The 72,089-nt window shown below is 39.0% G+C and overlaps 3 protein-coding genes and 1 non-coding gene across 4 annotated transcripts; 2 read left to right on the forward strand and 2 right to left on the reverse strand.

The window, feature by feature from the left end:
- Window positions 1–3,699: 3,699 nt before the first annotated feature.
- Window positions 3,700–5,924, reverse strand: LOC140180167 (uncharacterized). Its single transcript, XM_072220592.1, has 4 exons — window positions 5,412–5,924; window positions 4,238–5,094; window positions 4,150–4,204; window positions 3,700–4,059 (listed from the first exon to the last, which is right to left on the reverse strand). Exons 1-4 carry the CDS (start codon window positions 5,922–5,924, stop codon window positions 3,700–3,702), a joined length of 1,785 nt encoding a protein of 594 aa, XP_072076693.1.
- Window positions 5,925–17,670: 11,746 nt separating this feature from the next.
- LOC112754585 (probable aspartyl protease At4g16563) lies at window positions 17,671–20,446 on the reverse strand. The gene has a single exon (XM_025802269.3). It carries the CDS (start codon window positions 19,560–19,562, stop codon window positions 18,144–18,146), a length of 1,419 nt encoding a protein of 472 aa, XP_025658054.1. The 5' UTR covers window positions 19,563–20,446; the 3' UTR covers window positions 17,671–18,143.
- A 16,648-nt stretch (window positions 20,447–37,094) lies between these two features.
- Window positions 37,095–38,381, forward strand: LOC112757312 (protein FAR1-RELATED SEQUENCE 5-like). The gene is made up of 4 exons (XM_025805903.1): window positions 37,095–37,447; window positions 37,535–37,730; window positions 37,851–37,935; window positions 38,059–38,381. Exons 1-4 carry the CDS (start codon window positions 37,095–37,097, stop codon window positions 38,379–38,381), a joined length of 957 nt encoding a protein of 318 aa, XP_025661688.1.
- A 23,935-nt stretch (window positions 38,382–62,316) lies between these two features.
- On the forward strand, window positions 62,317–62,424 carry LOC112760436 (small nucleolar RNA R71). The gene has a single exon (XR_003180877.1). It is a non-coding gene; the product is annotated as a small nucleolar RNA R71 (small nucleolar RNA).
- The last annotated feature ends 9,665 nt before the right edge of the window (window positions 62,425–72,089 follow it).

A 72,089-nucleotide genomic window follows, 5' to 3' on the forward strand; every position in this document is an offset into this window, starting at 1 on the left:
GAACAGCATGCTCTGCAAACTGCTCAGAGAATAAGAAAGCAAGGGCATGAGCTACAGGAACTAAAGCACCAGAAGCTGATCCTTGAAGAGCCAGACATCCCACAGATTGAACGAGCACCCATCTCTCAAAATAAAGGTTGTTGAGTCCTAACTCTGTGATAACTTTTATTATTAGAAACCTATTTTAAGAGTTACATAAGCATTAGTATTAGAGTCATTTATTTTGTGTCTTTAATTATTATTTGTCTGCTTTTATGTTTATTTTATGTCTTATTTCTATTCCATGATCAATAAAATTTAGAGTATATGTCTTAAAGCTATGAATAATCCCATAAATCTTTCACCTTTCTTAAAAGAAAAATGTTTTTATTTGCAAAAGAACAAGAAGTACATGAATTTTGAATTATATCTTAAAAATAATCTAATTATTTTGATGTGGTGGCAATACTTTTTGTTTTCTGAATGAATGCTTGAACAGTGCATATTTTTGATATTGTTGTTTATGAATGTTAAAATTGTTGGCTCTTGAAAGAATAATGAAAAAGGAGAAATGTTATTGATGATCTGAAAAATCATAAAATTGATTCTTGAAGCAAGAAAAAGCAGTGAATACAAAGCTTGCAAAAAAAATTGTGTGGCAAAAAATAAAAGAAAAAGAAAGAAAAAGAGAAAGCAAGCAGAAAAAGCCAATAATGGATAGCATCCAAGGCTTTGAGCATTAATGGATATGAGGGCCCAAAGGAATAAAATCCTTGCCTAAGCGGCTAAATCAAGCTGTCTCTAACCATGTGCTTGTGGCATGAAGGTCCAAGTGAAGAGCTTGAGACTGAGTGGTTAAAGTCGTGGTCCAAAGCAAAAGAGTGTGCTTAAGAGCTCTGGACACCTCTAACTGGGGACTCTAGCAAAGCTGAGTCACAATCTGAAAAGGTTCACCTAGTTATGTGTCTGTGGCATTTATGTATCCGGTGGTAATACTGGAAAACAAAGTGCTTAGGGTCACGGCCAAGACTCATAAAGTAACTGTGTTCAAGAATCAACATACTGAACTAGGAGAATCAATAACACTATCTGAATTCTGAGTTCCTATAGATTCCAATCATTATGAACTTCAAAGGATAAAGTGAGATGCCAAAACTGTTCAGAAGCAAAAAGGCTATAAGTCCCGCTCATCTAATTGGAACTGAGCTTCATTGATATTTGAAATTTATTGTACATTCTCTTCTTTTTATCCTATTTTATTTTAGTTGCTTGGGGACAAGCAACAATTTAAGTTTGGTGTTGTGATGAGCGGATAATTTATACCTTTTTTGGCATTATTTTTAGGTAGTTTTTAGTATATTTTGTTTACTTTTTATTCTATTTTTATTAGTTTTTATTCAAAAATCACTTTTCTGGACTTTACTATGATTTTGTGTGTTTTTCTGTAATTTTATGTATTTTCTGGCTGAAATTGAGGGACCTGAGCAAAATCTGATTCAGAGGCTGAGAAAGGACTGCAAATGCTGTTGGATTCTGACCCTCCGGCACTCGAAGTGGATTTTCTGGAGCTACAGAAGCCCAATTGTGCGCCCTCAGTTGCGTTGGAAAGTAGACATCTTGAGCTTTCCAGAAATATATAATAGTTCATACTTTTCCCGAGATTTGATGACCCAAACTGGTGTTCAAAGTCAGCCTAAAACTTTCTGGCATAAAACGCCAGAACTGGCACCTTTTTCGGCGTTAAACGTCCATTCTGGCACCCAGGGTGGCGTTTAACGCCAACTTTGGGCATATGCACGTGAAATCTTGAAAGCTCAGCCCAGGCACACACCAAGTGGGTCCCGAAAGTGGATTTCTGCACTATCTGCACTTAGTTACTCATTTTCTATAAACCTAAGTTACTAGTCTAGTATAAAAACTACTTTTAGAGATTCATTTTGTACCTTTTGACATTTTTACACTTCATATTGTAACTTTGACGGCATGAGTCTCTAAACCCCATAGGTGAGGATGAGGAGCTCTGCTGTGTTTCAATGGATTAGTGCAATTACTACTGTTTTCTATTCAATCACGCTTGATTCTATTCTAAGATACCCACTCGTACTTCAACAATGAGAACATAATGATTCGTGACACTCATCATTATCCTCAACCCTATGAACGCGTGCCTGACAACCACTCCATTCTATCTGAGCTCAACGTAGTCATTGGACGACAGCTTGAGTGCGTATCGAGTAAAGTATCATTTATGTCCCCAATGTTTGGGGTAAGTCTCAAGCCTATCCCTAACATTTTAAACGTCTTATTTGTGTCCCAAACGTTTCTAAATCGCATCAATGTTGTCCAACCGTCCAAATTACTAACATTTGGTTAACGGCGTTGCATACGTGGAGGTTACTGTACACGGTGGCAGGGCGTTTTTATGTGACCATTATTGAATCAAAAATAAAAGAAAAAAGAAACAGATAACCATCAAAGAATGGTCCTCTTGGAAACCCTAATTCTGCAAATCTTCTCTCCTCTTTTATGCTACACCTTCTGCGAAGCTCGACTTCTCTGGTTGAAATAGGATGGAGGCTGATGCATGCCAATCTGAAGCAACACACGGCAGCAAGCAGGCGACAAGAAATAGAAACCAGGCATGTCGAAGGAGGACAACGTGCTACTGTGGGGAACGGCCTGTGCTTGCCACCTCATCGACGGTCGAAAATCCCGGGCAGAGGTTCTGGGATTGCGTTAACTTTGGGGTGAGTTTTAGCCATGCGTTTCTTGTTGTTGAGTTATATGTTTTGACAATCTGTGGGTGTGACTCGGTTGTGTCATATTTGGTATAGATTGGAGAAGAATGCGGCTATTTTGTATGGGCAGAACCAGAGGAAGAGCCCTCACAAGTTTCAAGGCTAAGGACGAAGGTCAGAAATTTGAAGAGCAAAATGGAGAAGGTTGAGTTCAGGTTCATGGTTGCAATGGGAGTTGCTTTAATTGGATGGACAGTTGCCCTAATATTGGTTTGTGAGAAAACAAGCAGCACCAAATTTGGCAGACTTTTACTACAATGATATTGAGATAGTGAGATTTAGGAGAATATCATTAGATCCCAACTTGTGCTCTGTATTTTTGCATAGAAATAGCACTGATGTTGACATGGTTGGTGTTTTGTTGAACTGAATGAGATTGTAATGAAATGATGTTTTGATGATTTAAGTTTGGCCAAATGCTATATTGTGCTTGTGTAAAAAAGTGCAATGATATATTGTGCAGCTGCAATGTTATATTATGCATTCTGTTTAAAGTGTTATATTTTGCATTGTTATATTTTGAAGCTGAAATAAAGTGTTACATTTTGCATTCTGCTTAAATGAAGCAAGTCATGAGCATGACAACAATATGAACTGTAATATATTACTTAATCACTAACCATTAAGATTGTCATTAGCAACAAGCACAATAGGTTCACAGCAAAATAACAAAACAGGAGCAAATCAAGCACAATAGGTTCACAGCAAAATAACAAAACAGGAGCTACACTATTTGCTCCACAACAACTGTATCAGATAATTAGCAACAAGCACAATAGGTTCACAGAAAAATAACAAAATAGGAGCTACACTGTTTGCTCCACAACAACTGTATGAGATAACAAAATGCAGTCTTTAAACTGGTTTTGGCAAATTATAATGATACTAAAGAGAAAACATGAAACTGCACACATCATCATCATCACATCTTCTTCCATGCTTTTGGAGGTGTCCTAGCCATAAACTTCAGTTGGGATATGTTGACGTGCTTGGATGGGGTTGGCAGCACTCTGAGATTGTTGTCCTTGGCAGCATCCTTGAGTTGTTGTCCAGAATTATTGTTTGACGGGGTCATCTTAGCCTTCTTTGACATAGCCTGAGATTGCTGGGAACTGATATCATTGGAAGATGATTTTCTCTTCGGCCTTGATGTGTTGGTCTTCTTAGCTGCAGCTTGTGATTGCCTAGAAGCCTGGCTGGAGATAGTACTAGACACAGTGCTTGAGATAGTGCTAGAAATGACTCTTGAAGCTCTTCTTGTAGACCCAGCAACTTTGTTTGCCTAGTTAACAGCCACAATACGACATTATAATCTTTGAATGCAATCAGGCAAAATGAAGCCAAAACCAGAAAAAACAACTATTGTACTTACCAAACTAGTGGCAGCTACTTTCCGCTTCTTTGGACAGGTTCGTTTGTTGTGGCCTCTAGCAAAACAATAGGAGCACTTTTGAGTTTACCCATCACGAGACACTCCTTCCCTACTTGAATTCTCATCTGTAGCTTTATTCCGTTTCAGTTTAGGCCTTCCAATGGGTTTTCTGTAGACTGGTGGCAAAACATCATCAAATTGTGTCTTCACCCACAGGTTGGGGCCATTTACTGGATACACCACATGTTGGTAGCAGTTAGAGTAAGTTTCCTTCTTGTAACAGTTTGCAACAAAGTTGTCCACATTGAAGCACATCTTCCTAATGCAGGTCATGGCATGGGCACAGGGGATTCCGGACAACTGAAACTTCCTGCACGAACACTCGTGATTCTTCAAGTCAACCACGAACTTCTCTTTGCCTCCATGGATGCTAGTGACCTCATATTTGTCACGACCAGCATAGGTGCTCACCCACTTACCACTTGCATCAGCTTGTTTTTCAACCTTAGTCCTGATACGGGGCAACACCTCTCTTTGGTATTCAACTATCCGATCCCTATTATTAGCCCAACGCCTTATTATGTATACTCTGATGTCTTCAAGCATACTGACTATAGGCTTCTCCCGGGCGTCCACAATCACAGAGTTAAATACTTCACACATGTTGTTAACCAAGGTATCACACTTAGACCAAGTCCCAAACTTATGCCGGCACCAATATTTGGTTGGTATCTCCATAAGGTGGTTGTAGGCTCCATTATCAACCTTTTGGATTTTAGCCATGTTTCTCTCCCACTCTTGTAAATAAGTGGCTTTTGCAGCATTCCACATCATCAGTTTTAGTTGCAGCCCTGGGAATCTCTTCCTGAAATTGCTATAAAGATGTCTAACACAGAATCTATGATCCACTCCTGGAATGAGCTCATCGAAGGTTGGAACTAACCCCTAAATCCATAGTAAATCAGTTTTACTTGAAGTAGTAATTAAATCAGCATGATATGTGATAATGACAATTAACCAAGTACATACAGTTCAATTAATCACAAAATCTATTATCAGCATGATATGTGATAATGACAATTAATCCGCTTTTACTTGAAGTAGTATGGACATGCACAATTCATACTACAAGTCATACATTTCAAGCACTAGGTTCACTATAGACAACAACTCTAACACTAAACTAGGATTTATAACGTAGCTATCAGCAAGTCTAACACTAAAACTGATTATATGAATGAAGTGAGTAGAGAAATAAGTACCTTTTGTTGGTCAGACATGAAGGTGCATCTCCTTAGCTTGTCACTACCAAAGTCATCACACAGATTGGTGAGAAACCAAGTCCATGTGTTCTTAGTCTCTGCTTCAACCACTGCGTAGGCTATCGGCAGTATCTGGTCGTTCGGGTCCCAGCCAATAGCCGTGAGAACTTGACCTCCATATGGTGTCTTGATGAAGCACCCATCAAGGCAAATTATTGGTCTGCAAACCATAAAACTCTTCTTGCATGCATCAAGGCACACATAAAGTCTTTGGAACTTTGGCCTTAAATCCACACCCGATTTTGGTCTCTCAGAAGCAAACTCAGGTGGTCTCTCCACTTGCAACTTAACTGTAGAACCTGGGTTAGACCTCAGTAATTCATGACAATAGTCATCGAGTCTCCGATACTGCTCTATGTATGTTCCTTGTAACTCATCAAGTGCAAACTGCTTAACCCGGGCAGCTTTAGACTTAGTTAGCTCTACATTCCACTTGCTGTATGCTTTCTTCATTAGTGTGGAGAGCTTTATTTTTGGATTCTCAGCGATCTTTTTTAGAAACACCTTGCTCAACCATTTTGCATGCATAATTCCAATTTTCAACTCTCTAGAACAGCTATGCTTGTTATGGCAGCTGGTTAATTGCCATGTTTGCTCATTCTTAATCTTCCCACAGTATGCAAATCAGTTACAACCCTCCACGCAAGTGACCTTCACTCTCCGAAGATCTACCTTATCAAACCTCAAACCCCTCCCAGTGTGTACAGCATAGGCAGTGGCACAATCCTTGAACTCTTCTCTTGAGACATAAAGAGTTCCAACCTCCCACTTGTACTCACTCATGTCCTTTAGCTGCTTGTGCAATGGATACTTCTTGGCAACACTATTTCCATTCTCATCATCATCAGTAATAGGAATATCTAGGAACTCTTCAGAATCATATCCTTCTTCCTCATCACCTAAACCTGCAACAACCTTCTCCTTCCCTTTGGCACTCCCACTAGCTTTTGCTGCATCTGTTTGGGTTTCAGTTGATGCAGCCTCGAATCTATCTCCTACCCTGATGTTGACATCTACTAAGTCCTCTGCCCCTTCTTTATCATCATCACTGTCACCAAACACAACTTTGGCAGCACTATCTTCTGAACCATCACCATTTCTGGAATCAGAACTCCATGAATCACAACTATCATCTACACCACCCTTGGGTTCATAGTCCTCGTCCTCACTGCCATCACTACCCTCTCCTTCCTCATCTGATTCATCTTTGTTACCCACAATTTCTTCCTCCATATTTGGGCCAGAATTTTTCTCCACAAGTCCAACTGTTTGGGCCTCACTTGTAACCATTGGGCCCTGCCCATCAGATCCACCACCCTTCACTTACATGCTACTTTCAGTACTCCCTAAAAAGTGTACATCTTCAACCACCTCATGGATATCACTTGTTTTGTGAACTACAAACAGCTCCACCATATCCTCCCTAACCCCAATGTTAGCCATATTCATTGCATCTTTATCAGTTCGGAGCATCCTTAAGCCTTCTTCTGTATTCTGATCATGTGATTTGTACCACATTGCAGCAATATCTTTCTTCAAATACCCTTGTCTGCTCACTATGTCATAAACCTCAATCAGGCTCCATTCATCTTCATTGTAGTAATCTATGACAGTTGTCTCCCCACCCAAATACTTCAATTGCCCTCGTTGAAGTCCAAAGCTACCATGGTGGTAAACTTTGACACTAAAATAACTCATCCTAACAAACAGACCATGTTACAACAAGCAAACATAACGAAACAACATCAATCGCAGGCACACATTCGATCACCAGAAAACGTAAATTCATGCCCTAACTAACATAAGCAACGAACATTTTGCTGAGAATACAAAAAACCACCTAAACCCTAAAAATGCACGCAATCTCATACATTGCCGGCCATCTTTTCTTCGTGGAACTACTCAATAAAACCCCAAAAAACAAAATTTTTTTCAAGTACATACCTCGTCGCACGATCAAACTCTGTCACCACAATAAAGGTGTAAGCTTTCATGCAAAACTCCCCAGAACGAACCGCCAACTACCTTGCAGCCCCTCCCCACGGTCAACCTCGACGAAGAGAAAAAACGTGTGTGGTAACGAGAACTGGAATAAAAAACGTTGGGTAGAGGTGCTGTGATTCTTCGACGTTTCGTATTTGCTATAGTGAACGGTATATTGGGCGCGAAGAGGCAGACGTGTGTTTCTCAACCTTTGGGCTTACTCACCTAATGTCCACGTGTGTAACGCCGTTAACCAAATGTTAGTAATTTGGACGGTAGGACAACATTGATGCGATTTAGAAACGTTTGGGACACAAATAGAACATTTAAAATGTTAGGGATAGGTTTGAGACTTACCCCAAACATTGGGGACATAAATGATACTTTACTCAGTGCGTATCTCTTGGGTTTTTGATCCACGGACTGAGTCCAGCATTAGAACCTTCGTGGTATAGGTTAGAACCAAATGGACAGCATTCCTGGGATCCAAAAAGTCTAAACGTTGTCTGTGGTATTCCGAGTAGGATTTGGGAAGGGATGACTATGACGAGCTTCAAACCTGCGAATGTTGGGCGCAGTGACAGTGTGCAAAAGGACAAGGGTCCTATTCCGACGCTAGTGGGAACTGATAGATGATTAGCCGTGCGGTAGCTGTACATGGTATTTTTCATCCGAGACGAGCAATCCGACAGTTGATGAGCTGTGCAGAGATCGTACCTGGTATTTTTCATCTGAGAGGATCATACAGCTTGCCATTGAAGGAAGCCATGCGTGTTTGGAGAAGAAGACAGTAGGAAAGCAGAGATTCAGAGGACAGAACATCTCCGGAACCTCAGCCTGTTTCTCATTACTGAATCACAAGTACTATTTATTCTATGTTATTTATTTTTCATAAATATAATCAATCTCATCATTAATCTCCTGACTAATATTTACAAAATAACCATAGCTTGCTTTAAACCGACAATCTCCGTGGGATCGACCCTTACTCACGTAAGGTATTACTTGGACGACCCAGTGCACTTGCTGGTTAGTTGTTCGGAGTTGTGAAAAGTGTAATCACAATTTCCCACACCATAAACCCCACTTCAAGAAGAGACATGAGTTTAATTTAACTCTCACTTTCATTCAAATTCACATCTTAAGCCTATGTTAGTTTTGGTTGCTTGAGGACAACTGGACAAGCAACTATTCAAGTTTGGTGTTGTGATGCATGAGCATCTTTTCTATGTTTTCCTAGTGAATTTGCATTCAATTTGTTGAGTTTAATAAAGAATTAATTATCTTTTAGCCACTATGGATGCTACTTTGAGTCGTGTACAATTCTATTTATTTTAGGTAGCATTCGGCTGGATTTGATGGAGTTTCCGCCGAAAAAGAGAAGAAGGCGCATGATGTTGTCAACCCTAACCTCTCTGCACTCAAACCTGAATAACTCGAGCTATAGAAGACCAATGGACGTGATTCTAGCGGCGTTGGAAAGCTAACTTCTAGAGTTTTCCAACAATGTATAATAGTCCATACTTCTTCTCCACCAAGTCTGTCAAGGCTGCGCCTAACTTGAGAAATTTCAAGTTAGGCGCAAGGCACAACAACAACACGCAAGTGATGCTCCACCATTCAAGTTAGGTGCAGTACCCACTCAAGTTAGGCGCCTAAGCAAGTATTCCATGCCAATACTCACTGCAATCTTCAACTAAGGCGCAACCCCCTGCCAAGTAAGGCGCCAATATTAAAGAGACAAGTGGTCCCCATCCGCCTTGAATGCTTGCACGAGATATTGATTTATTTTCTGATTAAACTTTAATTTTTATTTTAAAATAGGAAAAGATATTATTTTAGTTTTAGGAAATATATTTTACATTAATTAGGTTAATATATTTTACAGTTTTTCAAAATCCTAGTTTTCTCTCTGAACCATGAGCAACTAAACCTCCACTGTTAAGGTTAGGAGCTTTGTCTATTGTATGGATTGATACTATTATTTTTCTATTTTAATTCATGTACTGATTTATATTTCAAGAATTATTTTCGTTCTTTATCTTATGAATTTAGGTAGAATGGAAGTATGACCCTTTTTCTAATTGAGTTCTTGTATAACTTGGAAAAGCTCTTTACTTGAACAACATCTTGAAAACATATTCTCCTAAATCACTAATTATCTGGACTTAACGAGATAGGTGATATATAATCCTCTTATATTTGGGTAATTAGGATTTTGTGGCATATAAACTAAAATTGAACTTCACCCTCTAATTGGAATTAAGTGACCAAGAAATTGGCGGTTGATGAAGGTTAGAGGAGACTAAAAAGGTCTAAGAAATTAGGGTTTAGTCACATATAGTTTGCCATGAATTAAATCTTGCATGATTAAAATAGTTAGTAAGAAAAGTCAATCTGGAAGATAGATATCTTTGAAGCCTTAACTGTTTCTCCATATATTATTCACATAAATTTTACTACTTGTTTTCTGATATTCTGAATTACTGTTAATGCTTTTGAACCTTCAAACACCATTTTATGTTTGCCTGACTAAGCCAATCATTCAATCATTATTGCTTGATCCATCAATCCTCATGGGATCGACCCTCATTCACCTGAGGTACTACTTAGTACGACCCGGTGCACTTGCCGGTTAGTTTGTGGTTATAAATTATGCACCAAAAACAAGGGCTACATGAGGTTGAAATTGGATATGGAGAAGGCATACGATAGGGTCGAATAGGCTTTTCTAATGGAGGTATTGAAATCTATGGGATTCCAACAAAAATGGATCGACCTCATTTGGAAATGCATCAACTTAGTTTCATTCTCAATCATTCTAAATGGCTGCCCAACAAAGGAATTTAAGCCCAGGAGAAGAATTAAGCAAGAGGACCCACTTTCTCCTTACCTATTTATTTTTTATGCTGAAATTTTCTCCTGTCTTCTGAGGAGAGCTCAAGAAAGAAAAGCAATCCAAGGGATTAAGATAGCAAGGACAGCTCTTGAGGTTACACACCTATTCTTTGCTAATGACAGCATCTTATTCTTGAGATCATCATACCAAACTATCCTATCAGTGACGGAAATTCTTAAAAACTATCAATTAGTTTCTGGACAGAGAATCAATTTGGACAAGTCAGAGATTTTCTTTAGCCGAAACGTACCTCCTACCAGACAGATCCTTATCCAAGATTGGTTGAACATAAAGATAGATCCTTAGGTTTCTGAAGCTTCGAGGCTTTTAACCAAGTGCTTTTGGCTAAACAAGGATGACACTTAATCAAAAGTTCAGAATCACTCATTGCCAGAATGCTTAAAGCTAAATATTATGCTAGAAAAAAATTCACTGACTCAGACAGGGGATATAATCCTAGTTATACATGGAGAAGCATATGGGAAACAAAGTAGGTGCTAGAGCTGGGTGGATTGTAAAAAATTAGCTCAGGAAGGAATACAAAGATTTGGAGAGATCCGTGACTTCCTGACCAAAATGGGTTCAAAGTGTGGAGCACAAGAACAGACTTTGATAAGGAAACCACAGTGGATAGCCTAATTGATTAAGAATATAGAACATGGAACCAGGAGATAATCAAATACTTTTCTACCTTTTGAAGCCGAGAAAATTCTAGAGCCACCTTTAGATATTTATACACATGAAGATAGCTACTATTGGAAGTACACTAAAAAAGGAGATTATGAGGTAAAGAGAGCTTACCACCTCATCAGAAGTCATAACCAGACTGCAGTTCACACCAGCACCCCAATCCAAGTAGAGCAAAAATTCTGAAAAAAATTTTGGAAGATGAGAATTTCCTTGAGAGTCCAAAAATTCATCTGGAGACAGATAAACCAGTCAATACCTACAAAGCCAAATTTACAAAAGAGAGGCGTGAGAGGAACTGCAGTGTGCCCTATGTGCTGGAAAAAGGAAGAGGCATATTCTCACTTATTCAGGGACTGCAATTGGACGAGGCATTTCTGGTTTATTTTTTCATTTATGCTCAGAACGGAAACAACGACCAACATCTCCAACATCTCCCTGCAACAATGGATTCAATCAATGCTCAATCATTTCGGGAATGAATGGGGTGAGCTCTTCCTTTGCTGTCTTCACGCAATTTGGCTCAGTAGGAACAAATTAATCTTTAATCAGGAACACTCTCCACCAGAGGCTCTACTGGAGAAAGTTCACCAAGCCTTCACGGAAGCAACCAAGCCCGACTTGCATGTCCCCTTGCCGCGAAGAACACCTCCAAGAAGCCAAAGTGCGAGTGAATGGAGGGCTCTAGAGCAAGGAAGATACAAAGTTAATGTAGATGCTGCCATCATTAATGAAAAGAGAGGAACAGCTAGTGTTGTAATTAGGGACTGGGAAGGGGTAGTTGTGCTTATTGCCACGTTGGAAGTTGCTACATCATTTTCAGTTAAAAAGGCAGAAGCATGGGCTATCTTTATGGGCTTGAGTTTGGTAGCACAAGGGTGTTTTTTGGAGATAGAAGTGAAATTGAATAATATTGAAGTAATACAAGTTTTGAAGCTACACAAATCTTTACAGGTCCTTCGGCACTATCATAGCAAACTGTAAAATCTTTTTGAATAGTTTTAGATTTTATAATTTTACACATGTGAAAAGAAATGAAAATTCAGTAGCACACGCATTTACTAATTTAGCTCTTACTAAGCCAATTTTTTTTTGTTGCCCACGGTATTTTCCAACACGACTGGTCAATGACTAATTCATCGCGGATCGGAGCTCCATTTAAGGGTCTGCCACTGGCCAATGGTTACTGCATGCACAAAGCAAGATTCGAACCCCCAACACTTACTTAAGCGGACGAATGAGCTGACCTCTCGACCAATCCAAGTTAGTTTACTAAGCCAAATTTATTATGGCTAGAAGAAACTCCTATAATTATTTGTAACTTGGTCCACGTTAATATTATGGCCTCCCTTCTTAATATAAATCTTTCCTTCAAAAAAAAAAAAGATAATACTAAAACACACATAAGAAATTTCACTCACTAGCTACTTGCGTTGTGAGATTATCAAGCTTTTACTTTATCCTTTGGAAAATTAATCACGTCATGTGTAGGTGGGTGATCTGATAGATATGAGCTAGAAAGCACTTAGTGGTGGATTTTGGTTAGGTAAAAACTGTAGGTAGTGTGCATATGCGTGAAGTGAGAATTTTGAATCTAAGCATGAGAATCGACAAGGTTATTAAGATGAAGCGAACCAGATTAGATTATATTCTCTTCAAAAGAACAAAAGACACACAATCACATGCACATGCTAAACCAACCACACAGACACACCATCTTTTGTCTTCTCTACTACACTTTCATTTGACTTTCTCTTATTATCCCAACCCGTTGACTGTACCCTCAAGCCTTCTTCTATCCATGCACATATATATCTTATATCCGTATTTTGTACTATTATTATCATATGAATTAACGATATAAACATAATAATGTAAAATGATCTTATTTAATTTAATATTTATAATTTTATATATATAATATTTATAATTATATATTTATTATTTTTAATATTATTTAACTATTTTAATAGTATCTAAAAATATAAAATGAAATAACTTTAAATTAAATAAATTTGAGTTGTGAATTTTTATTATCTTTTAAATATTTTTTTTTATGATATATCCTCCTTAGTAATCTTCAATTCATCGTTCATGGGAATTTAATTAATTAGTTGGGCTTACTCCATTATTCAGTAGTACGTAACCCATTATTTCACTAGAGTCATGGTCACGGCTAGGCTTAATGGCTTACATTGTTGTTACAATCGTACGGCACCACATGCATTGAATACCAAGGAAGTTTGATTTAGTTTCAACTTCAATAATAGCTGGCCACTAATTAATTAAAGTGAGATCCATGTGCAAATGGGATAAGAAAAAACAAATGGATTCACACATATGGTTCGTTTGTGGTGTTCATCAGCGTGTAGGGAACCCCTCGTTCCCTCCATTTCCCACCTCAACGTGCCCATGTACTCTTTTATCATTTCATCAATTATGGGAATCAATTTCGGGTTTCGTTACTTCCAATGATAGAATCAATCAAATTTTATTGCTAAACTACTTGCTATAAAGATACAACAACGATTAACCATATGTATGTTATGCCTTTATCCTTTGTCTATTATCTATCTGTTTTATTTAGATTTTGCTCGAAATTTTAATTTATGTAAGAAATAAGAAAAGAAAATTGTAGTAAATAAAGAATTAAAACTACAAAACTTGTATTTATGAACAAGTTGTAATTGAAGGAAAATTATTCCCGTCAAAACTGCTATAAGGATTATTACCAAGATTAGATTGTTGGAATCAATGAGACGGATAGAGGTTTCTCTTCTCAAACTGCAAGGCAAGGGGCGCCACTCCATCACCTCACCGCACCACGTACAACTCCACAGGTATTACATTTAAAAATTCTAATAGTATATAAAAATTATCAACGCGTATAACGAGCTTGGATTTTTTATTAGGAGACATAGATATTATACAATACTTAGCTTATATTTATATCTGCATATTAAATACTAGTAAACTACTAAATAATTTATTCTTATTAAAAATATATTTAAATAATCTCATAATATTATTACATATTAAATATTAGTACTCAAAAATTAATATACATCTTTGACAAAAAACAATATTTAAAGATATAAACAACAAATAAGCTTTTGAATAATTTAAAAACATAACAAAAGTTAATTAAAAAAGTTATATTTTTTATAAGTGAAAAAAAACTTTTATATTTAATTCAAATTTTTGTGCGACATTTTAATCACTATTTGAAAAGTGTACAGAAAAAAATAAAATAAAATAAAATAAAATTTAATTTCTAATCCTTTTCATTTTTCAAAAGAAAATTGGTTGTTGACAATAAAAGAAATTAAAAGAAAATCACTTGGCTTAAAATTAAAAAATTTTAACGATGAAAATATCTTATTTTTTTAATAACATTAAAAAAATTATATCAAAATTTAATTTTTAACATTTTATTAGAATATTTATTAATATCTAATTTTTTGTATTTTTTAAAATTTTCAGAGATTTATTTATAATTTATAACGTTTAAAATTATTTTTATAAGTAATATAAATTTTTGAATATCATTTTCCTAGTTCACTTTTATTTTTATTTGTATAAATGTGGTGAATCAAGCACCTTGGATGATGAGTCGAAAATTGATATTAAAAAACAATTTTATCTCTTTTTTTTATATTTATTAAAATTAATTGCATTAAGATAAGATATTGCCCGCATTATACATACATGTTATGGATGAAATCTCAATCACATTAAATTGATCTTAGAATAATGCTAGTCGAAATAAAATCCGCAACATACAATGTGTTAACGGTTATATTTAATTAAAAAAACTTAGTCAAAAATGGTTAGAATTTGTTTTATTGAATATTTATTAATTATTATTAAAATTAATAAATATTAAATAAAATAAATTTAAACTATTTTTTATTTTTTTAATATTATCGATAATATAAATAAAAAATACTAGATTTTATTAACAAAATTATTTGTTCAATTAGTATTCCTGTAAATTAAATTTCCTCGGCCTGTTCTTAAAATCTTAAAGAAATCTCGATCGGTGATTAAAATATCTCAATGATATCATTGAATAATCAAATGCATCTCTTGCTGCTCTGAACAGAAATTCATAGAATCCGTGTCAGGTTTACATTCATGAAGCATAAGCATATATATAATGTGTGATCATGATTATATTCCACATGAATTGTGATTATCGAACCTATATTAGTCGGTTAATGTATGTATATATGGCATGTGCCTAACGCCGCTTGCTGCTGCTAGCTTCCCCCACTATACTTATCATCTATCAATAATTAAATAATAATGCACAATAATGAGTCAATGAACAACGAATCAACATGATTATTAAGCACAAAAACATGAAACTCAAAGGAGAAACAGACACCATCTCCTTTATCTAGTTTCATAGTTGCTTCCTGGGCTGACTATATTACACGCATATATGCACAAATTCAATTTTTATGCCACGAAATCATATAACTTAATAATTGAACTGAAGAAAACAAGAGTAGAATAATCCACCTACAGCTACTACTACCCCATTTGCAAAGAGGCACCATTATTTAGAGCTCATCTATCACACACTTTTTTTTGTTAGTGCACTGTGCACGTATAGTGTTCCATTTGGTATAATTACCAAAACCCCCTTTTGTTCATAGTCGAGTCACGTGGACTCCGACCTCCGCTACCAACCAACTCACTTTCTTCCACAACATCAAAAGATCCTTTTGTGAAAGAGTCATGTTCTTAAGCATGTTTTTTAGTGTATTTTTAACTTTTAGGAACTTGTGAAATTGAGACGGAAAAACAGGTGTACCGAAAGGCCAAAAGTTCCGAGTTAGATGTAGAGATGACACCCCAACCTAATAAACAAGATGGAAATGCAGCCTAACTTAACTGGCAAGAAAAAAAAAAAGAAAAAAAGGAACAAAACTACAAAAGTTACATTATTAATTAGATGCATATTAACACTATTGCCCTATGCTATTTGGTGTAGCCAAAACAAGAAACAAAATTAATAATGATGGTGACAACGATGATAACAGCAGTGGTCTATTTGTAATGGCCCAGAATGACAAAGCAACGAGCCTTTTCTTTCGGTGGTCCTTATTATGTTGTTACTATTAGTAATTTATCTATTTAATTTATTACCTTTGTGAATTAATCTTCATAAGTGTTGTCTATATCTTCGTTTCCCTCTCCATCGCTCACTGCTTATCCTTGGATGATTTCATGTCGGATCTGGTTTGGTTGTATGAACAAATTTGTGGTGGCGATAATGATATCATTCATATCCATACAGAATGTTTGGAAACAGATTTCTACTCAACCAACTGTTAAGGAGACGTTGACTGCTTGATGGTTTCTTCGGTTGAGTAGGAGAACTTGTCAATGCCAAAATACAGTTAGAAAAAAAAATAGAGGGAACCATAATAATTTGTCGTTGAATTCTTGACTTTGGGAAAAATGAAATACCTTGCATGTATGTATAAAGGCTAAATAAAAATATCTTTTAAATTGAATAGAAGTCATAAGCACGTCTTTTTTAACAAAATATTTGATAGTTTTGTTAGATTACATAGAAGATTTTAGCCCCAAAATGCCAATGCTGTAACACCGCCAGTTATAATGCCGTATTTATTAGCGATAATGCTAGCTAAACAAAATTAAAATTTTTTAAACATGTGAGTAATGTGACTTGCCAAACAATAATGGTGAAAAATTAAAGCAACCATGTGGATATTACTTAGGCTATTAAAAACGTTATTCTATCTAAGCTGTTTACGAAGAATATGGATGGTTGTCTTTATTTACAATTTAGAGAGAGAGAGAGAGAGAGAGAGAGAGAGAGAGAGAGAGAGAGAGAGAGAGAGAGAGAGAGAGAGAGAGAGAGAGAGAGAGAGAGAGAGAGAGAGATTTCAGGGACAAGATTATTTAATGTGAAAAGAGAAAAAAAATTGAGCCAAAAAAAAGTTCTATAAATAAAATTAACTATTATGTATTTATATATAATTTTCTAATATAATATTCAATAGTTATGAAAAAAAAATAGTAATGATTTTTTTAGTCAGTATTTTTTTTATTTTTTTTCTTTCTCTTAAATTTTTGTCCATTTATTATTTTATTGGCTAATATTGCTTTAAAAAATAATTTCCTAACAACACTATTTTTGTGCATTTATTAGTAATTTGATTACAAATATAAATGTACTTTAATAATATTATTTATGAAAATTTGAATAGAAATGTTGATTAATTTCAGTTTTGCATGAAGTAAAGCCAAATGTTTTATTCAGTTATGGAAGTGAAATAGAGAAAAAGGTTAGCTTTTACTCTGTCGGTGATGATGGACAAAATAATATGCTTAGTCATATGCAAACCATATAGCAGGTAGGGTTGGTTCCTTGAGTACTTGAAGACACACAAGACACGCATATAATTGCAACTAACACATACCTTTATCTCATCATCTTTCCCCTTCATAAAGGTATTGATCCCTCATGCCATAATCAAGCTCAATCAGAACGAAAGAAACGAATAATAGACGAAAAAAGGCACTACTTTTGCTTTTACACACGGAATAAACAAAGAAAGCTCAGATAAAGAAGAATCACATCATATGATATTCAAGAAAAACACACGAAACCGCATATAGGACAGCAGTTACCATCTCCATATTTATATCATTGTTCATTGATGAACTAATCATACAATGAGATAATCTGTTCCTGCAATAATGCATTATTTCTAGAAATTAAATTTGTCAACCAAGAAAAAATAAAATTCAATGAGTTGTGTAGTGCCCATTTCTAAACCCATCACCTCCGTATCACTGGATAAATATTAAATGACTACACCTATATTTTATCGTATCCAAGTAATGAATTTAGGTTGAGTATAAAAAAATGGCATACAAGAATAAATTAAAAGACGTCACCGGCAGCTACAACCATGCACATTCCAATAAGCACTGTGGTGTCAGTGCCGCTGTTCCCGCCGCCACTATCTCCGACGCAGAATCGGTGGCAATGTAACTAACAGCGAGCAGTATTAGTCACATTTTACATCACAAGTTTTGAAACCTCTACATAAATTAAACTAAACACTCTTTTGGCAATTCTGAGGCCTAAACCCAAACCTCTGATTCTCCAAATCATACTCAACGTAGTAATTCTGCTGCTGGTAGTTCCCCAATATGATCGACGGTCCCCCGGCCCTAGCGGGGCCGGCCGCACCGCCATCCGTGACAATTGTAAGACATGCCACGTCAGGACGACCAACCAAGGAGAAATAATCGGCCACGGGAAGCGTCATTTTGGCGCCACCCTTGAACTGAAAGGTGAGCTCCGGCAACGGCACTGTCTTCGATCCCTTGAAATCGAAGCAAGGACTTAAGCCTGATTGGTCCTCCACGTCCTTCGCCCTCGTGAAATTCTTCATCTGCTTCTCGAATTCCTTTGCTACGACCTCGAACACCGGCTTCTCCATGAACGTGAACGTTGACCCTGAGTCAACGATGGTGCCGCCGTTCCCGTCCAAACCGGGCTCCAATAATGCATAAGGAGCCTTCACCCTCTTCCCGCCGACGAGGATCTTCCGGAGAGTAACGTAGTAGTATTCCCCGAATGCCGAATTGTTCGCCGCGGCGGGGTTCGCACGGAACGGCGTGTAGCTGACGCCGGCGGTCTTGGAGCCGCCGGAGGAACCAATGTGTAAGATGAGGTCGCTTTTCACCGGCGCGTCGTCGAAGCGGTGAGAGACCAGACAGTAAGAGAATCTCTTGAGGTTCATCTGCGACGGCAGTGACTCCTTCCCGCGTCCAAATCCGGCAATCCCGGCGGGTTGCCGGACCGAGAGGATTGAGCAGCCAACGAGAAAATCGGTAACAATTTTTCCGGGAAAATCGAGATTGTCCAGTAGCAGGAGACCGGCGGTTGAGCCCAAACCGTATTGTATGATGTAAGCAGGGCAGTTGAGCGCGCAGTTGGGGGATCCAGGTTGGCAGCCGGGGCAACGGGATTGAGGATCGGAACCGAAAATCCAGTCACATTTGGGATTGGTGCAGCCGACGAATCTGGCAGTTGAAGAGTTCTTGGGAATGAAGGTGTGGATGTTGGAAGGGTCGATGTTTGGGAAGTTGCAATTGGAGCAGAGGTAGCGTGAGGAACAGGGGAACCAGACGAGGCTGCTTCCAGTGTCGAGAACGAAGGGGAATGTCTGCGGTGGTGTTCCGAAACTGAGGTCTACGGAGTAGCTGCCGTAGCTCTTTGCGAAGACTGGGGTGGTGACAGATTCGCTACTTTTGCGGTTCTTGAGGTGGTGAGCCCTGGAGAGAGAAGCAGAGGCGGCAAATTTGAGGGCTTGTAATAAAGGTTGAGAAGCGGAAGATGAAGAGGAGGGTTGGTTTGTGAAGAATGGAGAAAGGGAGAGTTTAATGGTGTTGGATGAAGAGGATAATGGGGTCAGAGAAAGGAGAGTGAGAGAGAGAATGCAGAGAATGTGAAAGTAAGTAGCCATTGTGAAGGGGGGGATGGGGGATGTTGTTGGTGTTTGTGCTTTGTTGTGTTAGTTTATTATTTATAAATGAGGTGGGAACCAACGGGCAAACTGTAAGTGGGGGTTGTACTTTGTAGAGTGGCTGAGTGAGTTTGGGGGCTGGTGGAATTCAGAATTGTCCTCCCTGCGCGTGGAAAATAACATGAATTGCCATTCACGCCAACGGTAGTTTTTGACTTGTCAGGTCTTATATTATCTTAACGCGCCTGAAGCCTGAAGCCATCCATGTAGGTATCTGTTTTGAAGCACACAGCAACTTTCAGTGTTTGGATGCACATCTTCTGTTTTCATTTTATAAAAATTACATTCTGGCCCTACAAGTTTCATGTGTTCACATAATGATCCTCTTAAATAGGTTTTATTCTTTTGCAACTAAGCTGCAAGAAATTTCCTCGTTTTTTCTATTTCTTCAATTCTTCAAGTCCTCACTTCCCCACCACCTAACCCAAAACAATTTTCGTGCGTTCTCTAGTGTGCCAATTTCTTGGTCGTGAGTGTCTTCATCATCATCATCTTCCCAAACCCTGAGATAAGTAGGGTTGTCTATTACCCAAAATTTCTCCTTAACGGTCAACTGTGGGTTGTGTTGTGGGGCATTCTTACTAGCAGCGACTTCGTCATTTCTGTGATAAGTTCGATACCCAGTTTCATATTCATGTTCTTATCTTTGAATGTAATTGAATGAATTGATTTATTGCAAGGCAATTGGAATTTCAGATATAGGGTTTGTGTACTTGTTTTTGCAATGTTAATTGTAAGTTCTTTAGGTTTTGATTTTTTAGTTAAATTATGCTGGGACAGGAAATCTTGCTTTTTTGTGCCATGTTCATCGATTGATGCATTTTCATGAGTATCTGACCTCCTGCACCAATTGTAGTTTTACAGAGTTTTCCAACTTTTTCATATTCCTCTCTCTTATTTTGCAACCAAACGACCCACTCAGGACAAATTTGTACACAACACTCATTTATGTAAAGGCTAATATATCATTTGGTGGCATTAAGTTTGGATAGACTTTTTTCCATATATAAAAAAAAGGTAAAGATGCTTAATTTTTTTTTTCTTTTATCTTCATGATATACAATACTTTTTGTCCAAGAAAATTTTAAAAATTAATATGTGAAGTGACATTTGGTCTTTTAAAAATTTATGAAATATTGAAAAAGTTCTTATAAATCAAATTATATAAGAAACTCCATTATACATAGATGAACTATGAGTTTATGAGATAATTGAACAAAGCAGGGAGGCATACAAGAAGTGAGGCAGTGTTGAAGATGATAACCATTTATTGATGCATTGTGTGTTTGCAGAAGAGACATGGGATGATAAGTGTTATGGTATCTGTTGGAGATAATATTAAGCTGGTATTCAATGGCTCATAAAAATAAGTTGTAATTGATTATGGTTGAATAATTTTTTGATGGGCAAAAAACCCTAATAAGCCAAGGCAAGTTTCGAATTATATAAATAAGCCAAAAGCAAAATCGTTTCAGCAATGAGCCAAGGCCTATTTTAATGTAATTCGAACCAGCCTGGTTCGAACTACATTCCTTAGTAAATCGAACTAATATAGTTCGAATTAGGATGAGAAAACGTTGAACGTAATTCGAACCAATGTGGTTCGAACTCAAATTGCACATAATTCGAACAAGGCTAGTTCGAATTATACCTACGATAGCTAACCATGTAATTCGAACCAACCCTGGTTCGAATTATCCTTCTCGTGGCTCCATTAGTAATTCGAACCTACCTGGTTCGAATTACTCATGATTCGGCTATATAAGGAGTTCGAATCAGCCTCATTCGAACCATTCTTCATTTCCCCTACCCCACCAAATCCCAGAAAAAACGACCTAGATTCTCTCCGACGAAGACCTGAACAGAATACTCTGCTGATGGGGGACGACGAGGCCAGGGAGGGAGACGAAGAGAGCGTGGTGCGGCGGACCACCCTGGTCGTGACCCTGACGACGATGACGACGATCAGCATGGGCCCGTGGGCGGGGATGGTGCAGGGGCTATTGCAGTTGCTGGTTTTAGTACCCACGATGGCGGACATGGAGGTGAGTGGTATGGGTCAGGTATGGGTGACGGGGCTGACCTTGGTGACGCTGGACTCGGGTCGGGGCCTCTTGGAGATTACTTCGTTGGTGTACCCGCCCATGACCAGCCTCAGCAGGAGGGTACCCCATGGGTTATTCCAGGATCATAGTGGTCAGACTTCCTTGCCTCAAATACGCTTGATGCGGACTTCGGGGGTCAGCAGTTTCTAGAGGAGATTACCGCCATCATGCAGGAGGACGTGCCGTCCCGGAGACGTGGTCAGACCTCCGGCACGCAGGCACCTTTAGATGTTGATCTGAACGAGCCTCCTACGGCATCTGTTGGTGACCATTTTGGTTTGGGAGGTACCCCACCATCCGCCTACACTGCTGCATCAGAGTCTGTTGCCGGGCCGTCTGCGGCACCCATCCATGTTACGCCACCTGCACAGCTGATGAGCGGATAATTTATACGCTTTTTGGCATTGTTTTTAGTATGTTTTTAGTAGGATCTAGTTACCTTAAGGGATATTTTTATTAGTTTTTATGTTAAATTCACATTTCTGGACTTTACTATGAGTTTGTGTGTTTTTCTGTGATTTCGGGTATTTTCTGGCTGAAATTGAGGGACTTGAGCAAAAATCAGATTCAGAGGTTGAAGAAGGACTGCTGATGCTGTTGGATTCTGACCTCCCTGCACTCAAAGTAGCTTTTCTGGAACTACAGAACTCAAAATGCCACGCTTCCAATTGCGTTGGAAAGTAGACATCCAGGGCTTTCCAGCAATATATAATAGTCCATACTTTGGCCGAGTTTAGACGATGCAAAAGGGCGTTGAACGCCAGTTCTACGCTGCAGTCTAGAGTTAAACGTCAGAAACACGTCACGAACCAGAGTTGAACGCCAGAAACACGTTACAAACTGGCGTTCAACTCCAAGAATGACCTCTCCACGTGTAAACTTCAAGCTCAGCCCAAGCACATACCAAGTGGGCCCCGGAAGTGGATTTATGCATCAATTACTTACTTCTATAAACCCTAGTAACTAGTTTAGTATAAATAGGACTTTTTACTATTGTATTAGACATCTTATGATCTTTAGTTTCATCTTTGGATTATCTTTTGATCTATTGATCACGTTTGGGGCTGGCCATTCGGCCATGCCTGAACCTTTCACTTATGTATTTTTCAACGGTAGAGTTTCTGCACTCCATAGATTAAGGTGTGGAGCTCTGCTGTTCCTCATGAATTAATGCAAAGTACTACTGTTTTTCTATTCAATTCAACTTATTCCGCTTCTAAGATATCCATTCGCACCCAAGAACATGATGAATGTGATGATTATGTGACGCTCATCATCATTCTCACTTATGAACGCGTGCCTGACAAACACTTCCGTTCTACATGCAAACAAGCTAGAATGAGTATCTCTTGGATATCTAATACAGGGGACCGAGTCCGAGTTATTAGCGTCTTTGTGGTATAAGTTAGAACCCATGGATGGCCATTCCTGAGATCCGGAAAGTCTAAACCTTGTCTGTGGTATTCCGAGTAGGATCTGGGAAGGGATGGCTGTGATGAACTTCAAACTCGCGAGTGCTGGGCGTAGTGACAGACGCAAAAGGAGGGTGAACGCTATTCCAGTATGATCGAGAACCTCCAGATGATTAGCCATGCCATGACAGAGCATTTGGACCTTTTTCACAGAGAGGATGAGATGTAGCCATTGACAACGGTGATGCCTTACATAAAGCTTGCCATGGAAAGGAGTAGGAAGGATTGGATGAAGACAGCAGGAAAGCAGAGGTTCAGAGGAACGAAAGCATCTCTATACGCTTATCTGAAATTCTCACCAATGAATTACCTAAGTATTTCTATCTTTATTTTCTGTTTATTTATTATTTTTATTCGAAAACTCCATAACCATTTGATATCCGCCTGACTGAGATTTACAAGGTGACCATAGCTTGGTTCATACCAACAATCTCCGTGGGATCGACCCTTACTCACGTAAGGTTTTATTACTTGGACGACCCAGTGCACTTGCTGGTTAGTTATATCGAAGTTGTGACAAATTATGAATTAAGATTAGAGCACCAAGCTTTTGGAGCCATTACCAGAGATCACAATTTCGTGCACCAACAGCCTGCCCTGGGTGAGGACGCGAATGAGATCGAGGATGAGGAGCCGTTTATCCGCAGAGGTCAGAGGGCACGGGTACCCCGTCGTTGCTTTACGGGCTCGCATCTGTTTAGATGATTCACGTTTCATGTATTTTGTTCCTTAGGGTTCATTCATGTATGATAGCCATGTGTACTTTTGTTGTTATTTTAGAGCTGTTTTCCTTTGTTGTTTGTTCATCGTATTGTACTTTGAAAATAGGTGTTTACCGGATTTGTCAGTGACTATTTATAATCATTGCATCATATAACAGTTTAATGTGTACATTTATTTATTAAATTTTGCATTTAGGGGACTTGTAGCAAGACTCAAAGTGAAACATAACATATTCATTACTTAACACAGCATGCACAATACATGAAAGTAAAAAAGTCAACAAATTACATGAGTGGTCAACCAAAACATCGAACAGGGAAACTTAAATAAAATAAGTACTAACGCTAAGAACATGGCTACTAATGGCCCCCAGTGTGAGACGATCCACCCAGCTGTGGGCAACTCCGATGTGTGTGTCCGGGTTGGCGACATAGGCCACATCTCTTTGGCCGGTTTGGATCTGCCTCGTCCATATTTGTTCGTATCCTAGTGGACCTCGGACGACCCTCTCTCGTACGCCTCTTGTCAGGGTCCGGTATCACAGTGGGCCCGTCGTATGGTGGCCAGAAACCCTCTGGAATCGGTGGGGTGAATCCCATTCGATACACACTGAATACCGAACTAATCCGGTACACGCTGTGAACATAAGTGGTCCAGTTTACCCGTGAGTAGGCATAACATGCAAGTGCATGCTAACACGGGAAATGAAGTGCCTGGAAGTACCCGCAGTCACATGTCTGAGAGGCAAGCGATACTCTGTATCTACCCAATGAGAAGGAACCAGTCGGAGTAGTCTCTGCTACGGTGAACTCAGAATTATCCCTGTCATACAAAGTCACCATGAAGCACCTGGCCATCTTCAAGTTGGCCTCAATACACTTCACCAAGTGCTGACTGAATTGTTGTCCGATTCCCATCTGGGCCTCAGCCTCTCTCCCCTTGCGAACAAAAAGTTCCGCAAGCCTTCCATATGTTGCCTTCACCAAGGAGGATACAGGTAGGTTTCTGACACCCTTGAGGATTGAGTTGACACACTCGGAGATATTCGTCGTCATGTGACCAAATCTCTGCCCCTCATCACGATGTCGAGTCCACAAGGAATAATCAATCTGGTTTGCGCACTCACACATCACCGGGTCTTCAGACCGCAGAATATCAAACCAGTAATCAAACTCAACCTCGGTCTTGGCATACGCCGCATTCACAAGAATCCTCCGTGCGTCTTTGCCCTTGAAGGTAAGAGCAAAATTAGCAGCTACATGTCGAATGCAGAATGCACGGTATGCAGATGGAGGTAACCAACCTCTGTCAGGAGCCTCAAGCGCAGCCTTGATGCCGTTATGCCTGTCCGATATAACCAGCAGACCCGGCTAAGGTGTCACGTGCTGACGAAGGTAGGAGAGAAAGAATGTCCAATACTCAGCATTCTCACCCTCTACAAGTGCGAATGCAACAGGTAGAATGTTGGAGTTCCCGTCCTGTGCAATTGTGATGAGCAACGTTCCCCCGTACTTGCCATACAGATGGGTGCCGTCAATGCTGACTAGCGGCTTGCAATGACGGAATGCCTCGATGTACGGTGAAAACGTCCAGAAAAGTCTGTGAAAATAAGCTTGAGACTCGTCTACCTGTCCTCCAACTCGAACGGGGCTCGTCTTTAGGACTGCAACAGTACCAGGCATCGTCAACTGGACTTCCAACACCCACCTGGGCAGCTCGTTGTATGACTCATCCCAGTCACTGTATATGAGGCCAATAGCCTTCTACTTCGCCAACCAGACCCTCCTGTATGTCGGCCTAAACCCAAAGTGTGCTGCCGTGGCATTTAGGAGCACCTTGATGCTGACGGATGCATCAGCCCTAACCATTGGCATAATGAACGCCAATATCACGTGATAATCCAAACTCCTGTGGTCACTCGAGATGGAGGTGGCAAGACAAGTGTGAGGTCCATTGTACCGTTTGACCTCCCAAATGCCCTTGCGCTGCCGGAGACTCAGTCGAATCAACCATGTGCACCCATTCCCAAACTCAGAACACTTGCCCACATACCGGCGATAATCAGACTCCACTACCTTGTACTGTACCCCTCGCCGGATGCTGTAAGTCTTCACACTTAACAGGGCCTCATCTTTATCCTGAAACTGCTGACCAATCTGGAACTCTGTCAGACCAGCAGTTTCTTCTGCATCTCTAGCTCCGAAATCAACAGAGTGCCCAGAAACCCCCTCCTGCCTCATGGCATCCAAGTCCAAAGCGGAAAAATGTGGTGGATATTGTTGTGTGCCAGAGCTAGAACCACCTACCGCCAATGCAGGCTCACTCGCTCCAATATCATCGCCGCTGTCGTCGTCAATCATATCCGGCTCGACGTCATCGTCCTCTGCATCACCCAACAATCCATCTCCAACCCCAAGCGGTGCAGCGCCCTGTAAGGCGTTTGGCAGAAATTCCCTGGATCCTACCTCGTCGCCTACACAGGTAGGAAGATCAACAGCAAAAGACGGGGAGGCGACAGCTTGGACCACTGGCTCGTACACAGGGACGGAAGAAGAAGCAACGGCAGGCGTGGAACTAGAACCGGCTGGCGTGCCTACAGCGGTGGTATTCCGGTTCGAACCCCCTGAGCTGGATACCACATCAACCATCTTTGCTAACAATTCTGGTGTCCTCACCTCCGGAAACTGCCGCCGACATAGAAACATGACTTGCAAGTCCTCATCACTACCAATCGTGAAACAATCATACTTCACAGTATCCTGGAGGACCGTGATTAGAATGCGATAGAAAAACTTCTTAACCCGCTTCGCACCTTCCAGACCAAGTTTCATCAGTACAGATCTAACAAGGTCATCATAGCTCGTCGTAGGAGTCACGACAATACAGAGAGGATCCTTATCTGTGAACTTCACGCCGGAACGAGTTTTTCTCTTAATGGATCCTCTGTGGTGAACCAAAATAACAAAACTCTCCTCACTAGCCATCTTACACCCTCTAATGAGAGTAACTCACGTTTACAACCATATATATACAGCTCTGTCTCCCACTAATTCGAACCAGCCTCCTTCGAATTATGGTTTGTGTAATTCGAACTAGCTTGGTTTGAATTACTTTGGGCAGCTTCTCTCTCTATAATTCGAACTGCCTTGGTTCGAATTACTTGCTTCCCTAGTTCGAACCAACCTGGTTCGATTTATTAACTTCCCTCTACTAGTAATTCGAACTGCATTGGTTCAAATTATTACTACATGAAGTTCGAACCAATCTGGTTCGATTTATATTAATATATGCTTTGGCTCATTACTGTAACCACTTTGAGTTTGGCTGATATCCGTAATTTCGAGTGGGCCTTGACTTATTATGGTTTTTTGCCCTTTTTTGATAGTATTTATTTTTGTAACTTTAATTAGAATGATAGAATTTATTTTGGTTAGAGGTCAAAGCTAGCAATAATAATTGCCTCATAACTATAGTTAATTTATTACCATATTGAGTTAGGTTTTAGTAAGATTAATTTTTGGGAAAGTATAGGTAAACAACAACATTATTGAATAATATGAATAATGAAGTTTAAAAAAGTAAATTAATTCTAAATTTAATTAGTGGCATGAGTAATTAATATCTAATAATAACCAAATTTTAAAATTTAAAAAATAAGGGTTTTCACATTGAGGCTCTCCAACTAACCTCTAGTCTTCTCTTTCTCTCGCTGCAGCCTCCCCCACGCTCGACGCAAGCCATCACCGCGCCTCCGCAGACGACGCCACCTCCCTCTACGCCAACCTCCGAGCAGCCCGCCATCCTGTGAATTTTTTTCTTCCCATAGCCGACAAATCCGCGGACCGTGCATTCCCTCGCAGCCCACCGTGTCAACCGTCACCGCCTCTTCGTCTCCAACTAATCCGCCCAAATACAGGGGAGAGTTGCGGCTGCCGTTTCAAGATTACGTGACCTTTCACAGCCACTTCAATGGAGTCCAATTTTGTTGATCCGGTTTGTCATCCTCCAGCTTCCTTCACCGACGGCAATACCACGCATTCAAGTGACAATCTTCTCAATTCTTGCGATGTGGAAGGTGAAAAGTCTAACAAGGTAAGCAATGTATGGTTGTGGATTGAGACATATGTTTATTTTCATATAAATGAGATGGTTATTCTAAGCCCAAAATTCTTAAACGTTGATGATATTCATTCAAAAATTTTTTTATGGTATTATCTTCCATCAATATAGTAAGTTAAAGGGTAATAAATAATAGATCAATTTCTAAAGAAGATGAAGATGAACCATTTGTTTCTTTGATCCGATAAACTAATATGTTACCTTTTTAATATGTTATATTGAAATTGGTTCAGTATATGTTTAGTGTTAATTGAGAAAAAATTACACATGGTTGCCATTAGATTGTTTTGAATCCCCATTCCTATGCTCCCAAGCCATGCTTTCACAAGCAAATATGGCTATATATGTAAGGAAAAGGAAAATACAGCAGCTAATAATGAGCTTTTTGACTTTTCAAAGCATAGAAGAAAACTTGGTTTTAGGTTATGTACGTGTGTTTCAGATGTGGCGGACCCATAAATGCTCTATATAAACAATTAATATAATCCTAACTAGTTAGGTGAGAATTTTTATGAGTACACTTCTCATTGTTATGATTACTGTTAAGTCATGTATAGTAATATATTTTTAATGATATTCTTAGAAAAAGTATTAATAAAATCTTTTTAGTTGAAACTTGATTAATAGTACCGTATTTGTTTTTTTTTTGGGTTTGTTTGTGTATGTTTGATTGTTGGCCATAGATGTACGGACATTACTGAGTTTGGAAGTGATAACATGGATCTTGTTGATGAGGTTTGGACTCTAGTATATTGCTGCTTTTTTGTGAACCACTGACGAACGGATTTTTGACGGTTTAGAATTTCACAAATGAAATCTCGTTGAAGTATAGTCTCTAAACCAACAATAATCCTTTCATGCAAAAATTTGTTTGTCACAAGTACAAACCCCTAAAATCTATAAACCGAAGTATTTAAACCTCGAGTCGTCTCTCAAAGGACTTGCAGGGTAGTGTTCTTGTTATTGGTTATGGACTTGTTTATTTTGGGGTTTTGGATGAGGAATGTGAATAGTAAATGGTAGGAAAACTTTATTCACAAAATGGTCTTGGCAAGGTTTGGTTGTCAAGGGTCTTCATCATTATCACTAGCCACAAGTATGGTAGTTGCAAGGATTACTCCCACTTAGTCATCCTTAAATCGATTAACAAAGGAAAGTCAAGTGAGTTATATCAATCCTAGTCCATAAGTCCTAGCTTTCCACTAATTGGATTAATGAAGGCTAGAGTTAATGGCTATCAACTATCAATCAATTAGACACTAGTGACTCAAGAAATCCTAAGTTACCTTCTCAAGCCAAGAACATAAAATTCTAGTCTAACATTCTTCCAAGCATTTAATCAAACACTTGGAAGGCACAAAAGAAAAGTATAGTCAATCACAACAAGAATGAATTCTAACTACAATTGAATGTAAAGAATTAACAACAACAATCAATGCAATCACAATTATCATGAATTACCTCAAATTGCATTATTGAAAGAAAATAAAGGAAACAAGAGTATCTCAATTACAAAACCTAGAAACAAAATAAGAGAAATTACAACAAGAGAATAGGGATAGAGAGAAGAACCAAAGTGTAGCAATCATCAATTGAAGGTAGAAGTAGAAGGAGACTTGAATTAAACCTAGAACTATGAGATCCTAATCTAACCCTAATTCCTAATCCTAATTCTAGAGAGAAAAGAGAGCTTCTCTCTCTAACTCTAACTACTTCTAAAACTAAACTATGACTAATGATTAAAAGTAAAAGTAAAGTATGAAAAGTATGTTGATTCCCCTTCAATCCTTGGCTTAAATAGCATCAGAAATGAGTTGGATTGGGCCCACAAGGCTTCTAAAATCGCTGGCCACGTTTGCATTAAGTGGGTCATGTGCCACCATCGGCGCGTCCGCGTACCGTGCGCGTGCGCGCCCCTATGCGCGATGCAACTATGGCAAATCTTATATCGTTTCGAAGCCCCGGATGTTAGCTTTCCAACCCAACTAGAACCGCATCAATTGGACCTCTGTAGCTCAAGTTATGGTCGTTTAAGTGCAAAGAGGTCGGCTTGACAGCTTTCCGGTTCTTTCATTTCTTCATGAGTTCTCTAACTTTTCATGCTTTCTTCCTTCATTTCCTTGATCCAATCTTTGCCTCTTAAACCTTAAATCACTTAACAAACATATCAAGGCATCTAATAGAATCAAGGTGAATTAAATTTAGCTATTTTGAGTCCTAAAAAGCATGTTTTCACATTCAAGCACAATTAAAGGAGAATATACAAAACCATGCTATTTCTTGAATAAATATGGGTAAAAGGTGATAAAATCCCCAAAAATCAATACAAGATAAACCCTACAAATGGGGTTTGTCAACCTCCCCACACTTAAACCAAGCATGTCCTCATGCTTAAACCAAGAATGAAGTAAGGGTATGGCATTTATTCAATGGAAACTAACTAAATGCAATCTACCTATATGCAACTATCTAAATGAATGCAAGTGCTTGGTCAAAATAAATCAATTCCCAAGAAACATATATGCACAAGGGCTAAGGACTAGCAAGTCTAATCCACAATTGGATTGAGTTATTAAATATTTTTACAAACTTGCATGAAGAATGATGATCATAGGTGAAAACATGTAACTGAGCATCAAACCCTCACCGGATGTGTTTGCACTCTATTCGCTCAAGTGTTTAGGGTTGATTCACTCAATTCTCCTCTATTTCATGCTTTCCAAGATTTGTTTTTCTTCTAACAATCAAAATTTATTTCATGCATGCATACAAGTATCATGAGGTCTTTTCATTGGTTGTAATGGGGCTAGGGTCAAGGTAGGATGCATATTTGGTCAAGTGAGCTTGAAATTTGAATCTTTGATAAGCTTAAACTTCCCACCTAACCTATGACATCCTATACAATTAAGTTCTAATCTAGCTACCCATTCTTCACTTTTTCACATACTCATGCATTTTCTTTTTCATTTCACAACACTTATGCATTGATTTTATTGGACCTTGCCTTGGGGCATTTTGTCCCCTTTTTATTATTTTTTTCTTCTTTTTTTTTTCTATTTTTTTCTTTTCCATATTATTTTTCTTTTCTTTTTCTTTTGTTTTTCTCATTTTTTTTCTTTCTATATACAAGAGCATCAATGCATAAGGTTTTATATTTGATCAATACATGAGTATGTACCCAATTCCCAATATTTTCAATAACAATACAAAATACCCTTTTATTCACCCAATGTCCCAAGGTTCCCACACTTGAATGATACTCACACACACTAGCCTAAGCTAATCAAAGATCCAAATTAAGGGACAATTATTATTTTTCGCTTTAAGGCTTGTAATGTGCTAAAATAAGAATAAGTGGGTTAAGCGTAGGCTCAAATTTGGCTAACAAAGGAAGATAAAAGGTAAGGCTATTTGGGTAAGTGAGCTAATAAAATGATGGCCTCAATCATATAAATGCATGAATACACAAAATAATGGACATAAAGAATCAAACAAATCAAAGATTACAATCATAGAAAGAGAACAATTACACACAAGAAGGAAAATAAGTGGTTATAAGATGTAACCACATCATTAGGCTCAAGTCTCACAAGCTTGTGTTCTTAGCTCATAAATCATGTTCCACAAAATATATAATTCAAGCAAGTTCTATGAAAAGTTTTCACTCAAATCAATTGAGATGCCCTATAGATAGAAATCTTGAAAAATTTCATTATTTGAAAAATTTCATTATTTTGACTAAGCTTATTGTGTATACATATGCAAAAATAAGAAAATGAAAGTAAAAATCCTAAGAACCTAAAATGAAATGCAAAAGTGTTGGGGTTAGAAATTTGTCACCCAAAATCGCCGACCGGTCGGACGACCTCCCCACACTTAAAAGCTTGCACCGTCCTCGGTGCACTCAAAGATGAGCAAGGGGGTACGACGACTCTCCGGATTGCTATGTGTTCTTTCTTCCGCTTCCATGGTTGCTTGTGGTGCATTCGTTATGAAAAACAAAAATATAACACCATAAGATGAGAAGATATAAAAGCAAGGAAGTATACATTGTTGGAATGAGGTAAATCACTAGAATGAGGTGAGTGAATTAGTGTGACATTAAGAAATATTAGGTATGTGAATTCTAAATTGCGCGGTTTAGAAGACACATTAGCATAAAAGCTATGTCACAAAAGAAGCATGCACTTCACTTATCCTAGTGTGCTTGAGATGCTTTAAGTAAGCTTGTAAGGTAAGACAAGCATTAGAGAAGCATGAAAGCATTCAAGTCAAACATATGGATGGATATAATCATGAACACAATGCATTAAGGTAAATGCACAACATCATCCATCAAGAGGTTGCCTAATCGAGGGAAAAGGATCCAAATCACATGGTGGCTAGCTACAACATGCAATTCAAAAGAGTTATAAGCTCGAAGACAATTCTCATCACTTGGTATTTTTCAAAAGGTAAGCATGAAGAACTCAAAACCAAGTAACAAAATATAACCTCAATCATAGAATCTAACAAAGATTATCTAAAAACATTCATGCTAAAATAGCATTTAGGCAATAAGGGATATAGCAATGTATAGTAAACAAAGTCAATACTCCAACACTTATGATGAAAAGAGAGAAAATAAAATGAAAACTAAACTAAAACTAACTAATCAACTAACTAACTAACTAATTTGTTAACTAAAATAAATGGTTGTCAATGGTGTTTGGAAGTGTTGGATGAGGGGTAGGAGGAGGGAAGAAGAAAGGAAAAAGGGAGAAATAGAAGGAGGAGAAGAAAAGAAATGTGGTGAAGGAAGGAAATCCGCGCGTACGCACGCATGGCGCGCGCGCGTCGTTGGCTTATTTCGAGAGTGGCGCGTACGCGTCATGTGCGCGTGTGCGCAAGTGGGGTTTGTGCCAGAGGCACAACGTTGGCGCGGCGCAGGCACAACTCTTTGGAAAATGTATGGAGGTTGAAACTTCTCAATCCGCGCGTACGCACGCATGGCGCGCGCGCGTGGATGGTCGAAAATGCTGGAAGTGCGCGTACGCGCCATGTACGCGTACACGTGGATGGTGCTCTGTTTTTCAAAAATTTTTTTCTATGTTTTTGCACCAATCCAAGTATTCCAAACCTCCAAACAGCTACCAAAACACCATAAAACCTTATTTAACATACTTAAACTACCAAACACACTCAACTAACTAAACAAAATATGAAATTAAACTAATTCTACCAATATATACAAAAGAGAAAATGAAAGGATTTTACCATGGTGGGTTGTCTCCCACCTAGCACTTTTGTTTATTGTCCTTAAGTTGGACTTATGGGGAGCTCCTCTCAAGGTGGCTTGTGCTTGAAGCTATCCTTGAACATCCACCAATGCTTGAATCTCCAATAAGCTCCATTCTTCAATTTTAATATCTTCAAGCCTTGATGGCGTTCTTCACAAACCATGGGCTCCCAAAATTGATCCTCATATATTCCCGGATCCCATATCTTATTTCCACACCCATCTTCAAGTTGATTATCATTATTCCATTTGGGTGGCATGACCTTAGAATTCTCAATAAAGTGACCAAACATTCTCCTAGACCCAAACAATCTAGCTCTATACCAAACCGTGCAATTAAGCTTTGAACATGCAACCATAATGAGTCTAGAATAATGTTTCCAACCACTAGCCATTTCCTTTTTGCTTTTAAAGCCACAAATATGTTTAAGTTGACCATCCGTCTCAAGCAAACCATATTCAAGGGGAATAATAAAGCTTGAGTATAAGGAATTTACCCACTTGAATGAAAGAATGGATGGTGGTGGCTTGGGGAGAGGTATCTCCAACGTGCTAGCAAGCTTTACTCCCTTGTGTTCTTCCTTATTAATCTCCACCACTTCATAAGCTTCTTCACTTCCAATCCTTTGTTCATCAATTTCATCTAACTCTTCCTCATCACTCAAATCATAAATGGGAGGTTGAGAGAAATCTACCTCCACATTGCTTTCTATCTCATTGGGAGAAGGTTCTTCAAATTCAAAGGATTCACCACCAAGAGGGTTGGATGCATGATCTTCATCACCAAGGGAACTCAATTCTTGCTTCATTCTTTCCAAGTCTTCATTCAAAAATTATTTTGGAGGTTGTGCACTTTCCTCCTCGACATCAAATTCAATCTTCTTGGATGGATTTTCTATGATTTTAGCTTCCCATGGAGGTTCCGCATCTCCTAGGTCTTCAACCACTTCTTCCTCTTCTTTAATGGTCATAGGTTCCTCCAATTGTTCTAACACAAAGTAGCCTTCCTCCTTTTCCACCGGAGTTTCCAATCTCTCCTTCATGCTATGCTCTTCTTGAGCCATGGGAGTTCCTTGAGTGTCCAAAAATTGGGATGCTAACCGGTTTACCACCGCATCCAAGGCGGTCATGAATTGTTGCACATCCCTTGTCATCTCCTCATGTCCTTGAAGAAGAACACCAAGGGTTCCATCCATTAGAGGTTGGAGTGGATAAGAAGGTTCATTGTCTTGGAGAAAGGGTTCAATATAGGAAGGTGGTTCTTCTTGGTGAGGTGGTGGTGTGTATTGAAGTGGTTCTTGGGAGTAGTAATCTTGGAATTGTGGTTCTATGTATGGCTCATATGGTTCAAAAGGAGGTTGGAATGGTAGGTAAGGATCATGGTCATATGGAGGTGTTTGTTGAAAATAGGCTTGTGAGTGTGGTTGAGGTTCATGTTGAGGATATGACTCATAGGCATATGGTGGTGGTTCTTGAAAGTCACAAGGAGATTCACCATAGCCATTGGATTGATATGCATCATAGAATGGCTCTTCTTCATAGTGCATTGGTGGAGGTTGTTGCCAAGAGGATTGATCATAAGCATATGGCTCCTCCCACCTTTGGTTATCCCATCCTTGACACACATCTTCATTGTAGCTCCCATCACCTACAACATAGTTGTAATCACACTCATAGCCAAAGTGAGAATTCATAGTGAAAAGTAAAAATAGGAAGCAAAAGCTAACAAGAAAGAATGAAACAAAGTCCTAGAACTAGCAAAAACTAACAAGCAATCCAAAAATCAAGCTATTCACAATATTCACATATATACAATAACCAATAACATAACACCATTGCAACTCCCCGGCAACGGCGCCATTTTGACGAACGGATTTTTGACGGTTTAGAATTTCACAAATGAAATCTCGTTGAAGTATAGTCTCTAAACCAACAATAATCCTTTCATGCAAAAATTTATTTGTCACAAGTACAAACCCCTAAAATCTATAAATCGAAGTATTTAAACCTCGAGTCGTCTCTCAAAGGACTTGCAGGGTAGTGTTCTTGTTATTGGTTATGGACTTGTTTATTTTGGGGTTTTGGATGAGGAATGTGAATAGTAAATGGTAGGAAAACTTTATTCACAAAATGGTCTTGGCAAGGTTTGGTTGTCAAGGGTCTTCATCATTATCACTAGCCACAAGTATGGTAGTTGCAAGGATTACTCCCACTTAGTCATCCTTAAATCGATTAACAAAGGAAAGTCAAGTGAGTTATATCAATCCTAGTCCATAAGTCCTAGCTTTCCACTAATTGGATTAATGAAGGCTAGAGTTAATGGCTATCAACTATCAATCAATTGGACACTAGTGACTCAAGAAATCCTAAGTTACCTTCTCAAGCCAAGAACATAAAATTCTAGTCTAACATTCTTCCAAGCATTTAATCAAACACTTGGAAGGCACAAAAGAAAAGTATAGTCAATCACAACAAGAATGAATTCTAACTACAATTGAATGTAAAGAATTAACAACAACAATCAATGCAATCACAATTATCATGAATTACCTCAAATTGCATTATTGAAAGAAAATAAAGGAAACAAGAGTATCTCAATTACAAAACCTAGAAACAAAATAAGAGAAATTACAACAAGAGAATAGGGATAGAGAGAAGAACCAAAGTGTAGCAATCATCAATTGAAGGTAGAAGTAGAAGGAGACTTGAATTAAACCTAGAACTATGAGATCCTAATCTAACCCTAATTCCTAATCCTAATTCTAGAGAGAAAAGAGAGCTTCTCTCTCTAACTCTAACTACTTCTAAAACTAAACTATGACTAATGATTAAAAGTAAAAGTAAAGTATGAAAAGTATGTTGATTCCCCTTCAATCCTTGGCTTAAATAGCATCAGAAATGAGTTGGATTGGGCCCACAAGGCTTCTAAAATCGCTGGCCACGTTTGCATTAAGTGGGTCATGTGCCACCATCGGCGCGTCCGCGTACCGTGCGCGTGCGCGCCCCTATGCGCGATGCAACTATGGCAAATCTTATATCGTTTCGAAGCCCCGGATGTTAGCTTTCCAACCCAACTAGAACCGCATCAATTGGACCTCTGTAGCTCAAGTTATGGTCGTTTAAGTGCAAAGAGGTCGGCTTGACAGCTTTCCGGTTCTTTCATTTCTTCATGAGTTCTCCAACTTTTCATGCTTTCTTCCTTCATTTCCTTGATCCAATCTTTGCCTCTTAAACCTTAAATCACTTAACAAACATATCAAGGCATCTAATAGAATCAAGGTGAATTAAATTTAGCTATTTTGAGTCCTAAAAAGCATGTTTTCACATTCAAGCACAATTAAAGGAGAATATACAAAACCATGCTATTTCTTGAATAAATATGTTTTCGTAGTTACCGGATCACAGTTGCCTTGCCGAAGATGAAATACCAAGAGTTGGGATACGGTTTGAGCATTTGAAGCTGGCCTAAGATTTTTATGTGACCTACGCAAAGAAAGTCAATTTTATAAGTAAGATACGGAACACAAATTATGACAGGATGACAAAGGAACCGATTAACCAATCTATTCATTGTAATTGGGAGGGTTTTCATGGATCTCGTGTCAAAACACCCACACAAAAGAACACGGTTGCAGCTGTGGGGTGCAAAGCAAGGGTATATGCAAAGTTTGACAGGGAGAGGCAAGATTGGGTCTTGTTGAAGGTTAATTTGAGGCACTTGCACCCATGTTAAACTAAAAAGGCAGTGTATTACCACGAGAATAGAGAGTTGACCATGCATACGAAATGCATGATTGAGGTTAATGATGAGGCGGGAATTCAACTCAACAAGACATTTCTAGCATTGGCTAATGAGGTTGGTGGGCCGTCGAACCTGGGCTTCTCAGAGAAGGATGTCAGGAATTACATCTCATCAAGACTCCGATCCACTAATGTCAATGCCGATGTCAAGGACATGCTAAATTACTTCATGCGAATGAAGGAGATAAATCCGAACTTCTTCTATGCAGTGAATGTGGACAACGATTACAAATTTAGGAGTGCAGTTTGGGTGGATGCAAGGTGCAAGGCGTCGTATGAATACTATGGAGACGTGGTGTCATTTAATACCACATACAGCACGAACCAGTAAGATTTATTTATGTTGATGTTGTTTACTTTTTGTGTTATTTTGTATTAGTTGGATGTTAATAAATGTGGTTGTTTTTACTTTAGGCATGGTTTGCTGTTCGCCTCTTTCGTCGGTGTGAACCACCATGGTAAGTCTACTTTGTTAGGCTGTGCTCTGCTAGGCAATAAGGAGATCATGAGTTTCGAGTGGGTGTTCACGCAATGGCTGAAGTGCATGGGAACTGCACCACAGGGCATCATCATAGACCAATGCAGGTCGATGTTTGGTGCAATTAGGAAGGTCTTACCCAATACACGCCACCGTTGGTGCATCTGGCATATAACAAAAAAGATACCGTATAAGCTCGGTGGTTATGCTAGGTTCAGTGAGTTGAATGCTGAGCTGAAGCACGTTATCTAGAACTCTTCGTCGGTTGAGGCTTTCGAGGATGGTTGGGCTGAATTCATTGATGAGTTCAACCTACATCACAACAAATGGCTATCAGGTTCGTGTCTTTTAAGTTAAATCATGTATTGTCATTGCTTAGATGTTGTACTATTCCTGTATTTTATTCTGAAAATCTGTTCCTTATGTGGGTTTCTGTTTTTGGGTTGTTTGTTTTGTGTAGACTTATTTGAGGACCGACGCATGTGGGTGCCGATCTTTTTCAAGGGTCAATTTTGGGCATCTATAAGGAGTACGCAAAGGATTGAGAGTATGCACACATTCTTTGGTGGGTACTTACATTGCAAGACTAGCTTAGTTCAGTTCGTCCACGAGTTCGATAATGTTCTTGGAAACAAGGAACAGAAGGAACTGGAGGACGATGCTGCAGACTCGAGAGGATTAATCCCATGTGCAACTAGCTCAGCCATTGAGAGACAATTTCAACAAGAGTACACCAACGAAGTTTGGCAAGAAGGCTGGTTGCAATATTCGTCCCATTTATGAACAGGGTAACTCGGCCTGGGTAAAAGTGGAAGAGGAAATACTAGCCTATAAGAAGACCCAGTATGTTACGTACAATGTCCATTTCGACCATTCGACTCACGAGGTTTGATGTGAGTGCAACTTGTTCGAGAGTGAAGGTATACTGTGTTGCCACTGTCTTGTAGTACTTTCCTCTTGCAAAGTGAATAAAGTGCCTTCATGCTATGTTCTTTGTCGTTGGAGTAAGAAAATAAAGCGCAAGCACACCTACATTAAGAGTAGCTATGACGTAAGACGTTCGGATGAGAGCCACAACTTATTCAAAGGATTGTGTGTACACTTCTATAACGTTGTGCAGGAATTTATGAATGGTGATGATGAAGCAGACATGTTGCATACTGCTCTAGACGATGCAAGGGCCAAGCTAGTTGATTACCGTACCAAGTTATGGTATAAGGCTGTCGCTGATACACACACTAGCATTGCCATAGAGATTTCCTCTGTGGTGGCCATAGGGGATATTCAAGGTCCATCAAAGGTAACCACAAAGGGTCGGTGACGATCGGATTTCCGCTAGTTTAGAATTTTATAAAAATAATCGCGTTGTAAGTATAGTTTCTAAACCAACAGAGAATCCTTTCGTACAAAAATTTTGTTTGTCACTTAAGCAAACCCAATAAAATTTATAACTGAAGTATTTAAACCTCGGGTCGTCTCTTAAGGAATTGCAGAGAAGTATGATTTATTATTGGTTATGGAAAAAGGTGTGTTTTTGGGTTTTTTGAATTAAAGAACAAGTAAATTAAATGACAAGAAAAATAAATTAATAATTATAAAAATCTCTTGCAAGGTATAAGAACTGGAAATCTCATCCTAGTTATCCTTATCAGGTGTGATGAGAATTGTTATTGCTCCCACTTAGTTAACCCTTTCTAAATAAAGGAAAGTCAAGTGGACCAATCAATTTGATCCTCAAGTCCTAGTCAACTCCTATGGAAAGACTAGCTTTAGAGCGATCCAAATTAATCAGCAATTCCCAATTTTCAATCAACTGCTGAGTCTGATAACTCAAGTGTTATCAATTACTTAACCAAAGCAAAAGGGAATAAATCCTAAATTAAATTGAAAGCATTATAAATAGAGCAAAACAATCATAAATCTGAAATATCTCAAATTATATTAAATAGAATATTCAAATCTAACATGAAGAGATTCATAAGCCAATTTGGCAACATAAATAATTAACAAGTAAAAGCATTAGAGTATCTAAAAGTAGAAGAGAAACATAAATTAAAGTTGGGAGCTTTGAACCTAGAATTGGAGAAGCAATCCTAAAATTAAGAGAAATCCTAATCCTAAAACCTAAGAGAGAGGAGAGAGCCTCTCTCTCTCTAAAACTACATCTAAAACCTAAAATTCTCTATTCAGAATATTGTGTGAATTGTTTGAATGAATGGATTGATTCCCCCACTTTATAACCTCTAATCTGTGTTTTCTGGGCCAAAAACTGGGTCAAAATCAGCCCAAAAATTGCCCCCAGCGATTTCTGATACGTCCAGGTCGTTGCAAAGTCACGCGGAAGCATCGTCCACGCGGAAGCGTCGTCCACGCGTTAGCGTGGACTGGGTTTTTGCCAGGTCATGCATCCGCGTGATCCACGCGTTCGCGTCACCTGGATTCGGGGCAGCTATGACAAATTATATATCGTTGCGAAGCCCCGGATGTTAGCTTTCCAACGCAACTGGAACTGCATCATTTGTACCTCTGTAGCTCAAGTTATGGTCGATTTAGTACCAAGAGGTCAGGCTAGACAGCTTTAGCAGTTCCTTCAGTTTCTTGTATTCTTTCCACTTTTGCATGCTTCCTTTCCATCCTCTAAGCCATTCCTGCCCTATAAAGCCTGAAATCACTTAACACACATATGAAGGCATCGAATGGTGATAAGAGAGGATTAAAATTAGTAAAATTTAAGAGCAACGAAGCATGTTTTCAATCATAGCACAAAATCGAGAAGGAAATTGTAAAACCATGCATTTTGTATGAATAAGTGTATGAAAGATTGATAAAATCCACTCAATTGAGCACAAGATAAACCATAAAATAGTGGTTTATCAACCTCCCCACACTTAAATATTAGCATGTCCTCATGCCAAGCTCAAGAGAAGCTATAAAAGTGAAGAGAAATGGTAGAATGTATGAAATGCAACCTATCTATGTGAGTGCAGCTAAATGCAAAATGCTTTTACCTACTTGGTGAAAAGTAAATAAATCTTTCAAGAACAAATATGAACTGGATTTCACTAATTCAAATCATAAAAATGAAGTACAAATAGACTTGCAAGAAGAAGATAGCTCATGAAAGCCGAGAACAAAGAATCGAGCATCGAACCCTCACTGGAAGTGTATACACTCTAATCACTCATGTGTTTAAGGTTCGATTCTCTCAATTCTCTACTAATCTTGCTTTCTAAGGCTTGCTCTTCTTCTACCAATCAACAAAAATTTAATGCACAGATATACATATCAAGAGGTATTTTAAGGGTTGTAATGGGGTTAGGGTCAAGGTAGGATTGTATTTGGCCAAGTGGACTAAAATCTGAATCCTTAATTAACTTAAACTTTCCACCTAACTTTAGACAATCCATGTAATCATAATACAAAACCTAACTATCCATTAACCATGTTTTCCACATATTCATGCATCCTGATTCGAGTACAGTACATATGCATTGCTATCACCATTTACTTTGGGGCATTTTGTCCCCTTTTTATTGTTTGCTCTTTTTTTCTTTTCTTTTTCTCTTTTTATTCTCTTTTTTTTAATATATATATATATTTAATGCATATGATTAAGGTATTGAATGCATAAACATGTTCTTAACATTCTTGTTCATATTTTCTCAAGAATACACAACACCCAATTCTTAAACCAAATATTGGCAAACCCACTTTCCCCACACTTAATTCATAAGTACTCTCACTAGTCTAAGTTAACCAAGGATTCAAATTAAGGACATTATTTTTTTTCGCTTAGAGTTAATGATGTGCTAAAGTAAAGAACAAAGGGGTATAATAGGCTCAAAATTGGTTTGCAAGGGATAATGAAAGGGTAAGGCCATATGGGTATGTAAGCTTAGTGAAACAAAGGCCTCAATCATATAAGTGCATGCATACATTAAACAATGAAAATATAGAATCAAGCAAGACAAAGATCATAATTTTAGAGAGAACAACACACACAAAAAATAAAATATTGGTTGGTAAAATGCAACCAATAAAATAGGCTCAAAAACTCACAGGTTTTGTGTGTTCAAGCTTTAAACCATGTTCCAGTATAATATTTCTTTAAACACGTTGAATAAAAATTTTAATTCAAATTAATGAAATGCTATAAAATAATTTCTTGAAAAAGAAAATATTACTTCAACCAAGTAGTGGTAAAATATGCACAAAATCAAGCAAACATGCAATTTAACATGCAAATGCAACAATGAATTAACAAAGAAAATAAAACATTGGTGTTGAGAAGAAAATAACTAACCCATGGAGATCGGTATCGACCTCCCCACACTTAAAGATTGCACCATCCTCTGTGCATGCTGAGATGTGCAAGTGGACAGGCGGTTATAACTGATGCTTTTCCAAAGTATGTGCAGATGGACTTGTCTGTTGCCCCATATAGAAGTTTCTCCCTTTTTCCTTCTTCAGTGGCCAACCTGAAAGAAGAGAAAAAGAAGAACAGGAACCCAAAAACAATGATAGAAAACAAATAAAATATGAGTGGGTAATGCCAAATAATAAGAGTCTCAATTACATGGTAGCTACAACATGTAGTGAGAAAACAGTAGAAGCACATGGCAAATTAAGGGTGCAAAAATTTGCAACAATGGAAAAGAGAGTGTGGGTAATGAAAGACAGTGTAAGTTCATATCAATGCAAGAGGAGTACAAGTATCATAAAAGATTAGCATTGATTTAAATAATATTACCCAATCAGAATAAAACAAGTCATGAAGCACCAGGATAATTCAAGAGAAGATACAATAGTTAAATAAGAAAATTTAACACCAACGAAAAAATAATAAATTTAGAAAAGAAAATAAAAATATGCACAAAATTAAAATGCAATGAATGAAAGTATGCAAATAAATTAAATAAAATAGAATGAAAAAGAAAGAAGGATGAGAAGTTAAAGAGATGAAGAAAAATAAAGTAAGAAGGGAGGAAGAAAGAAGTAGAAAGGATAGAAGAAAGAAGTAAGAATTTAGAAATGGGGCGCGACGCGTACGGGTGCCTCACGCGTACACGTGGAAACTGAGTTGGCCGTTCGACGCGTAAGCGTCGCCCACGCGTTCGCGTGGGTGGTCCAGAAGCTAAATGATGCACACGCGTCAGGGACGCGTACGCATGGGCGATTTTGTGCATTGGGCACAGTGCCCGCACCAGGTCAGCACAACTTTCGGCCTGACACCTCTTTATGCCGATTTGTAGGGTGACGCGTACGCGTGGAAGACTGATTTTACAATTGACGCGAACGTGTCAGGGACGCGTTCGCGTGGGCGTGTTTGTGCCTGAGGCACGCCTCCAGCCACGCTCCCGTGCAACTTTCTATAAGGTTTAGCGTCGCATGTGACGCGTGCGCGTGATTCACGCACACGCGTGGGACGCATTTTTTTTTATGCAAAATGCAAAATGCAGCATGCAGATGCTAATGCAAACATTGTGAATGACACTAATAAAATTAAAATAAAAGAAACTAGGAATAAAAGGAACGATTATACCATGGTGGGTTTTCTCCCACCTAGCACTTTTGGTTTAAATCCTTAAGTTGGACGTTTGGTGAGCTCCTTGTCATGGAGGCTTGTGCTTGAACTCATCCAGGAATTTCCACCAATGTTTGCAATTCTAATAGCCTCCGGGATCCCACACTAGTTGCATAAAGCCTTCAAGCAAGTTAAAGCAAGTGACAAGGCCCCAAGAGTGTTGATTGCCATAATGAATTCCGGGGTCCCAAACCTTACTTTTGCACCCGTCTTCTTGTTGATCATCATTTTTCCACTTGGGTGGTGAACAGTCAGAATTCTCACGGAGACATTCAAACAATTTCCTAGACCCATTCAATTGAGAATTATACCAATACTTGCACTTCAACTTGGAGTGTGCAACCGTATTAAACCTCACAGGGCAACTCCTACCACTAACCATTTTTCTCTTACTCTTAATGCCACAAAGAGCTCTAAGTTGACCATCTGTCTCAAGTAAACCATATTCAAGTGGGATGAGAAAGCTAAGGGATATGAATTTTACCCACTTGAATATTGTGAAGGATGATGGTGACTTAGGCGGAGAGGTCTCCAACAACTTTGGCAAGGTGATTTCAAGCTCCACTACCTTGTGTTCTTCCTTGACAACTTCCACTTCCTTGCAAGCTTCTTCAATTTCAACATCTTCCTCTTGGTAGCTTTCTTCCAATTTGATCTCTTCTTCATTGCTCACCAAGGGCATGGGAGGTTGTGCTTCTTCTTCTTCAATCTCCATGTAAAGTCCAATGGGAGAGGATTCAAATGTAGATAAAAATTCATCAATGATTGAATCCATCTCTTGATCATCCCCTTCAAAGTCTTCAACCATGATATACTTTAGAGGTTGTACACCCTCCTCAACATCAAATTCAAACTCCTTAGAATGGGGTGAGTTTCTAATGTCTCCTTCATGCTACGTTTTTCATTAGATTCTCCACATGAAGCCATGGGGGTTCCTTGAGTGTCCGAACATCTGGAAGGTAATCGATTTATTGCTTGCTCCAGTTGATGAAGGGTTGCATGAAATTGATCTACTGTTTCCTTGAGGCGAGCCTGTGATTCTTGGGTCGATGGATATGGACATGGTGCATATGGAAGTGGTGGTTCTTGGGGGTAATTAGATTGGAATTGGGGTGGGTAAGGGTTGGGGTCATATGGAGGTGAATGGTTATCGGTGGCTTGTGAGTATGGTGGTTCAAAGCTATGTTGAGGAGGCAGTTCATAAGCATAGGGTGGGGCTTGTTGGTAACTACAAGGGAGTCCACCATATCTATCATCTTGGTATGCACCTCAGAATGGCTCTTGACCATAGTAATTTGGTGGAGGTGGTTTGTCACGAAAGAGTCCACCATAACTATTGTCCTGGTATGCATCACAGAATGGTTGTTGGTTATAGCGCATTGGAGGGGGTTGTTGCCAAGAGGGTGGATAAAACCCTTGTGGCTCTTCCCATCTTTGATTCTTCCAACCTTGATGCCTATTTTCATTATAGTTTCCATTCCTTACAACAATATTGGAATCAAACTTGAAACCAGAGGGGTGAGAACTTATAGTAGCAATTAAAGACAAAATTAATAAAAATTAATGAAAATAAACTCCTAAAACTAGAAACACTAACAAAGAAACGAAAAAGTAAAATTTACAATAACCAATAATAAGGCACACGTTTGTAATTTCCCGGCAACGGCGCCATTTTGACGATCGGATTTTCACTAGTTTAGAATTTTATAAAAATAATCGCGTTGTAAGTATAGTTTCTAAACCAACAGAGAATCCTTTCGTACAAAAATTTTGTTTGTCACTTAAGCAAACCCAATAAAATTTATAACCGAAGTATTTAAACCTCGGGTCGTCTCTCAAGGAATTGCAGGGAAGTATGGTTTATTATTGGTTATAGAAAAAGGTGTGTTTTTGTGTTTTTTGAATTAAAGAACAAGTAAATTAAATGACAAGAAAAATAAATTAATAATTATAAAAATCTCTTGCAAGGTATAAGAACTGAAAATCCCATCCTAGTTATCTTTATCAAGTGTGATGAGAATTGTTATTGCTCCCACTTAGTTACCCTTTCTAAATAAAGGAAAGTCAAGTGGACCAATCAATTTGATCCTCAAGTCCTAGTCAACTCCTGTGGAAAGACTAGCTTCAGAGCGATCCAAATCAATCAGCAATTCCCAATTTTCAATCAACTGCTGAGTCTGATAACTCAAGTGTTATCAATTACTTAACCAAAGCAAAAGGGAATAAATCCTAAATTAAATTGAAAGCATTATAAATAGAGCAAAACAATCATAAATCTGAGATACCTCAAATTATATTAAATAGAATATTCAAATCTAACATGAAGAGATTCATAAGCCAATTTGGCAACATAAATAATTAACAAGTAAAAGCATTAGAGTATCTAAAAGTAGAAGAGAAACATAAATTAAAGTTGGGAACTTTGAACCTGGAATTGGAGAAGCAATCCTAAAATTAAGAGAAATCCTAATCCTAAAACCTAAGAGAGAGGAGAGAGCCTCTCTCTCTCTAAAACTATATCTAAAATCTAAAATTCTCTATTCTGAATGTTGTGTGAATTGTTTGAATGAATGGATTGATTCTCCCACTTTATAGCCTCTAATCTGTGTTTTCTGGGCCAAAAACTGGGTCAAAATCAGCCCAGAAATCGCCCCCAGCGATTTCTGATACGTTCAGGTCGCTGCAAAGTCACGCTAAAGCATCATCCATGCGTTAGCAAATTATATATCGTTGTGATGTCTCAGATGTTAGCTTTCCAACGCAACTGGAACCGTGTCATTTGGACTTCTGTAGCTCAAGTTATGGTCGATTTAGTACCAAGAGGTCAAGCTACAGCTTTAGCAGTTCCTTCAGTTTCTTGTATTCTTTCCACTTTTGCATGCTTCCTTTCTATCCTCTAAGCCATTCCTGCCCTATAAAGCATGAAATCACTTAACACACATATCAAGGCATCGAATGGTGATAAGAGGGGATTAAAATTAGTAAAATTTAAGAGCAACGAAGCATGTTTTCAATCATAGCACAAAATCGAGAAGGAAATTATAAAACCATGCATTTTGTATGAATAAGTGTATGAAAGATTGATAAAATCCATGATAAACCATTATTTTATGATTTATATTGTTCTTAATTGTGTGGTTTTATCAAGTCTTCACCCACTTATTCATATGATTAGCATGATATTACAAGTCCTTCCCAAAATTGATCCATGGTTGAAAAATTGCTTCCTAAAGATCTTTTAATTGTATATTTTTATTCTCCTCTATACCGTTCGATGCCGTGATCTGTGTGTTAAGTGTTTCAGGCTTCATAGGACAGGAATGGATTAGAGAATGGAGAGGAAGCTGGCAAAAATGGAAGGAACACAGGAAATTGAGGAGATGACCAGCGAGAAGCGACGCGGACGCATGGCTCACGCGACCGCGCGAAATGGAGGAAAGCACATTGACGCGCTCACGTGCCTGACGCGAACGCGTGGATTAGAAGCCGCACGAGTGATGCGAATGCGTGGACGACGCGCACGCGTGGCAAGGAAAAACGCTGGATGACGCAAACGCGTGGATGACGCGATCCGTGATGTGCGCGATCTGCAGAATTTGCAGAAATCGCTGGCGTGGATTCTGGGCCGCATCTCAACCCAGTTTTTGGCCCAAAAACACATATTAGAGCCAGGGAACATGCAGAGACCAAGGAGGACATTCATTCGGCATAATTTTTAGTTTTAGATCTGACTTTACTCCTCCTCTAGGTTTTCTCTATATACATTCATAGTTCTTAGCATTTCATTTTTTATTACTTTTTAGATTGGGATATAGAGAAGAGCTATTACCTCAGCAAGACTTCATCTCTCTAGTTTGTTTTCTCTACTTTTTACTTACTCTTTCATATCCTTAATCTGTTCAGAGTTACCATTGGATTATTTTTAGAATTTATTAATACAAGAACTATTTTTATTTTTAATTGGTCTTTTTGATTATTATTTTATCATGTCTTCCTTTATTTCCCTTTCTTATTTTGTGAAGTTTACATTCATGATGAGCGAGTAGTTCTCTAACTTGATTGGGAGTTGATTGAAAGGAGAACCTTGAGTTGGAATGCTCAAGAGTAAAATTGTAATCGGGTTTATTGTTGGATGGCTCTCTAGTCACTGACACTAATCCTTCCTATGGGAGAGGATTAGAACTTGTGAATAAAAGTAGACTTCCAACTTACTTGACTTTCCTATACCTAGTAAAGGATAACTAAGTAGAACAACCTTCAATTATCAATTGATCTTGGGAGAACTCCAACAAGGATAGAACTTCCAATTAATCTACTCCCAGTCAAGACCTTTATTTAAATTACATAAATTCTCCGATTTAATTTCCTGTTTATCAAACTCAAAAGCAACTTGAAAAACCCTCTGATTAATAAAATAGCACATCTTTCTGCAACTCGTTGGGAGACGACCTGGGATTCATACTCCCAGTATTTTAATTTTAATTTTGTGACAACCCTTCTAAATTGATAAGCAGACTTTTATTGGTTAAGAATTGTACTTGCAACGTATCTCCCATATTAATTTCTTAATCTGCCAATTTCCGCCTCATCAATTTTTGGCGCTGTTGCCGGGGAGTTGCAATAGAGTACTAATTTATTGATTGGAATTTATTTATTTGTATTTTATTTTATTTTTTTGTTATCATGAGCTATATGTCTCTTCTATTGAATGACGCGTTCACTTCCTGATCCAAGCTTGCCAGTATTTGATCCTGAGATTGAAAGAACTATTTCACGTATAAGGCAAGCTCGGCGTCGGTCAGTCCTCTCCGAGGACGAATCTGAAACGTCACTTAAGGAAGAAACAAGCTCCCTTTCTATTGATTCGGTTGATTTACGTGCAGGCGACATGGCAGCACCTAGGAGAGTTACTATCCAGGAAGCTGGATCCCCTGATTTTACACTGCAACCGTATCAAGCGCATCACCCAGCGGTGGCTGTGGATTTTGAAATAAAGACTGCACTACTCAACTTGATGCCTAAGTTTCATAGCTTACCTGCTCAAGAGCCTATCAAGCACCTTAGGAATTTCCAGGCAGCCTGTTCTACTGTCAGGCGTGATGGTGCAGATGAAACTTCTATTTTGTTAAAAGCCTTCTCATTCTCTCTTAAGGGAAAGGCGAGAGAGTGGTACTACATTCAACTCGGAGCAACTGTTTCTAACTGGGATACGCTTAGAAGAGAATTTTTAGAAAAATTCTTTCCAGCTGAAGTTACTGATAAATTGAGGAAAGACATTTCTACGATTGTTCAAGACGAATCTGAGACTGTCTACGAATACTGGGAGCACTTCAACGATCTTCTGGAAGCATGTCCCTACCATATGATTGACAAGATAGTGTTGCTCAGCTACGTCACACAGGGCATGAAGCCTCAAGATAAGACCACATTGGAAAGTGCTAGCAATGGGTCTATGAAAAAGTACAAGACCACTGATGAGGCATGGCAATTGATCAGCGACTTAGCTGAATCTACTCAGAATCACAGGCAGAAACAAAGCCGGTCAAAAGTTGTTGCAGAGGTATCTTCTAGCAAAGAGACTACTGCTCTAACTCAGAGTATATGTGAAATGACCAACTTACTGAAGCAGATGCAGTTGAGTCAACAGCAAGCTTAGCCCTCTCCACCACAACAAAGCCAACAGTTGGTTCCACAAAGAGTATGCAGGATCTGTGCTGATTATAGCCATTATACTGATGAATGTCCACAGCTCCAGCAGGAAGATAACACTGTGGCAGCCACTCATAACTTCTATGACCGCCCCAATCAAGGATACAATCAAGGTGGCAGCTACAACCATGGATGACAGGACAATTCCAACCAAGGTTGGAGAGATAATTCTAACCAGGGTTGGAGGGACAATCATAACAGAGGAGGCAGAGATAACAGTGAAAACCAGAGGTGGAATAACAATAACAACACCAGACATCAGAATCAGAATCAGGCCTACAGAGCACCTCATTTAAGGCAGCCTCAAGCATCTCAGCAGACCCCTCAGATCACTTATTCCTCTCCATCTTCTAATGATGAGTTATTACACTCTATTGATCGGAGACAGCAAGCCATGGAAAACAACCTTACTTCTACTCTAAATGGTCTGAACTCTACACTGCAAGATCTTGTCTCACAGATTGGGTCACTAAATAACTCCACTAACCAACCTTCGAGCTCCAGTGGACTTCCTTCTCAACTCTTACCTAATTCCAAGGGTGGCATCAATACCATCACTCTGAGATCCGGAACCACATTGCAGGAGAGGAACCAAGAGGAGCCAAGTCCACCAGAACACACCCCAGCTGAAGATGCAGTGGAAATGGAAGATGCTGAAGAGGAAGAGGACACACAGGACATAGTTGAAGAAGAGGAAACTCAACCACAGGGTGAAGCACCAAAGGATGCTGAAACTGCAGATAACACCCGTCCTGTTCCCTTTCCACAACTCACAAGGAAGCCCAGGAAGCAGATGGAACTCGATCCCAAAATGGTAGAAATATTCAAAAAGGTTGAGGTAACCATTCCTCTTTTTGAGGTTATTCAACAAGTACCTAAATATGCGAAGTTTCTAAAGGATTTATGTATACATAAAGATAAAATTAATAAATTAGAAACCATTCCTTTAGGTAGTTCTATCTCTGCTTTAATGGGAGGTATACCTGAAAAATGTAATGATCCAGGTCCATGTATGGTTAACTGTACTATTGGAGGTGTGATATTTTCTGACTGCATGTATGATTTAGGAGCGTGTGTTAGTATAATGCCTTTGTCTATATATAATGCTTTAAGGCTCCCTCCCTTAAAAAGGTCGGCTGCTCGTTTTGTGTTGGCAGATAAAAGCATTATCACAGTGATTGGAGTTGCTGAAGATGTATTAGTGAGCATCAAGGAGCTCATGTTTCTCATTGATTTCTATATCCTGGAAATGCCCCCTAATAACTCCAGGAGGCCATCCTCAATCCTACTTGGAAGACCATTCCTGAAGACTTCAAAGTTCAAGTTGGACGCATTTTCAGGAACTTATTCTTTTGAAATAGATGGTAGAATAGTGAAATTCAGTTTAAATGAAGCTATGAAGCATCCTCCAGAAGATCATTCTATCTCCCAGTGTGACAACATTGATGAAATCATAGCTGAAGTTCACTAGGAAGAATTAGAAGTGAAGTACATAGGGCAAGGTCCAAGTGTGGGGACATTTTCAGAGGACAATGAGAGCACTTTACTATTATCACCAGCTCCGGATAATCCAGAGCCTGGCCATGAGCAGAAATTAGAATTAAAATCCCTCCCTCCACACCTCAAGTATGCTTACCTTGAGGACAAGCAGAAGTTTCCAGTTATTATTGCAAGGGAGCTTACTTCCCAACAAGAAGAACAGCTACTCAGTGTACTGAGAAAACATAAGAAAGCGATTGGATGGAGCTTGGTGGATATAGTGGGTATCAACCCTCAAGTTTGTGAGCACAGAATATTCTTAGAAGAGGGAGCAAAACCTGTCCATCAACCTCAAAGAAGATTGAATCCCACCATCTTAGAAGTTGTTAAGAAGGGAGTGACCAGGCTACTTGAAGCAGATATCATTTATCCCATCTCAGATAGCGAATGGGTCAGTCCAGTACAAGTGGTGCCCAAAAAGTCTGGAGTCACAACAGTAAGAAATGAGCAAGGAGAGCTTCTGACAACTAGAGTGCAGAATTCATGGAGAGTTTGCATTGACTATAGGCATCTCAACCAAGCCACTCGCAAGGATCATTACCCCTTTCCATTCATTGACCAGATGCTTGATCGCCTGTCAGGTAAATCCCATTACTGCTTTTTAGATGGTTATACAGGCTACTTTCAAATTCATATAGCCCCTAAGGATCAGGAAAAGACTACTTTTACATGTCCTTTTGGAACTTATGCTTATAAGAGAATGTCATTTGGTTTATGCAATGCACCAGCTACTTTCCAAAGGTGCATGATGAGTCTTTTCTCTGACCTTATTGAGACTTGTATGGAAGTTTTTATGGATGACTTTAGCGTATATGGTGATTCATTTAGCCTTTGCTTGGATAGTTTATCTAGAGTATTGGACAGGTGTGTTAGTTCAAACCTTGTTTTAAATTTTGAAAAGTGTCATTTTATGGTGAAACAAGGAATTGTTCTAGGGCATGTTGTTTCTGATACTGGTATTTCTGTAGACCCAGCAAAGGTAGATGTTATTTCTAGTTTACCTTACCCCTCCTCCGTGAGGGAAGTCCGTTCATTCCTTGGCCATGCAGGTTTTTACAGGAGATTTATTAAGGACTTCAGTAAGGTAGCATTACCTTTATCCAGATTGCTGTAGAAAGATATCAAGTTTGAGTTCAGTGAAGATTGTGAACAAGCTTTTGATAAGCTGAAGACCGCCCTGACTCAAGCTCCAATTGTGAGAGGACCAGACTGGAGCCAGCCATTTGAAATCATGTGCGATGCTTCCAATCATGCAGTAGGAGCAGCGCTGGCTCAGCGCGAAGGTAAGGACCCTTTTGTCATTGCTTATGCGTCTAAAACTTTAGACGCTGCTCAGTCTAATTAAACTACTACTGAAAAAGAGCTCTTAGCTATTGTGTTCGCTCTGGATAAATTCTGAGCCTATTTACTTGGTACTAAAGTAGTAGTGTACTCAGACCACGTAGCTCTAAAGTATTTATTAGCTAAGAAGGAGTCCAAACCAAGGCTTATACGTTAGATACTGCTACTACAAGAATTTGATTTAGAAATTAAGGATAGGAGTGGTAACCAGAATCTAGTGGCAGACCACTTGAGTCGCCTTGAGCACATTATGGATGTCTCCACTCCTCTAAATGATAATTTCTCATTCGACAACTTACAAGCAGTACCTAAAGTAGTCCCTTGGTATGCGTCTGTAGCTAATCATCTAGTCAACCGCACTTTTCCTCCAGACTTTACTAAGCATCAAAGAGACAAGCTGAAAAGCGAGTCCAAATATTATATATGGGATGACCCATATTTATGGAGGTGTGGTGCTGACCAGGTAATTAGACGATGTGTGCCTCAATCAGAATTCCAGTCCATTTTAGAGGCCTGCCACTCATCAGAGAGTGGAGAATATTTTGGTCCTCAGAGAACAGCTAGAAAAATTTTAGACTGTGGATTCTGGTGGCCTACTCTTTTTAAAGACGCTGCTGAATTTTGCAAATCTTGTTCCCCATGCCAAAGGTTTGGTAATATATCCAAGAGGGATGAGATGCCTCAACAGATTATACTTTTTTGTGGAATTTTTTATGTTTGGGGAATTGACTTCATGGGTCCATTTCCAAATTCTAATGGTTACTTTTATATATTGTTAGCTGTGGATTACGTTTCTAAATGGGTGGAAGCAATTCCTACCCGCACTGATGATGCTAACACTGTTGTTTCCTTTGTTAGAAACCATATCATCTGTCTCTTTGGATCACCACGAGCTATCGTGATCGATCAAGGCAGCCATTTTTGTAACAGGAGACTAACAGGATTACGGAAGAAGCATGGGATAATTCATAAAGTGGCAACAGCCTACCATCCCCAAACTAATGGGTAAGCCGAGGTGTCTAACCGAAAAATAAAGCGTATATTGCAGAAGATAGTCAAACCTCATAGAAGAGATTGGAGCACCAGACTACAAGATGCACTCTGGGCATACAGAACGGCATACAAGACACCCATTAGGATGAGTCCCTTTCACTTAGTTTATGGTAAAGCCTGTCACTTCCCAGTTGAGGTAGAGCACAAAGCCTTTTGGGTAGTGAAGGAGTGCAACATGGGATTTGAAAAGGCCAGAGCTGAAAGGAAGCTGCAACTGCAGGAATTAGAAAGCCTTCGCCTAGAAGCTTATGAGAACTCCAGGCTTTACAAGGAAAAGATTAAGGCTATGCATGATAAGCACATCAAGAGGAGAGAGTTCCAACCGGGGAAATTAGTCCTCCTTTACAACTCCAGATTGAGGCTCATGCCAGGCAAGTTGAGATCAAGATGGGACGGTCCGTATCGAGTAGAGAAGGCTGAGCCATACGGAGTTTTCCACCTGAGCCATCCTTCAAGCTCTGAATTCATCAAGGTCAATAGACATCGATTAAAGCTTTATCATGGTGAAAAGATGAAGAATAAGAAGGAGCTAGAGATCTTCCTCTTGGAAGATCCACCCACAGCAGAAGACTGAGCTAGTGGAGCGTCCAACTTAAGGACGTTAAAGAAAAGTGCTAGGTGGGAGACAACCCACCATGGTATGATTGTTCCTTTCTCTCTTCTTAGTTTTCTTTTTCAATAACTCTTCTCCGTACTAGTGCATATAGTTTCCATTTGCATATTGCATAAAAAAAAAGAAGAGAGAGAGGAGGAAAGCGGCATGCGACGCGACAACGTCACCGACCGCGTCCGCGTCGTACTGGCCCTAGGAAGAAAAGCAAACTCAACAGAGAGTCACGCGAAAGCGCAGCTGGAGGCGTGCCCTTGGCACAACTTGATCCACGCGACCGCGTCCCTGACGCGTCTGCGTCATGTGGGAAAAAATGCCTCCCACGCGTCCGTATCAAGCACGCGAACGCGTGCTCTGAAAATCGACGAAAGAAAGGGTGTATGGAAGAATGTTACACTGGACCGGGCTGGAATGATGCTAGTCGCACAAGCCCTATCACGCGAATGCGTGCCCCACGCGTCCGCGTCGTTTTCCAGTCTTGGCCATTCACGCGATCGCGTCCACCACGCGAACGCGTCACCTTGAAATTTGGCAACAATGAGTTTCGAACAGAGAGTTGTGCGAGCGCGAGGCTGTCCTCGCGCCACTAGCATAGATCATGTCACGCGTCCGCATGACCGACGCGTCCGCGTCAGTCCATATATCCGCTTTTCGTGCGAACGCGTAACCCACGCGTCCGTGTCGCCTGCGCCGCACATCTTATCCAAATCTGCCAAAATATCTTATCTTTTTCTTCCCCAAATCCTATTTTTTTTCTTTTCCCTTCTTCTTCCCCCCTTCTTCTTCCTTCTTCCTTCTTTCTCACTTTCTACTTTCTCTCTCTCACCACCATTGTCAAGGTTTTTCTTTTCTTCTTCCTTCCTTCCTTTTCTATTCTTCCTCTTATTTTTATGTTCTCTTATTCTTTTTCTTTCTACTTTCACTATCCTTGTTTTCTTTTTCTTTCTTCTTCTTTTTATTGGTGTGGAAATTTATTTGGGTCATTATTTCTTATATTTTGCTTGTGGATTGTTAAGGAATTGTTTGACAATTATATATTAATTTTTAAGGGTTGCTTGCATGTTCAATTTAATACTTTCAATAGCCTATTCACCATGCATGCTATGTGTTTGTGAAAACGCCCGTATGGCATTGTGCACTATTTTTAGATTTCTTTTATTCTACTACTCTAAATGCTTGCTTTTCACAAAACCCTTTTTATATTCTATTATTTAAATATAATTGTTATTATAAACATGTTATTAGTTTGAAAGGCCTGGTAATCTAACTTGGACATTGAATGCTTGATCTATGCTACTCATGCCTTTGCCAGCATGCCAATAAACACCTTGCATTTAATTGTCATCATATGCACTTGCTATATTTCCATTGATGATTTTTCACATGTAGTCATGACCATGTGTTAACATCATTCATCTTTAATGTGCCTTGATTACCACCTTTCCCGTTCTCTTCCTTGCTCTAACCCTTGACATCTTAACATCCTTACGTTTTCCCTTTCAGGATGGCCACCAAGAAAGGAAAAGAGAAAGCTACCCCCAAACCCAGCAAGGAGAAGAACAAAAAGAGCATTAGTGGCAGAGCCATCTTCAACTGCAGTTAAGCCCTCAACAAAACGAATTAAGAGGATTATAAAGGTCGATGAAAAAGAGAAAGCCTTCCCAACAAAGGACACTACGTGATTTCCCAACCGCTACTGTGAGCAAATGTTCCCCATCCTGGCAGCAAGGAATTACAACAACGAATACCTGCTTATCCTCCTGACTCGTATTGCTGAATTTGTTGAGCCGCGAATCGAACAAAGACACTGGGGATTCCTAAAAAGACAGCCACGACAGGTTAATATCTCATGGGTAGTCGAGTTCTACTCTAATTTCCACTTGCCAACCCTGCAGTCTATCTATCTCCGTCAGAAGCAAATCCCCATTACAGAAGAGGCCATTCAACGAGCGTTGGATCTCCCCCCTGCTCCAGAAGGACTGGACGCATTTCAAGAGGCCGCACTTAAGCGCCAGACGTACCAATTTGATTGGGATGCTGTTCTCAGAGTTATTGCACAACCTGGCAGCAGATGGATTTATGGATACCATCGTTCTCGACCTAAGGGAATTTCGGCTTCCGCACTTACCTTGGAAGCTCGCGTATGGGCACAGATTATGTTTCATTACGTCTTTCCGAGCACTCATGAGTCCTGCTTCACTGCAGACATGGCCGTTCTACTATGGTGCATCCTTATAGACTGGTGCACGAAATTGTGATCTCAGGCAACGGCGCCAGAAACTCTGTACGCACGTCTTAATAAGTTATTTTTCATTCACAACTTCGATACAACTAACCAGCAAGTGCACTGGGTCGTCCAAGTAATAAACCTTACGTGAGTAAGGGTCGATCCCACGGAGATTGTTGGTATGAAGCAAGCTATGGTCACCTTGTAAATCTCAGTCAGGCGGATATCAAATAGTTATGGAGTTTTCGAATATTAATAATAAAATAGAAAATAAGGATAGAAATACTTATGTAATTCATTGGTTAGAATTTCAGATGAGTGTATAGAGATGCATTTGTTCCTCTGAACCTCTGCTTTCCTGCTATCTTCATCCAATCAATCTTACTCCTTTCCCTGGCTGGCTTTATGTAAGGACATCACCGTTGTCAATGGCTACTTTTAATCCTCTCTGGAAAATGGTCCGATGCGCTGTCACTGCATGGCTAATCGTCTGGAGGCATCACCCTTGTCAATGGCTGCATCCTATCCTCTTGTGAAAATGGTCCAAATGCTCTGTCACAGCACGGCTAATCATCTGATGTTCTCGATCATGCTGGAATAGGATTCACCCTCCTTTTGCGTCTGTCACTACACCCAGCAATCATGAGTTTGAAGTTCGTCACAGTCATTCAATCCCAGAATCCTACTCGGAATACCACAGACAAGGTTTAGACTTTCCGGATTCTCATGAATGCCGCCATCAATCTAGCTTACACCACAAAGATTCTGATTAAGAGATCCAAGAGATACTCATTCAATCTAAGGTAGAACGGAAGTGGTTGTTAGGCACGCGTTCATAGAGAATGATGATGATTGTCATGTTCATCACATTCAGGTTGAAGTGCGAATGAATATCTTAGAAGCGGAACAAGTTGAATTGAATAGAAAAATAGTAGTACTTTGCATTAATCTTTGAGGAACAGCAGAGCTCCACACCTTAATCTATGGAGTGTAGAAACTCTACCGTTAAAAATACATAAGTGAAAGGTCCAGGCATGGCCGAATGGCCAGCTTCCATGATCTAAGAACCAGATGTCCCAAGATGTCTAATACAATAGTGAAAGGTTCTATTTATAATAAACTAGCTACTAGGGTTTACAGAAGTAAGTAATTGATGAATAAATCCACTTCCCGGGCCCACTTGGTGTGTGCCTGGGCTGAGCTTGAATATTACACGGGTAGAGGTCATTCTTGGAGTTGAACACCAGTTTGTAACATATTTCTCGCGTTCAACTCTGGCTTGTGACGTGTTTCTGGCGTTTAACTCCAGACAGCAGCGTAGAACTGGCGTTCAATGCCCTTTTACGTTCTCTAAACTCGGCCAAAGTATGGACTATTATACATTGCTGGAAAGCCCTGGATGTCTACTTTCCAACGCAATTAGAAGCGCGCCATTATGAGTTCTGTAGCTCCAGAAAATTCACTTTGAGTGCATGGAGGTCAGAATCCAATAGCATCAGCAGTCTTTCTTCAACCTCTGAATCTGATTTTTGCTCAAGTCCCTCAATTTCAGCCAGAAAATACCTGAAATCACAGAAAAACACACAAACACATAGTAAAGTCCAGAAATGTGAATTTAACATAAAAACTAATGAAAACATCCCTAAAAGTAACCAGATTCTACTAAAAACATACTAAAAACAGTGCCAAAAAGCGTATAAATTATCCGCTCATCACAACACCAAACTTAAATTGTTGCTTGTCCCCAAGCAACTGAAAATCAAATAGGATAAAAAGAAGAGAATATACTATAAATTCCAAACTATCAATTAAACATAGCTCCAATCAGATGAGCGGGACTTGTAGCTTTTTGCCTCTTGAATAGTTTTGGCATCTCACTTTATCCATTGAAGTTCAGAATGATTGGCATCTATAGGAACTCAGAGTTCAGATAGTGTTATTGATTCTCCTAGTTCAGTATGTTGATTCTTGAACACAGCTATTTTATGAGTCTTGGCCGTGGCCCTAAGCACTTTGTTTTCCAGTATTACCACCGGATACATAAATGCCACAGACACATAATTGGGTGAACCTTTTCAGATTGTGACTCAGCTTTGCTAAAGTCCCCAATTAGAGGTATCCAGGGTTCTTAAGCACACTCTTCTTTTGCTTTGGACCTTGACTTTAACCGCTCAGTCTCAAGTTTTCACTTGACACCTTCACGCCACAAGCACATGGTTAGGGACAGCTTGGTTTAGCCGCTTAGGCCAGGATTTTATTCCTTTAGGCCCTCCTATCCACTGATGCTCAAAGCCTTGGGATCCTTTTTATTTACCCTTGCCTTTTGGTTTTAAGGGTTATTGGCTTTTTTGCTCTTGCCTCTTGGTTTTAAGAGCTTTTGGCTTTTTCTGCTTGCTTTTTCTTTTTTTTTTTTCGCTATTTTTTTTCTTCTGCAAGCTTTGTTCTTTGTTGCTTTTTCTTGCTTCAAGAATCATTTTTATGATTTTTCAGATTATCAAATAACATGTCTCCTTATCATCATTCTTTCAAGAGCCAACATATTTAACATTCTTAAACAACAACTTCAAAAGACATATGCACTGTTCAAGCATTCATTCAGAAAACAAGAAGCATTGTCACCACATCAATATAATTAAACTAAGTTCAAGGATAAATTCGAAACTCATGTACTTCTTGTTCTTTTGAATTAAAACATTTTTCATTTAAGAGAGGTGATGGATTTATAGGACATTCATAACTTTAAGACATAGTTACTAACTACTAATGATCATGTAATGAAGACACACACATAGATAAGCACTTAACATAGAAAACAAAAAACAGAGAATAAGAACAAGGAATGAGTCCACCTTAGTGATGGTGGCGTTTCCTTCTTGAGGAACCAATGATGTCCTTGAGCTCTTCTATGTCTCTTCCTTGTCTTTGTTGCTCCTCCCTCATTGCTTTTTGATATTCTCTTATTTCATGAAGGATGATGGAGTGCTCTTGATGTTCCACCCTTAATTGTCCCATATTGGAACTTAATTCTCCTAGGGAGGTGTTGATTTGCTCCCAATAGTTTTGTGGAGGAAAGTGCATTTGAGGCATCTCCGGGATCTCATGGTGATGAGTTTCATGCGCCTCTTGAGCTCCATGAATGGGCTCTCTTGCTTGCTCCATCCTTTTCTTAGTGATGGGCTTCTCTTCCTCAATGGGAATGTCTCCTTCTATGAAAGCTCCAGCTGAGTAACATAGATGGCAGATAAGATGAGGAAAAGCTAGCCTTACCCCAGGAGAGGGCTTTTCGGCTATTTTGTAGAGTTCAAGGGAGATGACTTCATGAACTTCTACTTCCTCTCCAATCATGATGCTATGAATCATGATGGCCCGATCCACAGTAACTTCAGATCGGTTGCTAGTGGGGATGATGGAGCGTTGGATGAACTCCAACCATCCTCTAGCCACAGGCTTGAGGTCCAGTCTTCTTAGTTGAACTGGCTTGCCTTTGGAGTCAATCTTCCATTGAGCTCCTTCCACACATATGTCCATGAGGACTTGGTCCAACCTTTGATTAAAGTTGACCCTTCTAGTGTAGGGGCGTGCATCTCCTTGCATCATGGGCAAGTTAAACGCCAATCTCACATTTTCCGGACTAAAATCTAAGTATTTCCCCCGAACCATAGTGAGATAATTCTTTGGGTTTGGGTTCTTACTTTGATCATGGTTCCTAGTGATCCATGCATTGGCATAGAACTCTTGAACCATTAGGATGCCGACTTGTTGGATGGGGTTTGTTAGAACTTCCCAACCTCTTCTTTGGATTTCATGTCGGATCTCCGGATGCTCATTCTTCTTGAGCTTGAAAGGGACCTCGGGGATCACCTTCTTCTTGGCCACAACATCATAGAAGTGGTCTTGATGAGCTTTGGAGATGAATCTTTCCATCTCTCATGACTCGGAGGTGGAAGCTTTTGTCTTCCCTTTCCCTTTTCTAGAGGATTCTCCGGTCTTAGGTGCCATCAATGGTAATGGAAAAACAAAAAGCTTATGCTTTTACCACACCAAACTTAGAATTTTGCTCGCCCTCGAGCAAGAGAAGAAAGAATAGATGAAGAAGAAGAAGAAAATATAGAGGAGAGGAGGGAGTGGTGTATTCGGCCAAGAAGAGAAGAGAGGGTTGTATTGTGTGAAAATGAGGAAGAATGAAGGGCTATATATAGGGAAGGAAGGGGGGTTGATTTCGGCCATATAGGGTGGGTTTGGGTGGGAAATTGATTTTGAATTTAGAAGGTAGGTGGAGTTTATGAGGTAGGTTTATGGGGAAGAGTGGATGGATGTGAGTGGTGAAGTGGTGATAGGGAAGAGAGATTGAGGTGATTGGTGAAGAGTTTTGGGGAAGAGTGTTTATGGGATTGTGTGGAAGAGGGGTGAGAAGAAGTGAGTGGAGGTAGGTGGGGATCCTGTGGGGTCCACAGATCCTGAGGTGTTCAAGGATTTACAACCTTGCACCAAATTAGGCATGCAAAATGCCCTTGCACACAACTCTGGGCGTTCAGCGCCAGATTGGTGCTTGTTCTGGGCGTTGAACGCCCATTTGTTGCCCATTTCTGGCGTTGAACGCCAGAACCATGCTTGTTCTGGACGTTCAGCGCCAGCTCTTCTCCAGGGTGCAATTCTGGCGTTCAAATGCCCAGATGCTGCCCATTTTGGGCGTTCAGCGCCAGAACCATGCTCTGTTCTGGCGTTGAACGACAGCCAGGTGCTTCTTACTGGCGTTTAAACGCCAGTAAGGTCTTCCTCCAAGGTGTGATTTTTCTTCTGCTATTTTTGATTCCGTTTTTAATTTTTATATTTATTTTGTGACTCCACATGATCATGAACCTAATAAAACATGAAAAACACTAAAATTAGATAGATAAAAATTGGGTTGCCTCCCAACAAGCGCTTCTTTAATGTCAATAGCTTGACAGTGGGCTCTCATGGAGCCTCACAGATGTTCAGAGCATTGTTGAGACTCCCCAACACCAAACTTAGAGTTTGGATATGGGAGTTCAACACCAAACTTAGAGTTTGGTTGTGGCCTCCCAACACCAAACTTAGAGTTTGACTGTGGGGGCTCTGGTTGACTCTGTTTTGAGAGAAGCTTTTTATGCTTCCTCTCCATGTTTACAGAGGGATAACCTTGAGTTGTAAACACAAGAGAGTCCCCATTCAATTGAAGGACTAATTCACCTCTGTCAACATCAATCACAGCTCTTGCTGTGGCTAGGAAGGGTCTTCCAAGGATGATGAATTCATCCTCATTCTTCCCAGTATCCAAGACTATGAAATCAGCAGGGATGTAAAGGCCTTCAACCTTTACTAACACGTCCTCTAATTGTCTATAAGCTTGTTTTCTCGAATTGTCTGCTATCTCTAATGAGATTTTAGCAGCTTGTACCCCATAGATTCCCAGTTTCTCTATTACAGAGAGAGGCATGAGGTTTATCCCTGAACCAAGGTCACACAGAGCCTTTTCAAAGATCATGTTGCCTATGGTACAAGGTATTACGAACTTTCCAGGATCCTGTTTCTTCTGAGGCAATCTCAGTTGATCCAATGCATTTAGTTCATTGGTGAACAGGGGAGGTTCATCTTCCCAAGTCTCAATACCAAATAATTTGGCATTCAGCTTCATGATTGTACCAAGGTACTTGGTAACTTGCTCTTCAGTAACATCCTCATTCTCTTCAGAAGAGGAATACTCATCAGAGCTCATGAAGAGCATAAGGAGGTTCAATGGAATCTCTATGGTCTCTAGATGAGTCTCAGATTCCTTTGGTTCCTCAAAGGGAAGCTCCTTATTGATCACTAGACGTCCCAGGAGGTCTTCCTCCTTGGGATTCACGTCCTCTCCTTCTTTTACAGGTTCGGCCATGGTGATTAATTCAATGGCCTTGCACTCTCCTTTTGGATTTTCTTCTGTATTGCTTGGGAGAGTACTAGGAGGGATTTCAGTGATCCTTTTACTCAGCTGGCCCACTTGTGCCTCCAAATTTCTAATGGAGGACCTTGTTTCATTCATGAAACTTACAGTGGCCTTAGATAGATCAGAGACTAAGTTTGCTAAATTAGAGGTATTTTGTTCAGAGTTCTCTGTCTGTTGCTGAGTGGATGATGGAAAAGGTTTACTATTGCTAAACCTGTTTCTTCCACCATTATTAAAGCCTTGTTGAGGCCTTTGATCCTTCCATGAGAGATTTGGATGATTTCTCCATGATGGATTATAGGTGTTTCTATAAGGTTCACCCAAGTAATTTACCTCTGCTATTGCAGAGTTTTCAGGATCATAAGCTTATTCTTCAGAAGATGCCTCTTGAGTACTGTTGGATGCAGCTTGCATTCCATTCAGACTCTGAGAAATCATATTGACTTGCTGAGTCAATATTTTATTCTGAGCCAATATGGCATTCAGAGTATCAATTTCAAGAACTCCCTTCTTCATAGGCGTCCCATTACTCACAGGATTCCTCTCAGAAGTGTACATGAACTGGTTATTAGCAACCATGTCAATGAGTTCTTGAGCTTCTGCAGGCGTTTTCTTTAGGTGAATGGATCCACCTGCAGAGGTATCCAATGACATTTTAGCTAATTCAGATAGACCATCATAGAATATATCCAGGATGGTCCATTCTAAAAGCATGTCAGAAGGACACTTTTTGGTCAGTCCTTTGTATCTCTCCCAAGCTTCATAGAGGGATTCACCTTCTTTTTGTCTGAAGGTCTGAACATCCACTCTAAGCTTACTCAGCTTTTGAGGAGGAAAGAACTTGGCTAAGAAAGCCTTGACCAGCTTATCCCAAGAGTTCAGGCTATCCTTAGGTTGAGAGTCCAACCATACTCTAGCTCTGTCTCTTACAGCAAAAGGGAAAAGCATGAGCCTGTAGACTTCAGGATCTACTCCATTAGTCTTAACAGTATCACATATTTGCAAGAATTCAGTTAAGAACTGAAAAGGATCTTCAGATGGAAGTCCATGGAACTTGCAGTTCTACTGCATCAGAGAAACTAATTGAGGTTTCAGCTCAGTTGTTTGCTCCAATGGCAGGAATGGAGATGCTTCTTCCATGTAAATTGGAATTAGGTGCAGTAAAGTCACCAAGCATCCTCCTTGCATTATTATTATTTTCGGCTGCCATCTCCTCTTCCTGTTCGAAAATTTCTGAAAGGTGCTTGCTGGATTGTTGTAATTTAGCTTCTCTTAGTTTCCTCTTCAGCGTCCTTTCAGGTTCTGGATCTGCTTCAACAAGAATGTTCTTGTCTTTGCTCCTGCTCATATGAAAAAGAGGGACAGAAAAATAATAATAATAGGGATCCTTTTTACCACGGTATAGAGGTCCCTGTGTGAGTAGATGAATAAATAAATAGAAGGAAATGAGAGGGGAAGAGGATTTTCGAAAATAATTTTTGAAAAAGAGTTAGTGATTTTCGAAAATAGTTTTTTGAAAAAGGTTAGTAATTTTTGAAAATTAAAATAAAAAATTAAAATAATTAGTTAATTGAAAAGAAATTTTGAAAAAGGGGAAAGATATTTTCGAAAATTAGAGAGAGAGAGGGAGTTAGTTAGGTAGTTTTGAAAAAGATAAGAAACAAACAAAAAGTTAGTTAGTTAGTTGAAACAAATTTGAAAATCAATTTTTGAAAAGATAAAAAGATAAGAAGTTAGAAAAGATATTTTAAAATCAAATTTTTTTGAAAAAGATATGATTTTGAAAAAGATAAGATAGAAAGATATTTTTGAAAAGATATGATTGAAATTAGTTTTGAAAAAGATTTGATTTTTAAAATCACAATTAATGACTTGATTCACAAGAAATCACAAAATATGATTCTAGAACTTAAAGTTTGAATCTTTCTTAACAAGTAAGTAACAAACTTGAAATTTTTGAATCAAAACATTAATTGATGATGTTATTTTCGAAAATTATGTAATAAAGATAAGAAAAGATTTTTGAAAAATATTTTTATAATTTTCGAAAATAACTAAGAAAGATGAAAAAGATTTGATTTTTGAAAAAGATTTTGAAAAAGATAAGATTTTTAAATTGAAAATTTGATTTGACTCATAAGAAACAACTAAATTTTAAAAATTTTTGCAAAAGTCAAATCCAATTTTCGAAATTTTAAGAGAGAAAAAGGGAAAGATATTTTTTTGATTTTTGAATTTTTAATGATGAGAGAGAGAAACAAGAAAAATGATGCAATGCATGAAAATTTTGGATCAAAGTATGTGATGAATGCAAGAACACTATGAATGTCAAGATGAACACCAAGAACACTTTGAATGTCAAGATGAACATCAAGAACATATTTTTGAAAATTTTTATATGCAAAGAAAACATGCCAGACACCAAACTTAGAAATCTTTCATGTTCAGACACTATGAATGCAAGAATGCACATGAAAAACAAGAAAAGACACAAAACAAGAAAACATCAAGATCAAACAAGAAGACTTACCAAGAACAACTTGAAGATCATGAAGAACACCATGAATGCATGAATGTTTCGAAAAAAATGCAATATAAACATGCAATTGACACCAAACTTAAAATTTGGCTCAAAACTCAAACAAGAAACACAAAATATTTTTGATTTTTTATGATTTTCTAATTTTTTTTTGGATTTTTTTTCGAAAATTATATGAAAAAGAAAAATTAAGGATTCCAAAATTTTTTATATGAATTCCAGGAATCTTGTACTCTTAATCTAAAGCTCCAATCTGAGGGTTAGGCACGGCTTAATAGCCAGCCAAGCTTTAGTATGCTATTACTTGCATCAGCTAATTTGCTAAGAAAGACAAAGAAGCTCTTCTCTTGAGTATAAGTGAAACCTCAGTTCAAAAGAATTTAGACATGGCTTTACAGCCAGCCAGGCTTCAACATGCTTTATGAAACACTAGAATTTATTCTTAAAAATTATGAAGAAAAATATATTTTTGAAAACATTTTTATTTTAATTTTTCGAAAACAAGGGAGAAATTTTTTTGAAAGATTTTTGAAAAATTTTTGAAAATAAAACAAAAAGAAAATTACCTAATCTGAGCAACAAGATGAACCGTAAGTTGTCCAAACTCGAACAATCCCCGGCAACGGCGCCAAAAACTTGGTGCACGAAATTGTGATCTCAGGCAACGGCGCCAGAAACTCTGTACGCACGTCTTAATAAATTGTTTTCATTCACAACTTCGATACAACTAACCAGCAAGTGCACTGGGTCATCCAAGTAATAAACCTTACGTGAGTAAGGGTCGATCCCACGGAGATTGTTGGTATGAAGCAAGCTATAGTCACCTTGTAAATCTCAGTCAGGCGGATATCAAATAGTTATGGAGTTTTCGAATATTAATAATAAAATAGAAAATAAGGATAGAAATACTTATGTAATTCATTGGTTAGAATTTCAGATGAGCGTATAGAGATGCATTTGTTCCTCTGAACCTCTGCTTTCCTGCTATCTTCATCCAATCAATCTTACTCCTTTCCCTGGCTGGCTTTATGTAAGGACATCACCGTTGTCAATGGCTACTTTTAATCCTCTCTGGAAAATGGTCCGATGCGCTGTCACTGCATGGCTAATCGTCTGGAGGCATCACCCTTGTTAATGGCTGCATCCTATCCTCTTGTGAAAATGGTCCAAATGCTCTGTCACAGCACGGCTAATCATCTGAGGTTCTCGATCATGCTGGAATAGGATTCACCCTCCTTTTGCATCTGTCACTACGCCCAGCAATCGCGAGTTTTAAGTTCGTCACAGTCATTCAATCCCAGAATCCTACTCAGAATACCACAGACAAGGTTTAGACTTTCCGGATTCTCATGAATGCCGCCATCAATCTAGCTTACACCACAAAGATTCTGATTAAGAGATCCAAGAGATACTCATTCAATCTAAGGTAGAACGGAAGTTGTTGTCAGGCACGCGTTCATAGGGAATGATGATGATTGTCACGTTCATCACATTCAGGTTGAAGTGCGAATGAATATCTTAGAAGCAGAACAAGTTGAATTGAATAGAAAAACAGTAGTACTTTGCATTAATCTTTGAGGAACAGCAGAGCTCCACACCTTAATCTATGGAGTGTAGAAACTCTACCGTTAAAAATACATAAGTGAATGGTCCAGGCATGGTCGAATGGCCAGCCCCCATGATCTAAGAACTAGACGTCCCAAGATGTCTAATACAATATTAAAAGGTTCTATTTATAATAAACTAGCTACTAGGGTTTACAGAAGTAAGTAATTGATGAATAAATCCACTTCCGGGGCCCACTTGGTGTGTGCTTGGGCTGAGCTTGAATGTTACACGTGTAGAGGTCATTCTTGGAGTTGAACGCCAGTTTGTAACGTATTTCTGGCGTTCAACTCTGGCTTGTGACGTGTTTCTGGCGTTTAACTCCAGACAGCAGCGTAGAACTGGCGTTCAACGCCCTTTTATGTCGTCTAAACTCGGTTAAAGTATGGACTATTATACATTGCTGGAAAGCCCTGGATGTCTACTTTCCAGCACAAATGGAGGCGCGCCATTTTGAGTTCTGTAGCTCCAGAAAATCCACTTTAAGTGCAGGGAGGTCAGAATCCAACAGCATCAGCAGTCTTTCTTCAACCTCTGAATCTGATTTTTGCTCAAGTCCCTCAATTTCAACCAGAAAATATCTGAAATCATAGAAAAACACACAAACTCATAGTAAAGTCCAGAAATGTGAATTTAACATAAAAAATAATGAAAACATCCCTAAAAGTAACCAGATTCTACTAAAAACATACTAAAAACAGTGCCAAAAAGCGTATAAATTATCCGCTCATCACAGACCAGCCTCTAAACCTACCAAGACACATCCGGAATGCCATGAGACACGTACAAATTGTGGGCAACTTACCTTTTTCCGCCTTGGTCTCAGATCTTGTCTCAGCAGCCGGAGCCTCCTACAGAGCTGGGGACACCAAAGCCATGCTTCCACGGGATGATCAGTACGTCCCTAACGGGAAATATCTCAGGCCACCAACAGCCACTACCAGCCAGTTCGCAGAACAAGCTGCGGACATTCCCCCTTTCACACCACAAGCACCTTCAACAAGTTAGCTGCTCCATCAAATACTAGAGAGGTTGGACCGACAAGACCAGAAAGAGAAGCTACGAGAGCGTCGCAACTAGCACCGTTTCAAATACCTCAAGGAGCTACTCACAGGCATCCACAGACCTGAAAAAGACCCAGACACTCCGGACTCCACTTTCTTTACCAGCACAGGGAGCCATGATGGTCCCGACTGTAGAGATACTGCTACCAGCCCACCTTTGTTCCTGACAGATGGCACCAAGAACGGTGTATAGCCTTAAGTGTGGGGAGGTCGGTCAGTACCTGACTTCCGGAGGTAATTTCTCTTTCTTAACACCAATAAAATAGAATATTCAGTTAGTTTTTCTTTTTTTTTTAGGATAGATTGCATAGTAATAGGTTAATTGCATGCATGTTCTACTTGATTGAAAAGATAATAAGTTTCTCCTAAGACCTGAAATTTTTCACTAATTTAAATCAAAACCTTTATGTTAAATTTGTTTGAAGTTGTAATTGGAACATGGTTTTCAAGCTAAAAAACACACAACCTGTGAGACTTTGAGCCGAGATACATGGTTACATTATTTAACCATAACTATTTTATTCTTGTGTGTTTACTTCTCTATGATTGTAATTTGAATTTTGTTTTATCCTATATGTCCAATGATAATGTGTTATATGCATGCATATGATTGAGGCCATTATTTGTTTAGCTCACTTATCCCAAATAAGCCTACCCTTGAAATTACCATTGTTAGCCACTTTGAGCCGTTTTAATCCCATTTGTTCTACATTTTACCACGTTACTAACCTTAAGCAGAAAAATAATTAAATATCCTAACTGAATCTTTAGTTAGCTTAAGATAGAAATTGTGTGTTGATTGAGTATGGGAAGATTGTGGGAACAAGGGTTAATAGAGGAATGTGTCATGATGGAAATTTGGGTACCTACTCATGTGAAACCATGAAAGAAAATTAAAAATCTATGTGCATTGATAAGCTATTAAAAAAATTTTTTTAGAATAAATAAATCTAAATAAGGGGACAAAATTACCCCAATGCTAAATTAAACAATCAATGCACATGTGATAAAATTAAAACAAAAGTTGATGCATGAGTATGGAATGTGAAAAGGAAATTCTGGGTAGCAAGGTATAAAATTTGAATTTATATATAATATACATATATGATTAGGTGAAAGCTTGGGTTAATTAAAGATTCAATTTATAAGCTCACTTAGCTATATATACCCTTACCCTTACCTTGGCCCCATTACAACCTTGAAAAGACCTCATGATGTTTGCATTGGTACATTAAATGTTGTTGACTGGTTAGGTGAAGAACAAAAATTAGAAAGCATGATTAGAGAAGGATAGAGTGATTACCCTATACACTAGAGAGATTAGAGTGCACACACACCATCAGTGAGGGTTCAATGCTTGATTCTGTCTCCTGCTTTCACGAGCTGTCTTCTTACAAATTTACCTGCTTTTACTGTATGATTTAAACTAGTGGAATCTGCTCTATGTTCTGTCTTAGAGAACTCATTTATTTTTAATCAGATAGACAAAATCATATAGTTGCATTCATATGCATAGGTTACATTGCATGAGTCTTACATGTCCCTATTCATTCATATTTACCTCCTTCAACTAAGCATGAGGACATGCTAATGTTTAAGTGTGGGGAGGTTGATAAACCATTATTTTATGATTTATATTGTGCTTAATTGTGTGGTTTTATCAAGTCTTCACCCACTTATTCATATGATTAGCATGATATTACAAGTCCTTCCCAAAATTGTTCCATGGTTGAAAATTGCTTCCTAAAGATCTTTTAATTGTATTTTTTTATTCTCCTCTATACCGTTCGATGCCGTGATCTGTGTGTTAAGTGTTTCAGGCTTCATAGCGCAGGAATGGCTTAGAGAATGGAGAGGAAACTGGCAAAAATGGAAGGAACACAAGAAATTGAGGAGATGACCAGCGAGAAACGACGCGGACGCATGGCTCACGCGACCGCGCGAAATGGAGGAAAGCGCATTGACGCGCTCACGTGCCTGACACGAACGCGTGGATTGGAAGCCGCATGAGTGACGCGAATGCGTGGACGACGTGCACGCGTGGCAAGGAAAAACGCTGGATGACGCGAACGCGTGGATGACACGATCGCGTGACGTGCGCGATCTGCAGAATTTGCAGAAATCACTGGCGTGGATTCTGGGCCGCATCTCAACCCAGTTTTCGGCCCAGAAACACAGATTAGAGCCAGGGAACATGCAGAGACCAAGGAGGACATTCATTTGGCATAATTTTTAGTTTTAGATCTGACTTTACTCCTCCTCTAGGTTTTCTCTATATACATTCATAGTTCTTAGGATTTCATTTTTTATTTCTTTTTAGATTGGGATATAGAGAAGAGCTATTACCTCCGCAAGACTTCATCTCTCTAGTTTGTTTTCTCTACTTTTTACTTACTCTTTCATATCCTTAATCTGTTCAGAGTTACCATTGGATTATTTTTAGAATTTATTAATACAAGAACTATTTTTATTTTTAATTGGTCTTTTTGATTATTATTTTATCATGTCTTCCTTTATTTCCCTTTCTTATTTTGTGAAGTTTACATTCATGATGAGCGAGTAGTTCTCTAACTTGATTGGGAGTTGATTGAAAGGAGAACCTTGAGTTGGAATGCTCAAGAGTAAAATTGTAATCGGGTTTATTGTTGGATGGCTCTCTAGTCACTGACACTAATCCTTCCCAAGGGAGAGGATTAGAACTTGTGAATAGAAGTAGACTTCCAACTTACTTGACTTTCCTCTACCTAGTAAAGGATAACTAAGTAAAACAACCTTCAATTATCAATTGATCTTGGGAGAACTCCAACAAGGATAGAACTTCCGATTAATCTACTCCCGGTCAAGACCTTTATTTAAATTACATAAATTCTCTGATTTAATTTCCTGTTTATCAAACTCAAAACCAATTTGAAAAACCCTCTGATTAATAAAATAGCACATCTTTCTGCAACTCGTTGGGAGACGACCTGGGATTCATACTCCCAGTATTTTAATTTTAATTTTGTGACAACCCTTCTAAATTGATAAGCGGACTTTTGTTGGTTAAGAACTGTACTTGCAACGTATCTCCCATATTAATTTCTTAATCTGCCAATTTCTACCTCGTCAATCCACTCAATTGAGCACAAGATAAATAATAAAATAGTGGTTTATCAGTCAGCCAAAAGGTAAAAGGCTCGGATATGAGTTGGAAAAGTCTATTAAGAAATCCACGCAGAGAAAGCGGAAGAGTTCAGGCCAGGTAGGTATCGTAATTAGTTTAAAGCTTCACCTTTAGTACATAGTTGATTAATAAGATGATGACTTGTTTTCGTTTGAGTTTGTTTCTTTCAGGATAATCGTGTAGAATCTTGCAAAAATATAGATTTGGATGCTCCCACTCGGCAGATTGGTCCTAAAGGACTAGGTGGATTCATGTCCCTGTTAAACTCTTTTGGCAATACCTAGACTGTTTTGGATACAGAATTTGCTATGTTATATTACAGGTCCTTTTTGTTAGTTGTTCCAACTCAATATGTATGTTTGATAGTTATTTTGTAGTGCAAGTTGTTGATGGAAAATGGTTGTAGATGGTTATTTTGATTCTGTATTGGATGATTATTTGTAGTAATACTTGACTACATTTAACAATGGCTAAAGACACCTGGATATTTAACTTCGTATGCGTTCGCATGGTTACCCTAATATTACTTTTGGTAATTGTTTGATTGCTTTTTGTTTAACTAATTACCATTTGAGAGATTCTAAATGTTGAATTCACTAGGTACTTAGATGGTTATGATGTAACGGCCTCCGTGTGGTGTGTATAATTAGTTATCAGCAGTCTTGGCTGAATGTTCGATTCAATAGGCTAGCAGATGGTTATTTCTATTGGTAACCATATGGTTATTTTGAATAGTCATGGTGTATTGTTTGTGATCTGTTATAAGTATTTTAATCTGGATGTTCAATTCAATAGCGGATGTTTATTTCTATTGGTACCCAGATGGTTATTTTGAATATTATGGGTGTAGTGTGTGTGATCAATTACAAGTAATTTAATCTGGATGTTCGATTCAATAGGAGAGTGGATGGTTATTTCTATTGGTACACAGATGGTTATTCGTAATAGTCTTTGTGTAGAATATGTGATCAGTTACAAGTAGTAGAGGCTGGATGTTCGATTCCTTAGGCTAGCGGATGGTTATTTCTATTGGTGCCCAGATGGTTATTTGTAATACTTGGTATAGTGTGTGTGATCAGAAACAAATAGTAGAGACTGGATGTTCGATTCCATAAGATAGTGGATGGTTATTTCTATTGTTATCCAGGTGGTTATTTGGTACACGAATTGTGAATCACACTTTTCACAACTCATACCACTAACCAGCAAGTGCACTGGGTCATCCAAGTAATACCTTACGTGAGTAAGGGTCGATCCCACAGAGATTGTTGGTTTGAAGCAATCTATGGTTATCTTGTAAATCTTAGTCAGGAAATCAATTATAATTATCAGTATGAATTTCGAAGAATAAAAGAGCATGGATTAAATACTTGTTCTGCAGTAATGGAGAATATGTTGGAGTTTTGGAGATGCTTTGTCTTCTGAATCTCTGCTTTCTCCCTGTCTTCTTCTTCACGCATGCAAGGTTCCTCCTATGGCAAGCTGTGTGTTGGTGGATCACTGTTGTCAATGGCTACCATCCGTCCTCTCAGTGAAAAAGGTCCAGGTGCGCTGTCACCGCACAGCTAATCATCTGTCGGTTCCCACTCATGCTAGAATAGGATACAATGATCCTTTTGCGTCTGTCACTACGCCCAGCCCTTGTGAGTTTAAAGCTCATCACAGTCATTCAATCCCTGAATCCTACTCGGAATACCACAGACAAGGTTTAGACTTTCTGGATTCTCATGAATGCTGCCAATGGATTCTAGCTTATACCACAAAGATTCTGATTAAAGAATCCAAGAGATGTTCATTCAATCGAAGGTAGAACGGAGGTAGTTGTCAGGCATGCGTTCATAGGTTGAGGATGATGATGAGTGTCACGGATCATCACATCCATCATATTGAAGTGCGAATAAACATCTTAGATAGAAACAAGCGTGTTTGAATAGAAAACAGAAATAGTTGCATTAATTCATCGAAACACAGCAGAGCTCCTCACCCCCAACAATGGAGTTCAGAGACTCATGCCGTCAAAGAGTACAAAGTTCAGATCTAAAAATGTCATGAGGTGAAAAATAAATCTTTAAAAGTTGTTTAAATACTCAACTAGTAACCTAGGTTTACA

This window comes from Arachis hypogaea, chromosome 16 (assembly GCF_003086295.3).
Source record: "Arachis hypogaea cultivar Tifrunner chromosome 16, arahy.Tifrunner.gnm2.J5K5, whole genome shotgun sequence".
NCBI classification, from domain to species: domain Eukaryota; kingdom Viridiplantae; phylum Streptophyta; class Magnoliopsida; order Fabales; family Fabaceae; genus Arachis; species Arachis hypogaea.

Coding starts and splice junctions, on each gene's coding strand:
- LOC140180167 (XM_072220592.1), bottom strand. CDS start 5,924: ATGAAGAAAGCATACAGCAAGTGGAATGTAGAGCTAACTAAGTCTAAA. Junction 5,095..5,411: donor TCATGTCTGACCAACAAAAG/GTACTTATTTCT, acceptor CTATGGATTTAG/GGGTTAGTTCCAACCTTCGA. Junction 4,205..4,237: donor GAAGGAGTGTCTCGTGATGG/GTAAACTCAAAA, acceptor TTGTTTTGCTAG/AGGCCACAACAAACGAACCT.
- LOC112754585 (XM_025802269.3), bottom strand. CDS start 19,562: ATGGCTACTTACTTTCACATTCTCTGCATTCTCTCTCTCACTCTCCTT.
- LOC112757312 (XM_025805903.1), top strand. CDS start 37,095: ATGCATACGAAATGCATGATTGAGGTTAATGATGAGGCGGGAATTCAA. Junction 37,448..37,534: donor ACCACATACAGCACGAACCA/GTAAGATTTATT, acceptor TTTTTACTTTAG/GCATGGTTTGCTGTTCGCCT. Junction 37,936..38,058: donor TCACAACAAATGGCTATCAG/GTTCGTGTCTTT, acceptor TGTTTTGTGTAG/ACTTATTTGAGGACCGACGC.